Source organism: Coffea arabica, chromosome 3c, assembly GCF_036785885.1.
Source record: "Coffea arabica cultivar ET-39 chromosome 3c, Coffea Arabica ET-39 HiFi, whole genome shotgun sequence".
Lineage (NCBI taxonomy): Eukaryota > Viridiplantae > Streptophyta > Magnoliopsida > Gentianales > Rubiaceae > Coffea > Coffea arabica.
Genome location: NC_092314.1, coordinates 42,391,428 through 42,463,071, shown reverse-complemented (window position 1 = coordinate 42,463,071; position 71,644 = coordinate 42,391,428). Strand labels below are relative to the sequence as shown.

General features: G+C 36.5%; 6 protein-coding genes and 2 long non-coding RNA genes across 10 annotated transcripts; 4 read left to right on the top strand and 4 right to left on the bottom strand.

Annotated features, from left to right (window-relative positions):
* Window positions 1-5,412: 5,412 nt before the first annotated feature.
* Window positions 5,413-9,460, top strand: LOC113735129 (putative disease resistance protein RGA3). The gene is made up of 2 exons (XM_027262090.2): window positions 5,413-8,836; window positions 9,001-9,460. Exons 1-2 carry the CDS (start codon window positions 5,490-5,492, stop codon window positions 9,128-9,130), a joined length of 3,477 nt encoding a protein of 1,158 aa, XP_027117891.1. The 5' UTR covers window positions 5,413-5,489; the 3' UTR covers window positions 9,131-9,460.
* A 3,137-nt stretch (window positions 9,461-12,597) lies between these two features.
* On the top strand, window positions 12,598-14,295 carry LOC113735132 (UDP-glycosyltransferase 708C2-like). Its single transcript, XM_027262093.2, has one exon. It carries the CDS (start codon window positions 12,725-12,727, stop codon window positions 14,132-14,134), a length of 1,410 nt encoding a protein of 469 aa, XP_027117894.1. The 5' UTR covers window positions 12,598-12,724; the 3' UTR covers window positions 14,135-14,295.
* A 3,343-nt stretch (window positions 14,296-17,638) lies between these two features.
* Window positions 17,639-23,270, bottom strand: LOC113737728 (putative late blight resistance protein homolog R1A-4). Its single transcript, XM_027264910.2, has 2 exons — window positions 18,228-23,270; window positions 17,639-17,920 (listed from the first exon to the last, which is right to left on the bottom strand). The coding sequence occupies exon 1, from the start codon at window positions 22,675-22,677 to the stop codon at window positions 18,274-18,276; it is 4,404 nt and encodes a 1,467-aa protein (XP_027120711.2). The 5' UTR covers window positions 22,678-23,270; the 3' UTR covers window positions 17,639-17,920; window positions 18,228-18,273.
* Window positions 23,271-31,681: 8,411 nt separating this feature from the next.
* Window positions 31,682-32,949, bottom strand: LOC140038158 (uncharacterized). Its single transcript, XR_011841979.1, has 3 exons — window positions 32,836-32,949; window positions 32,498-32,702; window positions 31,682-32,099 (listed from the first exon to the last, which is right to left on the bottom strand). It is a non-coding gene; the product is annotated as an uncharacterized lncRNA (long non-coding RNA).
* Window positions 32,950-34,975: 2,026 nt separating this feature from the next.
* LOC113735128 (putative late blight resistance protein homolog R1A-3) lies at window positions 34,976-40,079 on the bottom strand. 3 transcript variants are annotated; one of them, XM_027262089.2, is made up of 3 exons: window positions 39,109-40,079; window positions 35,480-38,936; window positions 34,976-35,289 (listed from the first exon to the last, which is right to left on the bottom strand). In XM_027262089.2, the coding sequence occupies exon 2, from the start codon at window positions 38,892-38,894 to the stop codon at window positions 35,526-35,528; it is 3,369 nt and encodes a 1,122-aa protein (XP_027117890.1). In that variant the 5' UTR covers window positions 38,895-38,936; window positions 39,109-40,079; the 3' UTR covers window positions 34,976-35,289; window positions 35,480-35,525. The 3 variants fall into 3 exon arrangements, with proteins under 3 accessions (XP_027117890.1, XP_071938885.1, XP_027117888.1); XM_072082784.1 differs by lacking the exon at window positions 39,109-40,079 and adding an exon at window positions 38,985-39,103 and having other exon boundaries at window positions 35,480-38,905; XM_027262087.2 differs by having other exon boundaries at window positions 35,480-40,079.
* A 5,147-nt stretch (window positions 40,080-45,226) lies between these two features.
* LOC113735127 (putative late blight resistance protein homolog R1A-4) lies at window positions 45,227-50,825 on the bottom strand. Its single transcript, XM_027262086.2, has 2 exons — window positions 46,050-50,825; window positions 45,227-45,515 (listed from the first exon to the last, which is right to left on the bottom strand). The coding sequence occupies exon 1, from the start codon at window positions 50,534-50,536 to the stop codon at window positions 46,067-46,069; it is 4,470 nt and encodes a 1,489-aa protein (XP_027117887.1). The 5' UTR covers window positions 50,537-50,825; the 3' UTR covers window positions 45,227-45,515; window positions 46,050-46,066.
* Window positions 50,448-53,684, top strand: LOC140037746 (uncharacterized). The gene is made up of 2 exons (XR_011841747.1): window positions 50,448-50,569; window positions 53,298-53,684. It is a non-coding gene; the product is annotated as an uncharacterized lncRNA (long non-coding RNA).
* A 1,099-nt stretch (window positions 53,685-54,783) lies between these two features.
* LOC140038002 (uncharacterized) lies at window positions 54,784-56,568 on the top strand. Its single transcript, XM_072083188.1, has one exon. It carries the CDS (start codon window positions 54,784-54,786, stop codon window positions 56,566-56,568), a length of 1,785 nt encoding a protein of 594 aa, XP_071939289.1.
* Window positions 56,569-71,644: the final 15,076 nt, after the last annotated feature.

The window sequence follows — 71,644 nt, the reverse complement described above, 5'->3', positions numbered from 1 at the left end:
ATTAATGACAATTTCACTTAGCTCCTTCTACTTTTCATATTGGACTTACCTCCCTTAATCTGAATTTCGTTAACACATTTGCCCATGTCAATGAATTATTGACTTCCTAGACCCTAGTGAAGGTTTGTGAATTTATTCATAAAAAATTCATGTATGCTTGAAATTGTGGACCATAAATTGCTCTTCTATTTGAACACAAAAACAGAAAGTTAATATCTGTCCATGGAGAACGGAAATGAATCGAACCATTGCTGGAATTAGAGGTTAACATTTTGGGAAAGGAGGCAAGAATAGTAAATAAGTATACTTAAGGGGGCGTTCTTATACTTTTGTAAAAAAGCTCCGGTGCAAAATTTAATATTTTCAAGGATGGAAAGGAAAAAATTTTCAAAAAATATTTTCAAAGGGATATAAAAAGATTTCCAAAATCTTGTAGCTAGGGACAAAGTCTCAGTTGTAGAAGGATTAAAAAAACAAAAAATTTTAATTTTTATAGTAACCATATACTTCTAACAACCAATCTTACGTCCGTTTATACTTTTGAGTTCTTACCTGCATTGCACCACAAAACATTAGTGACCAGTACGACAATAAACAATAACACCAATCTCAGCTTATGCTTTTAAATTTGAACTGAAAAAGTCGCATTAGTACAGTTGATTATATGATCAAATCCAGACTAATCAAGGGTTAGTCGTCCCACAATTTCATTTTTTTTCTTTCTCTGGTCTAATCAAGGATTTTTTGTCTTCTAAATCATGACTTTAAAATCAATGTAACAACCAATTTTGTGTCGGCTTATGCTTTTAAGTTCTTACCTGCACCATAAAAAAAAAACCCATTAGAGCAATAAATTAACAAAAGATAATCAACCTGATTGAAAGTCGTATTAGTAGAGGTTATTATATAATTAAATCCACACTAATCAGGGGTTACATTTTTTCTTTCTTGTGTCAATATCACATTAATCAAGGATTATATCTTGTATATCAAGTTATGGTCGTGTCTAAAATTAATATTGTATCTTTCCTCCTCCGGTTTCTAAATTTTCTGATGCTCAAATCTTGTTGTTATCACTGTTAGAGTATAATAATCGTCACAGAGGTGACAAACAACAATTACATTATATGAGGTGAGTTAAAGTGTCAAGAAATATATTGTAACTAGATGTTATTCTACTATCTCTTGTCATATCCTGGGGACCAATGCATGCATACGTCTGCCTTGTTTGTATATTTTATTTTCTGTTTTCTTAGCTCAGCCAAGTCTAGTTGCATTAGTTTATCTTGAAAGAAAATTTGCAAGTTTTAGGTCATTGTTATTCTCAATTGATTTTGTCACATTTGCAGTAGGTGAACTTAAAGTGACAAGAAGTATATTGTAACTAGATACTAATCTAGTGTCTCTTGTCATATCCTGGGACAAATGCATGTACACACATGCGTTGCTTGCACATTTTATTTTCCGTTTTCTTAGCTCAACCAAGTCAAGTTGCATTAGTTTATTTTGAAAGAAAAATTGTAAGTTTTAGGTCATTGTTAGTCTCAATTAACTTTGTCACGTTTGTAGTGGGTAATTAATTAAACATGATTGGTAATATCATAGGAATGTATACTTGCAAAAGGACTTCTTGACGATCATGATAAATGAAAATGGAGACCAAAGATAATGAATCGAGTTGGAGACCTAAACCCATGAAGTAAATTAGAGAAAAAAAAAAGAAGAAGAGATACGCACTAATTGGCTTTAAATGGTTTCAGCAAAACTTGGTGGCTAAATCAACTCCTTTGGTGACTTCAATGTTATAATTGATGATGCCTCATGACTTGGGTTTTGGTTGCACTAATTGTAGCTTATGATAGGAAAAAAGGATTATGCACACGATACTTTAGGAATTTCAAATCTCAAAACTTAAAAGTTCTTAAATTCCATTCTTTCCTACTAAGAAAAATTTTTCTAAAAAAAAAGTAATTTTAGTAAAATCTTATTCATGTTGCTGTCATTTACATATAGTTAAGATCAAGTGACGTGTGGAGTTTTTTTTTTTAATAATTATCTGGTTATTCAAAGTGTTTAGAGGCAAATGTAATTAGGTCAAATTATAAAAGAGTTATGGAGATCTAGAACGTTATTATATGAGAGGGATACTTGAAAAATATTTGGCTATTTATGTAACTGTAATGTGGCCAAACTACATGGTAAGTTTTGCAACTCTGCCAAATCTTAAATTGGGATAGATTGTACCAAGTTCGAGTGAGACTTATGACAATTTCACTTAGCACCCTCTATTTTTCAAAATGAACTTAATCCCTTATTATGAATTTTATTAGCACATTTGTCCCAAATCAATGAAATATTAATTTCCTCAACCTTGACTGAGGTTTGTGAATCTATTTGAAACAAATATTTCATGTGCGCATGAAATCTTGGACTGTAAATGTATCTCTTATTTGTACACGGAAAGTCCATATTTGTGTATCTAACAACATGCTTCTAACAACCAGTCTTGTGTCAGTTTATGCTTTGAAGTTCTTACCAGTACATAGAGCTGACTACATAATCAATTCCACACTAATCAGGGGTTATAGTCACATTATTTCAATTTTTTTGGTTCTCGGGTCAGTATCACATTAATCAATGATAATCTGTCTACATCATGCTTCATCAAATGTCTAAATTAATCGATCTTTCCTCCTAAATTAATCAAGAATAATTTGTCTATATCATGCTGTGATAAAATGTTCAAATTAATCTATCTTTCCTCCACTGGTTGCTAAATTTTAATGCTCAAATCTTGCTCTCAGCCATGTTGTAGAGTACAATAATCGTCAGGCAGGTGACAATAGAATGAAAGTGACACTGATAGCAGTGGCAGATTTAATGTGGGGCTGCTCCATGAAAGCTTTGTTATCATTCATACAATTCTGATAAAATTTTAGCTTTGCCCTCATTAAATTTTGGGTAAATTATACTTTATCCCCTATAGTTTAGTATTTTTGTGCATAACCCCCTCTATAGTTTCAAAAACTATACATAATCCCCTCATGGTTAGGATTAAAGTGCCAAAGTGACGGAAATAGTCATTCGTTATGGAACTTTTAAAAATATCGAAATTATCCTTATAAATACATGGCACACTAACTCTGTATGATTTTTATGTTTTACCATATAACCCCCTTATGGTTTAATACTTTACCATATAACCCTCTTATGGTTTTCAAAATATCACATAACCCCCCTTGGTTAATAATTAAATAATTTTCAACTTTACATAAGGGTATTTTTTATATTTTAAATGACTCCGTTACGAATGTTCATTTGTGTCACTTTGACATTTAATCCAAATCATGACGGGGTTATGTATAATTTTTAAAACTATATGGGGGTTATGTAAAAAAATATTAAACCACAGGGGGTAAAGTGAAATTTGCCCTTAAATTTTTTGAGAAGTAAAACAAATATATGACTAGTTTTGTTATTGGATAAGAATGGAGTATTAAATAATCCCAATGTGAACATGAATACTCTTTTATTTTACTGCTGTTTCTTTCAAAAATTGACAAATGGTTCAAGGGAGGATTTCAAACCTTACAAGAGGGAAACAGGAAATGCTAGGGGTTAAATCAAGAATCTCATGATTACTTGGTTACTGTCCATACGAGTTAAGCTAAATTTTGGGAACTAGAATTAACATTTTATTCTGATTCTCGTTGTCTCCAATTTGTTTTAGCTAGCTGGGGCAACATTTTCATTTTTAAAACGCTTGTAGTGAAAGATTTAAACTTTTTCCACTAAGAAAAATAAAAAGTAAAAGCTTATCCTAAAAAGTAGCTACTACAAATATGATTCATAATTATTCATCCGGTTGCATCAAATTGAAATTTAAGATGATATGATAACGCCATTTTGGTTTCAGTTAATCTCTAGCCGAATCACCCAAAAAAAAAAAAGAAAAAGAAATGTAGCATCAACTTTGTTTAGATCTTAATCATGAGTCATGATCAATAATTAATGTTTCAGTCACCATTCACCAGAGAGGTAGATTTGAGCCCCACTACCATTGGCATACTTGACATGGAGATAATTAATTCTCATTTTTCGGACACAGCAAAGTTTTAACTTTAAAATCATGAAAGCCATGGATGAATGCAGAAGTTTCTCTATTCCCACTGCTCGGAAGTTAAAATTCAAGAAAGATACTTCGTCACAGATAGAAATTAACAAAATACTCAACTTTGAATTATTGACAAAAAAAAAAAAGGAAATTTTGAAATTGACATACTAAGTTTCACAAAATGTTTTGGAGAAATTTTCTTATTCCACAGATGTTATGGATGATTTCTAAATGTTAGGGAAAAGTGAGTTCGGACTTGGGAGAGTATAATAGCAGGTGGGGTGAGCCATGGGCAAAGAAAAAGAAGAGAGGAGAAGCTGTCTTGAATTCCTTTTCCCTTTCATTTTCAAAATTGTGGTGATTTCTTTCAAGTTTAGTGTAAATTTTTGAAACCTTTGTTATTGATATTTGGGTATTGAAAAGGATAGCTACATTATTTCTAATTAAGCAACATGGTCCCTTTCCATGATTTGGACAAACCTCAAGGGCATATTTGTGATTTTAATTCTGTTAGCCGAGATTGCATGCCATTACCAGCAGAGACGTGAATGCTATTTAGCTGAACTTTAGGGACTGATCCTCAAGTTGGACAAACTTTGCTGAAAAATAAATGTAATTAATCCTAATCTAAAAGCGATGAAGCTTATCTACAAACTGTGAATGAAGATGATGCAAATCTAAAGCGGGGATAAAAGAAACTTAAGCCTGTGTTTATCTACAAAGTAATGGAGACAGTAATAGTATCTGAGACTCGGAAATCCCTCAAGTTTGTAGAATTCTAACACAAATAACCTTTTTAAAAAAAAAAAAAAAAAAAAAAAGAGGATCAATAGTAACTTATCACTTACTTTTGTGAGAATTTGAACTCGTACCTCTATAGTAGTGATTTGAGGCGGTGACTATTTGGTTTCAAATAAAGCGTTTTACCAACTAGATCATGTTTCATTGTGTCTAATACAATGAAGTTTTAGTTATGAATAGGTATGAAGAGCACAACCATGAGTTTACCAATTACGCTTAACCTTTATATCGTAGAATGTACAGTACCAGAACATTGGTGCTGTTCAATTTCAGCTACATAGGACAGTGGCCCTAAACAAATAAATTAGAATGGATATATAAAGAAAATTGCTTTGTCACGATGGACGGTTGCTTCTTGTAATAAACAATAATAGAACCATATAAACTTTGATTTAGTCACGGAACGAAAAGGGAGACCTTTTGTATCTGTTCAATTAAAAAATGAGCAGGACTCATCTTGATAATCACTTATAAATACACAGCCCTTTTCAACTTCATCAGTCACTCAGCAAAAACTTTTCTTCCTCGCTTCAAAACTTGCCAAAAAAAAAAAAGCATTTCTGCCTCTGAAAGGATGGCTGAGAATCTGCTTATGAGTGCATCCGTGGAGGTTTTACTGCAGAAAATATTCTCAGTCACTACTGAAAACATTAACCTTGTGTTTGGTGGTCCTCAAGAAATCTCATGCCTAATGGAGAACTGGTTTTCCCGCTCCAGTGAAGAGACTAATGTTGTGCAGGCCATCAGACAAGAGTTGGAGAAATTGAAAGGATCTTTATCCAATATCCAAGCTGTCTCACAGGATAATCTGAGGCTGCACGACAAGGCTGTGATCGTTAGGCTTTGGCTGCAGAAACTTTCTGATTTAGCCGATGATGCTGATAATGCTTTGGCAGAGTTCGGCTATCAAATTCTCCAGCATGAGGTGGAGATGCTGAACCAAGAAAAACCAAAGGTAAGTCTCTTCTTCTGTCACTCTGATAAGAAAGCCTTTCGCCAAGAAATGATGCCTAAAGCAAGAGGCATCAGTAATAAGCTGGAGATGATCAATAAAGAAGTGAAAGACTTTTTAGCTTCTGAGAAATATGGTGTCACAACTGCTTCTTCCCCTCAGGTAAATGTAGTTCAGGAGGTTGGCTTTTTGATTGCTGACCTGAAAATCACAGAAAATGAGGAAAAGACATCTATAGAAAATTTCTGGTCCATAATAAAAGAAAAGGCAGGTGTAAGTGATGAAATACCAATAGGCCTGGAGGACATAGGAAGGTACATTGCAGAAAAGTGTCAAGGTCTGTCTTTAGCAGCAAATTTACTTGGAGGTTTGTTACAAAACAAAAGAAGGGATTTCTGGTTGTCAATTTTAGAAAGCGGGGTACTAGATAAAGAAGATATAATCTCTGCGATACTCAAATTGTGCTTTGAAAATCTACCAACTCCATTCCTCAAAAGATGTTTTGCATTTTGTTCGATGTTTCCAAGGAACTCTGTTATAGAAAGGGACCAGCTAGTCCAGCTTTGGATGGCTGAAGGATTTATTGACCCAGGGTTGGGGATTTCTGTGATGGAGGAAATAGGAAATCAATACTTTGACACTTTGTTGCAGAATTCTTTACTTGAAATTGTAAGCAAGGATAACTTCAACAATGTAACACATTGTAAAATGCATAATCTTGTCTATGATTTTGCATATTCTCTGTCAAGCTTCGAGAGCATCACCTTCGGCGAAAGTGATCAAGATGACATTCGTCAGATTCAACACCTTGCATTGGAGTCGTTTACAGAGGAAACCATGAAGATTGCCAAGGAGAAAGCAAGATATTTGAGGACATTATTCCTAAAGCAAAATTTACCTGACCATAACTTGCTAAATCTAAACTTCTTGTATGTTTTAAACCTCTGTGATGCAGATATAACAGAATTACCAGCATTTATTGGAAAGCTAAGGCATTTAGAATACCTTGATCTCTCGAGCACAAAGATAAAGTCTATACCTGACTCTGCCTGCAACCTTTACAAGTTGAAGACATTGAGGATCATTGGATGTAATTCTCTTAAAAAACTCCCAAAAGATTTCAAGGATTTGCTATGCCTGAGACATCTTCACTTCTATTATAATGAGTACTTCTCTATGCCATATGAGTTTGGGCGATTAAGTCACCTTCAAACACTGCCAATCTATAACGTGGGAAAGGAGTGTGGTCCTCCAATTGGGGAGCTGAAGCACTTGAAAGATCTCAAAGGCAAGCTGGAGATACGAAATCTTGATCTTGTGAAAGACAAAAAGGAAGCTCAGCAAGCAAATCTATTTGGGAAACCGAATTTGCAGGAGCTGGAGCTTCGTTGGATTGATCCTGAAAGAGAAGAAAGAGAAGGTCCAAACAACGATGAGAATGTGCTGGAAGGCCTTGAGCCTTACCACAATCTGAAAAGCTTAAGGATCGAACACTTCCAAGGTGACAGATTCCCATCATGGGTAATGAAGATGTCTGTTAAAAGAGGCTCTTTGCAACTTAACAATTTGGTGGAGGTAAAACTGGGAAGCTGCACAAGATGCAAGGAAATCCCAACACTAGGGACCCTACCGCTTCTCCAAAATCTTGAGATAGTTGAACTCTCAGAAGTTAGCTGCTTTGGATCATCATTTTACGGTGGCAATGGATCAAATACCAACACCAGTGAAACTCAAGCTACAAAATCATTCTTTCCAGCACTCAAAAGCCTCACAATAGACTGCATGCCAAGCCTACTAGATTGGAAGGGACCAGAAGAAATCTCTGCATCTTATGAAGCTAAGACGTTTAATAGCCTTGAGAGATTATTTCTTAGATGGGATCCAAAGTTGATGACTGCTCCAAGTCATTTCCCTGCACTCAAGGTACTGAGGGTTGAATCCATGAAGAGCAGCTCGCCACTGGAGAGTATATGCAATTCCAAGCTGACCACCCTCACAAGTCTCCATGTTGAGGATGTAGAGGAGCTAACTTCTCTTCCAGATGAGTTGCTGGAAAACAACACCAACCTTTCTCATCTATGTATTATAAAGTGCCACTCTTTGACACACATTGTTCCTCATATGTCCGGTTGCAGTGCAGTGCTCCAAGAGTTGGAGATCACGGAATGCGGGGCATTACAAGAATTTCCACCAGAAATTTGTTCACTCAGATCTCTCAAAAGGTTCGAGCTATCATACTGCCCTAGTATCAAATTATTTCCAAATTTGAATGGACAGGGAGGCCTTCCATCCCTTCAGAGCTTGACAGTTTCTGAGTGCCAAGGTTTGATCAGTATACCAAGTGAGGTATTGGAGTCTTGCAAGTCTCTCCAATACCTATGGGTGACAGAGTGTGAAAATCTCATCGAGTTTTCTCCAAATTTTCAACAAATGCCTAACATTTCATTAATGAGAATTACTTCCTGCCCTAAGTTGAATACCATGCCCAAGGGGCTTGGTGCACTTAGCAACTTGGCTAACCTTAGGATGGGTCCTCTTTCAAATTCAATGGAGTTTGAAACATTCCAAACATGTTTTACAGGGCTTCAACAGCTTTCTTCACTTGTTTCTCTATTCTTAGAGGGGCAGCATCACTGGAATTCTTTGCCTGAAGAGCTTCAACACCTCACTGCTCTGAAAAGAATGACTTTACAGGATTTTGGAATAGAAGTTTTGCCAGATTGGATAGGGAATCTTTCCTCGATTCAAAGTTTAGACCTCTCCAATTGCCGAAAACTTGAGTCCTTTCCCTCCAAAGAAATAATGGAAGGCCTCAAGAATTTGGAGAAGCTGGAAATCCAGGACTCTGATCTGCTAGCAAGGAAATGGATGCTGCAAAATGAACCAGATTCTGAGTGGTTTAAAGTTTCCCATATTAAGGAAATTATTCTAGATTTTTATGAAGTTTCAGATCCAATCATCTGGAATATGTAAGTGCTTCCAAAACTATCCATTTTACATTTTACTCTTACGAAGTTTAACATTCTTTACTTACAAAAAAAAAAAACTTTACTTACTGAAGTCCAATCTACTATAATATTTACTGTTTTTTTTTAATTTTCTGTTTGTTCCACTGCAAACCTCAATTATGCAGGATCCATAGGGTGATGGAAAAGCAAATGCAAAAGACAACTAACGAGGAGAAGAAGAAGAAGAAGAAGAAGAAGAAGAAGAAGACAAAGAAGACAAAGAAGAAGACAAATTCAAGTACTTCAACTAGCTGAAAAGTTGTAGTAGAAGATTGCCAATAAGGAACATGAGTCAAATTTAGAAGGTTTTGAACACTACCAGAACCTTTTACTTGCTGATGCTGGTGTTATTGTCATCTGAATAGTGTTTGAGGTGCAATGCTGCTTCAGCCTTACAACAGCTGCAGCAGATGAGTTACTAGCAGACAAACCTCGAGTATTTGTTCAACTTTGAGCCAAAATCTACAACTTTATGGCATTGTAAGTTGTAACATACACATTCGGATGTGCCTGGAAAACGTGTAATTGTCAAGTGTATTTGTTCCCTGTATTTTAATTAGTGGATTGTTTTCCAGATCTTTTAAACTTGAACAGTGTGTATGATGCCTATAGATCTGAACCATCATTCAACTCATGAAGCTAAAAAAACTATAAATGTATGATGCCTTCCTGCAATCAGCCATACCAATGAGAGATATCTGAAAAGGAGAACTAGAGGGAAACTCGCAATAAACGAGTTTCTGAAAGAACCTGAAATAACCTTTTATTGTTAGTTATTTAGCCAATATCTGAAATAAAATGATCGTTGGCTTAAATTCATACGTTTATTAACTCAATTAAAATTATCGTTGGCTTAAAATTGAAGAAAAATGGTAATTAAGGTTTTAGGAAAATCTATGTATGAATATGGCTCAAAACTTTTTTGAAATGAATTCCTCACCACGCTCTACAAAATACCTAATTCAACAATAAAATTGTGAGGCAACAATTCATGCATAAAGCACCAACCAATTTAGTGGACCCCAAGAGGAAAAAAAATGGTAATTTTATCGCATGGAGCCAATCACTTCAGTTAAGAACTTGTTTGTTTATTTGACGAATTTATAATCACTTTCCTACTTTATATGTTTGGAACCCGCATGAGTAATTTGAATACTCGTAATTTTTAACAAATTCTCACCTTGCACCCTAAAGTGAGATTCGCATGCAAAAATAGAAACTATAGAATTAGTCCTTTTACTGATTTGCAAGTATCAGACTTGCGTGGGGTGATATTTTTTTCTGTTAATATTACTTACGGTGCTAACGATTCTGATCAAATAGATCTGATTGAAGGGTATAGGGTACAATATGTCTAAAACCAAAAATTTAGGGCATAATGCGCAAATTGCATACATGTTAAGGAGTGAAAAGTGGAATTAAGCTACGGTGGAAAGTGAACATTTCTGCTCGCTGTGGGCAGAAGATTCAATATGAGAAGGCCAATGGTGCTTGGAGGGGCTGGGTAGAGGGAGGCAGCCTAAACATGTGCTCGGAACGCGTTAGGGCAGTTGTTTGTGGAAGCAAACAATAAGAATGCAATTCAGTCAAAAAAAAAATAAAAAATCTTTGTTGATATTATAGGGAAGTCCTTTTGCAAATTTGGTCATCATAAAATGGCTCGATAATTGGAGATATCTTGGAAACTCTGCAGATATACGAGCCCCGACAAAAATAAAAATAAAAAAAATTAATGGCACCAAAGAAACATGAAAGAAAAAGAGGATCGGGAATAAAGAAAATGGTGGACTTTTCAAATATAGTGTTGCAATTTTGTACTTGAAACGCAAAAAAATAACGACTCATAAGTGTTGTAGAAGAATAAGCTAATTAAGTGGAGTGTAAAAATAAATAGAAGAATTAGAAATTTAGATGTGATTACATTAAATGGCAACTAATGAAAGTTGTAAATGTTAGTATGGTGTATGTAATTCGAAATTGGCTGAAGATTAGACTTTTGCATCTCCACGTGTAAGGGTTGAAGTCCCTGCATATTGTTTACACACAAGTAATAATATTTTACTGTAATAAAAATTAAAATGTATTACGTTAGTAAATAAAAAGATTTAGGTGTTAACATGAGAATTGGTCAGACAACAATTAAAAAGTTTGCTTGAATTTTTGGAATAAGGAGAAAGAAGGAGAAGGACAAAAAAGAAAAAGAAAGTCAGTGGATTCACTTAAGGATTAATATTCTATATATTGACAGTGTATACACTGTCAATTTTGAATGAATGACAACTATATAAAATTTAAATTTGAAATCCAAATTTTATACATATGTTATAGATCTAAAATCGATAGTATATAAATTTTTAGTGTACATAGGATTTACATTTCACTTAACCCCTATGAATAGTTTAGTTTCAATATGCATTTAAATTTAAATGAATCATTCGAATCCATCAACTCATAACTCGATAAATAAATAAGTTTGACTAATAGTGTATAAGCATAAAAAATAATTCAAAATTAATTTTAACTTGAAAAAAAATACATGTGACATGCATTCCTGAGACTAGCATATCCACTTTCAATAAAGAAAAGATTAAACCATTTTTAATACTATCTATACTAGAAAAATAATAATGATAGTGATAATGATCACAAACGATTAATTTAATTTGCATGATTCAATAATCGATGATGATCAATTTATCAACTCAATCTAATGTATACCTATAATGACTATTTAGTCCTTTAGAAAGTCCCACATTTTTTTATTTTTCTGCTACACAGTTCACCTGCTGGTCGCCTTTAAGTTAGTTGGACCATAAGGCTTGGACAATGGTCCCATACTGAGTTATTGTGATAGTAGTGGTGGGAAATTCATCCAACTTTCCACCCCGTAGAAGCTATGTTTTCAGAACCGGACCGGATAGCGACTCGGCCGAGGTCAGGGGTCAGGGGTCAATGGGTTCGACCGGGGGTCGATAGGGGTCGAACCGGATGACGTCATAAATAAAAATTATTTTAAAATTAAAATGTTATATATATAATATCTAATAATATATTGATATTAATAAAGGCATATTCATATATATTTGATGTTTCAAATATATTTAACAAGAAAATACAAAGAAATTAGAACAATCAAGTAGCAATTTATATTATTTAATAAATATTAACAAGTTTAGAATTAAAATTATGAATTTAATTGAAAAATAACATCAAATTTTAGGACAATATTTATAAAGTATCAAATATTTGAGGTATATCAATAAGTTTTAACAATTTAGGGGGTCAAAACATAATATTAAAAAGTTTGAATTTTTTTTTTAAAAAAATACTGTTGAACCGGAAAAACCGGTTTTTTCCCGGTCAAACCCGGTCAAACCCGGTTTTTGACCGGCTTTGACCGGGTTTTAAATTTCCGGTTTTCTAATGTGACTCGGACCGGCTACCTGGCCGGTTCCCGGTTCAACCGGTTCGACCGGCCGGTCCGGTCCGAGTTTGAAAACAGAGCGTAGAAGCAACCAACCAGCTTTCCACGGTAGAAGCAACCTACCTAATCATAAATAAATGAAGAGTTAGGCTCCTCATCCAATGAATTTAATATTACTCACAAGGAAATTGTTTTTGTCAAAATGGATGATTTATTCTTGAAATAAAAACAACAATGAGACAATAGAGTATTGGCGTTCATATTAGATTGTGAATCCATATGAGATTCTTTTGTTTCTAGTAATTATAAAATATTTTCATAAGAAAAGATATTATATTACTCTATTTAAAGATGGTAGCAGAAGATAGAAGACCTGTACACCAAAACAAAGTAGACTAGAGACAACATCATCAGTTCATCAAACAATGTCAATGTCAAGAATTGGTGATTCCCAGAAGAGAGCAGTTGCACATGTAGCTCTGTTTCCTAGTGCAGGAATAGGCCATTTGGTCCCATTTCTGAGATTGGCAGCCATGCTTGCTTCTCCTAATTGCCAATGCAGAGTTACCTTGATTGCTGTTCAGCCTCCAGTTTCTGGTGCAGAGTCCAACGAATTGTCTGCCTTCTTTGCTTCCCACCCTCAAATCAATCGGCTTGATTTTCATCTCCCAATTCCCAGCAGTCCATCCGAATTTGCAGACGCTGAAAAACCTGATCCTTTCTTTGCTCGATTTCTAGATATTAGTAGCTCAGTTCATCTCCTGCATCCTCTCTTGGCTTCCTTATCTACTCCGCCTCTATCAGCCATCTTCGCTGACTTTGCTGTTGCAGCCGATATCAATCGTCTAGCTGATGAATTATCTATCCCCCTTTACATTGTATCCACCACTTCAGCTAGATTTTTTTCGCTTATGGCTTGTCTTCCTGACTTGATACTCGAAAGCAAAAGTTCGGAAGACTCTAGCATTCAGCTTCCGGGTTTAGCTTCGGTGCCAATTTCAAGCCTTCCTCCTCCCTTCTTTACTCCAGATCATATTTTCACAGCCCACATCCGTTTAAATGCTCAATTTCTCTCGAAAGCCAACGGTATTCTACTTAATAGCTTTGATTGGTTTGAGTCTGAAACAATTGCTGCAGTGAATACTGGCAGGGTGCTGGCTCATTTACCGCCTTTTCTCCCCATAGGACCATACGAGCCTTGTAAGGCTGTCGTGAAAGCTGGCTCTTATCTGCAGTGGCTAGATGGCCAACCAAATGAGTCTGTAGTCTATGTTAGTTTTGGAAGCAGAACAGCATTGTCAAAGGAACAAATAAGGGAACTCGGAAACGGACTGGAGAGAAGTGGATGCAGATTTCTTTGGGTAATAAAGACTACCAAAGTTGACAAAGACGAGAGGGAAGATCTGCAAGATTTGCTTGGCAGTTCATTTCTTGAAAGAACAAAGAAGAAGGGGCTAGTTTGTAAAGGATGGGTGGAGCAAGAGCAAGTTTTTGCGCATCCAGCAATCGGAGGATTTGTAAGCCATTGTGGGTGGAATTCTGTAACTGAAGCAGCTCGATTTGGGGTGCCTATACTGGCTTGGCCTCTAAATGGAGACCAAAAGTTGAACGCAGAAGTGGCAGAGAAGGCTGGCCTTGGAGTATGGATGAGGCATTGGGGTTGGCTGGGGGAGAATCTAGTGAAGGGAGAGGAGATTGGGGATCAAATTGTCCAGTTGATGCAGGATAAAACATTGAGGATAAAGGCAAAGAAGGTGAAGGAAGAAGCTAGGAAGGCCTATGAAGTTGGTGGGAGTTCTAAGAAAGTGCTTCTGGAAATCATAGAAAATCTTTGAGCTGAAGCCAGAAGAATGAAACTTGAAATGGGCAGAATCCAGATCACAGGTAGCAAAAATATAGCTGAGAACTCTAATAAATTACTGTTATCTACCGTGGTAGAAGCAAAATTCCCACTTTTGTGCTATTTTTTCTCCTTGATTTATTGTTAATTACTGCAGACGATGTTTCTCTTCTTCTCTTTCTCTACTTTTTCCTCTCTTTCTAAATACATTAATTTTTTACATCAAAAAATAATCCTTGTTTAGTGTAGAATTGACCTGATAGAAGGGAAAAAAAATTAAAATGATGATAGAAATGACCCTTGATTGGTGTGAACTTGATTATATAATCTTCATACTAATGCAACTTTACAGTTTTGAACTTTTGGTTGTTTTTGTTTATTGCTGTTCACTGGTGTTTTCTGACCAGCTGGTCAGATTCATTTCTGTTAGGACAATAGATAGAGACAAATTGGTGTCAAGGTCTGCTCAATTTTACATTCACTGCCAGTCAATGCACAAATATTGAGTTTGGGCCTGATCACATGTACACAAGGTGAATATAGAGGAAGATGCAGTATTTTGGAACCGTGAATTTGTGTCAAGAAGCATCACTCAGTACACAATCAAGTTCTATTGGCTACCATGATGAGTTTATGTTCTATATAGTTGAAAGACAAATAAAATTTGTGCACTTGCATATACAACATAACAATGAATACCTAATTATTTTCATAATGAAGACTGTGGCCCTTGATCCAGTAAATTTGAAACAAACTCTTTTGTCACAATGTATGGTCACTACTTGAAACAAATAATAATGAACCACTGAGAGTTTATTATAGGCAAGGCATGGAAAAGTTGACTGCAGATCTATTGAAGATGTTTAAACTAATTAAGTTTTACATACTTCATTTACCTTTGATAATCACTAGAAAGTACACAGGTCTTTGGAATTTCATTAGTCACTGTGCATCAGAATTTCTTCCTCTCTGCAAACTTGTGCAGAACAAAAGCATTTCTTTGTGCTGTCCCTCATCACAAATCCTCAGTCCTTTCGAAGTACAGTATACTTCTTGGTATTCGAGGTACTGGCTATCATGTCAAATTAGAGTCGCAACCTGGTTAAATCCTCTTTTTTGTTATTATTTTGTAATAAATTGGATCCAAAATTCCTACTTTGTCTCCTTAAACCCTCACATGCAAGAATAATGACTAAATTTTACTTACACTGAGCATGCTGTAGTCGACATACTTTGACAGCTCTACAATGCTTAATAGTCATTAATGAAATCAGACGACTTTTCACGTATTAGATGTAGGCTGTAGATCAAACAGTCTTCATGGTCCTTACTGATTTTATTTATTGTAACATGACTTAAGGTCCAGGCCTTGAGATTAGCTCTCTAGTTTCAACAGAAAGTAAAGTAGGAGTTTCGTCATTACCAAATGTGTAAAAGGTTACCTGTCAAGAAAGCATAGTTGAATCCTATCGTTTCCACACGAAAAAAAAAAAAAAAAAACATAGTTGAAAAGTTTTGCCTGTAGGCCCTCTGCTGTTGCTAAAAGTTGAATAAGTATATTGGGAATATGCCATGCCTATGTGTGCAGATCCTCTTGAAAATCATGATTTAGTGCTAGCTAGATGCATTATGTACTAACACAGTCAAGAATTGGGGCTACAAAAAAGAGTAAATTTTATATACACTGTCACTATATATATTATCATGATTGGATGGATGATACATGAAGAAATTTTAAATTTTAAATTTAAATTTTATGCATGTATTATATATCTAATGGTGATAGTATATATATATATATATATACATTGGCAGCGTATATAAAATTAATCCTATAAAGAAATTCGAAAGACCTGCATAATCCTTAAAGTGTTAGTTCTTTCTCTCTCACACATAAGTCCTATTAATAGCGACTTAAAGTGCATTCTCTAGCTTGTATTTTGTGGGCTAATGGAGCTAAACATTTATTCTTCGGCATATTTACTTAATGAAAGTTATTGTAAAGCAATGCAGGAAACCTCCATAAGCATTGAAGTGCTTATTAAATAATTAACAACCTCCATTTGTGGAAACGTTCTTCAAATTCTTTTATTTCATAACGTTAGTCGAAGTCGGTCGTTTGTTAAACACGTTTTTTCTTTCACAAATTACCCCATTTCCATGCAATGGTTAGAGTCGAAACGTTTTACTATGCACATTTCTGCTCGCATTTTTTTTTTTTTCGATATATGAACAATTAATTTAAGAACCCAGAAACTTTCATATTGAGGCATTGATGGTTTGTTAATGGTCTAATAGGAAGGTGACAAGAACATCCCTCCTAACTTTCTTATTATGTTGATTACTATCTACCTGTATTTAGATTGTCATAATTTGAGAATTATTGTATCAAACTGTTTATTTAAAAAAAAAAAATTTGGTAGACAATGAATCTATGTAATCTAAGTGTACTTCAAATGTTATATTTGTTCGTGTTGATACTTTAATATCATAGTAATATTTATTTTTTTACCAGAATTACAAAAAGCTAATTCTTAAGACAATTCAATAATCATGCTTGAGTTTTGCTAAAATATATTGGGTAGGTTGGCACATTCAACTTTTATAGCCATTAGGCGCAATAAATAATGGGGTAAATTATCTTTTACCCCCTGTGATTTGGTGATTTATCATAAAACTCTCCAATGGTTTAAAAACCTATAAATAACCTTCTCATGTTCTGGGTTAAGGTGTCACTGTTAGTTTTTCATTAAAACTAACGGTCAATGGATAGTAGAGAGTCAAAGTCAAATTAATAAATTGACAAAGTTATCCTTTCATTACCCTTTTTTTTCCTCCAAACATAAAAAGGAAAACAATTGAAATAAAAAAAATATATAAATAAGAACTAGAGAATATCATTAAAGATTTGGTTTAAACACCTATAATGATATTTGTAGTTAAAAAATATTTCATATTTTTTGTTTCTTATTTATTTGTTTTATATTTCCCTTCCATCTTTTTATTTCTTATTTATTTTTTCATTTCCTTTCCATCTCTTTTGTATTTGGAGAAAATTAAGTTTTTGTAGGCCAAAATATAGGCTTTCAAAATCAACTCTTCTCTTCCCAAAAAAAAATGAGAGAGAAACAAAAGGAAAAAAGAAAAAAAAAGCAAAAAAGTAGTGGAAGAATGAATTTGTTAATTTATTAATTTGACTTTGACTTTTCATTATTGACCGTTAATTTTAACGATGACATTTTAACTCAAACCATGAGAAGGTTATAAATAGGATGTTCAACAATAAGGGGGTTATGTGATAAAATACCAAACTACAGAGGATAAAAGGCAATTTACTGTAAACAATATCCAATCAATTTACCCTAAATAATATCCAATCAAATAAATCCTCCAAACCTAGCATAAATTGTCCCTACTGCCAAGATAAAAAATATGTGTGTGTGATTATAATTACAAAAAATAAACTGAAAAAGGAAAGTCCTTGATGATGAAAGGCAACTGTAATTCAATTTCATCAAACAAACATTCTCAGAACACATCTACAAGCAGGCACTGTATGATAAATTCAAAATAAACAACCCACTATATGATAAAAAGCAGGCGAAAAAAAAAAGTAGGTAATCAAAATAAATCACATTGTCACATTCGTTCCAAAGATCAAAAGCACAATACAGAGCATGGAAAAGGGAAAGCTCCAGTGTAAGGCAAAGCTTGGCCAAAAGTTCTTGCTTGTGGTGAACAGGGGCTCTCAAGTTTCGATTGAGCCTTGCCAGCTACAGACCTGGGAAAGGGCAAGAAAAATGGTCTCAGAAGACAAGAATCAAACGTGATTTCTCAAGCCTAAACGTTAGATAAGAAGTTAAAATGAAAGCGGCTATTTTTGAAATTGGCATAAAGGTTTGACAACCTAAACACCCGAATTACTGCTGGCATGTACAGAATAACATTCAATGAGTCCCAACAATTTCTAGTTATCTATATTTTTCAGCTAGCATATGTACTCCAGTAAATATAAATAAGAGGAATTTCATTTCACAAATGAATGGAGAAAATGGGTAGGTTGCTGAAAATTCATACAATAGACTTACGAGTGATCAGAGGAAGTATAAAGAGGTTTTATCCAATTCATGCTGATCATGATCTCCAATATGAACTCTTTATAACGACTTTGACCTCTCCTGTTTCTTTACTAATATTCAGGGCCGATCCTTCGACAGATCGTCCACACCAATTCACTTCAATCAATTGCAGTGAAAGTATATCCACAAAATCCGACGGAATTTCTTCAAGGTCTTTGCAATTTTGTAAGACAAGTCTTTCAAGCTTGGGAAAATCATCACAAGAGGCATTCCATTGAACAATGTTCAAATTGTCTAAGCTCAAGAACTTAAGATTCTGAAACTCTTCTTCCACGTCCCATATCATCCCCTCAAAGGCACCAGAAAGTAACTTGAGAACTTCCAGGTTTGGTAGTCTCCCAATTGTGGAGATATGACTCCATGGAAGGCGAAAGTTTGATAAAGTCAATTTCTTTAGATTCAAAGGGAGGATGAACTCGCCATTGTTAAGAGGGCTTCCATAGTAGAATATCTTGAGTGACTCCAAATGAGTTAGACATTTCAATCTCGGAAACTGATTGCAGTTCGTGGAAGAATCTGGTGATTCATAGAATATGCCACTCAGTTTGCAAAGATTTGGAAACCTCTTCAGCATCCTTTCTGCATCTTCACCACAAGAAAGAGACAGGCAGGAAAAACTGACCAAATTTTCTAAAACAGAGCAGTTTTCAGACACTGCATCATCCAAGTTGAAAGCAACATGGATTTTCACATGAAGATGCCTCAGACTTGTCAGGCTCCAAATCGTATCTGGCAAGATGATCTTACCACTCAATCCTTTCACAATAAGAGTTTCCAGTTTCCTGAGGTTGCCTAATGATTTTGGAATAGATGTCACATACCCCCCAACAGCTAAATATCTCAAGTGAATCAGTAGTCCAATTTCGACAGGAAAAGAAGCCATGTCCATGCATTCGAAATCCAACACCTTAAGTAATTTAAAGTTGTGCAAAATTAATGAGATGTCGTAAGGCCGTCTAGTTTTGGAATCTGTAGAGGCAAAAAAAACCAAAGAACGGGTGCCCAGGCCAGAAGGTCTTGATCCAAGAAAATGATTTTGCTTCAGACTTACAGCCAACCGATAGGATGCAAATGAAACAGGAGGCAAATGGTAAAAATCAAATTCAAAACTATAATCTGAACTGGGAAACCAAGCATATGGCTTATCACACCTGGTTACTAACTGAAAGAAGTTTGCTTCTTCGGCTTTTGACAGACAGAAATCAAGCATAAAAGAGTGAAGACGGCATGCTTTGACTTTGCCATTGGATCTTCTTTTGGAGATTATTACCAAGCTTGCGTCAATCAACTCCATCAAAAAATCCTCTGCCAAATCTTCAAAGCTCTTTGTCTGCGTTTTTGGTATTAACCCTTCTGCAAGCCACAACTGAATCAACTTGCTAACAAGAATATCTTTGTCTTTACCAAGAACTCCCATATAGAGAAAGCATGGTTTTAGATACTCGGGCAAGTATTGGTAGCTTAGTTCTGGGACTGACTGGCCCTGAGCTTCTGGGCCATTGAGTACCTGGGAGCTCAAGCTGTTTGCTATTTTCTTCCATGAATTTCGGCTCTTTTCTGTCATCTTCAGTATACCAGCTACAGCAACAATTGCAAGAGGCAATCCTTGACATTGCCTAGCAATTTCTTTTCCAACTGCCGCTAACTCTTTGGGGCAACATTCTACCTTGAATACCTTCTTTTCTAACAGCTGCCAACTTTCCTCATGAGAAAAAAGGCTAAGAGAAAGAGGACGACTGTCTGGTTTAATTTCCAAGGCCACTCTGTGGAGGCGACTGGTGAACAGTATTCGACTTCCATTTCCATCATCTGGGAATGAGTTTTTCAAGTCGTTCCAAACTCCAATACCCCAAACGTCATCCATAACTACGAGATACTTGTTTCTCTTTAACAACTCACGCAATTTATCTTGGAGATCTTCATCCCTCATTTGGCGAATCTCTTCTGTAAGCCCATGAATCCCTGTTAGAATTTCGAGCAACAATCTCCTTTTCTCATATTCTTGGGAAACAGAGCACCATGCACGAAGATGAAAGTGACACATGACTTTAAGACTGCTGTACACCTTCCTCGCCAACGTTGTCTTGCCCAAACCAGGCATTCCAGCAATAAAAACAATATCCAGCCTTGAGGATCCTCTAGTCAGCTGGTTGAGAATTTCATTTTCTCTGTTACTGAGATCCACCACAATTTCATCGATCGCCGGTGTACCATCCCTTGGAAACGTACCGCGTGAAACGTGGGTCACATTTTCGGGATCTAGGACTTTAGCATCACCGATGGTCAACTGAATTCCACAGGCCTTCTCATTAACAACTCTTAGCTCCTGCAGTACGTCATTTAACCAGAAGAAATCCTGCCATTGAGCATCAACCTCAATTGAATCAATCACATACTCCGCTTTATACGCCAAATGGATGATTTGATTACCAATATCTTTCAGCTCCCGATCCTCTTCAATCTGTAACTTTGAAACATCCACAAGAAAAGAACTCAATGACTGGAGATGTAGTTGAATTTCTTCAATGTGGTGCTTCACCAATGCAATTGACACAGGATCATATTTCAGCAGCTCCACAAGGTTTCTTGACAGAGAATCAACGAAATTCAAATTCAGTCTGAAAGTCCTAGGGAAAGCAAACAGTGGAAATTGGGGAATTATCTCTTTGCACTTTGCCTTCATCAACTGGTTCATCTTATCTAACAGCTGAGAAAATGAAAGGATCATTTCATCTTGTGCGATAAGAAAAGAATGATTGAAAATTGTTAGACTCCTGAAAAAAACTTCAATTGGTTTGAAGGCTCTGAAGACGTCCTTTCTATTCTTCATTCGCTCATCTGAGAGAATTAGTGAAAAGTACTCAAGGTTCTGAAGATGAAGTACAATTCGATCTTTCCCACCAGCCATGGGAGTTGGGTCACTTTTCAACAGTAATAACTCCGTTAGAAACAACTCTTCCCTGAAAATCACAATCTTAAAAAAAAGTAGGAGAAGTGAGTTCTTCACTATAGGTCCAGTGATTTTCTTGTCCCTAAATGACTGATGAAGAGATTCTACTTCCTCAAACAATGATTCAGTGAATGCCAACATCGTTTCCCCATCCTCAATCTTCTCAAGGGGTAAATTTTTGGAATATATGCTCAGATTTCTCGGGATATCTTTCCAATCTGAAAGCATACTGGAGGAGGATGACAAATTGCTGCTAATTTTGCTCATATTACGAATTTGCACCACGAGGGAAAGCTCTGCTCTGAGAAGACAAATTCTTGTAAGTAACTCAGAGCACTGAGGAGAGTCATTTAGTTTATGCCCCTTGCGACTATTCGCTTCAAAGAGCGACGCCATCTCAACGAGCATTGCATTGATTTCTGGAAAGAAACTTTGTACTGCATCCTTGTTCTTTAATTTAGTTGTAGCGTCAACAAAAAGAGTTACCAGGGAAGACACCTCTTTTCGAAAATCACCATGTTCAGAATTAAAGAGATAGTTGCAGAATTGCATAACAATATCCATCTTCTCATCCTCGTTATTATTACTGCAGCAGAGAGCCAAAAGGAAATTGAGATGGAACCTCATGAAATTGGGATTTCTTGGATGAATCTCATGGTGCAAATCCTCCATGAACTTACTCAGCTCACCTTTTTCCACTTGGATCCGGCCTGTTTTGCAATCCAACCAGTGATCAGAACACCGATTTGCAATCCGAAGGACCAAAGATACCACATGACCGAGGGAGGCATCAATACCAGGCACTGCATCATCTGTTGTTGCTCCTGCCCCTGCTCCTCCCAGGTATGGGAATTTGGGATCGATTAGTAATAGACCAAAGTAACGCTTGATGGACTTTAGACTGTTGTAGAAGGTAAAGACTTGATCCCGTATACCAAAGTGTTCATGAACCAAGTGATCTAGCACAATCTGCCTGATTCTGAGCACGTTTGATTGTGCATGGCTGACAAATCGTGGCCAAAAGGAAACACCAAGAGTTGCAGGAGGCATCAGCTGTGATTGGAGTGAGCTGCTGATGGTGCTCCCTCCTGTTGAGCACGACGAGTACAGATAGTCAAGAGCTTCTCCAACTTCAGCCATCAATCGCTTGGTTTTTGTTTCACAATCACGAGCTAACTGGAGAAGGAACTGTGATTCTGGAACCTCATTGTCCTCCTCCTCTCCATCAGAAATACGATTAAGGTCATGGGCAATCTCCTCGGCTGCAGCTTCAATCTTGAGACCTGCATCACTCCCCTTATGACAGGACTCCCAAAGAATCCTCAGAACCCTCCAGTCCTTGTAGACCTGCTCTGCAGTGACCGATCGACGCCGTAACCCTTCCAAAACAGAATCATGGGCATGGGCAATCTCCTCGGCTGCAGCTTCAATCTTGAGACCTGCATCCATGGTTTAAAGTCACGGTCGCGGTCGCGGGCGCGGTCCGGGACGTTCCACATCGGTCTCGGCATATCGGTCGCGGTCTCGGTGAGACACAAATTGTAAAGTATTTAATATTCTAAAAATTGTTAATAATATAAAAAAGTAGGCTAAATAAAAATAATTAAAAAATAGCAAAAGAAATGGCCAAGTCAATCCGTCACGGTGTGATTCGGCTGATTTCTCGTCTTGACTCGGGATAACTCGGAGTAACTCGGTGTGACTCGGCCGAGTCAATCCGTCGCGGTGACGACTTGGCCGATTTCTCGACGAGTCAAGTATTTCGGTATCGTTTCATCACGGTATCGTATCGGTAGGGGCCGAGACGGTGACGACTCGGCCGAGTCGTCTCGGTCTCGGCCGAGACTTCGAACCATGCCTGCATCACTCCCCTTATGACTGGATTCCCAAAGAATCCTCAGAACCCTCCAGTCCTTGTAGACCTGCTCTGCAGTGACCGATCGACGCCACAACCCTCCCAAAACAGAATCAAGGCGATCCAAACTAGAAGCCGCGCCGCCACCACCAGAAGCCATTATCTTTAAAATTTAAGAATGCAAAAAGTCGTCTTACAACAACGTTTTCTACCTACTGTAGAGTTGTAGTCACATGCATATTGTTAGTATTCTGACCAAAATAAAATAAATAATTGACGACTAATTAATCAAGATGATTTTTATGCATACACGAAACTATCCGCCATGTGAATTGATGTTTCGAACTCAACGACCCCATTTGAATTTCAAAGGCCAGAAAAGAAAATAAAATTATGGAAACGGAAGTCTAGAGACTGATGATACGTTTGATAAACCTGAAGTTTAAAAACTGAAATTTAAAATTTGAATTTATTAATTATTAAATTATTAAATATTAAATCTAATATATTTGAGTGTGTATCAGATTTAGCAATAAGTGAATTGCTTATCACTTATATTTCGAAATAAGTTTTGCCTGGTAAATTCAGTATCACTTAATTAATTCAAATATTCAATTTTTTGTTATCAAATACATTTGAATATGTTAAGATCTGAATCCATTAAATTTAAATGATGAATTGAATTATCAAATTAGATCTAAACATGTGCAACAACCCGACTTCATTGTTTTACTGTAGTATTAATATATTGGTTCCACTGTCTTGATGGTTAGTGCCAACTGCTAGGCAGCGATTAGCAGTTGAGAACTGAGCAAGTAGTAGTATGAGATGACCCTTCCTTGATTAATTGACGACTAAAATTATTCAGATGTTGATTTTTTTTAGACAAATGATATTGGCATTCCGATAAAAACTCGATATACTCCACCCTTGTTTTTTTGCTTAATGAAATGACACAAAAATTTATAAAATTTTTTGGGAAATTAAATTGATGACGGAGCCAAGGGGGGCTGAGGGGGGCCATAAGTTTTGAAAAATTTAATTCATAATATGTAAATATATGTATAAGACAAAGTTGGCCCGTAATTTTTTACAATTTTAGTTTATATTATGAGAGTTTATATATATATATATATATATATATATATATATATATATATATATATCTATGTGCGTATGAATTAGCCACCTTTGATTTAATTTTTTCTTCAAAAACAGTTATTTATTTTTTATTGTGCTAATTATTTAATGTTCAAAAAATTAAACATATAATTTGATGATCCAAAGTAAATTGACCCAATTTGATTTATTATAATAAAAGACTCAATTCATAAATATCAATGGGTTAAAACAAAAATAATTACTTTATTGGTCCATATACAAATATACAACTTTGCCTAATTGATAAAAAATTTAAAATTAGTGATATATCCTCTTGTTGACCCATATACAAGTATACAAATAATTACTTTAAGGTTTGGTGAAGATAAGAAATTGAGTGATCCATCTTGTTGTTGACATATTGATTATATTTATTCTCACTCTTCCTGTGTCAATTATAACTATAGAACGGGCATTTTCAATTATGAATATAATCAAAACAAAGTTCCAAAACAAGATAAAAAATAATTTCATGAATGATTGTCTAACAATGTACATAAAAAAAGGTAGTTGTTTAAAAATTTAGGACTAATTCAATTATGGATGAATTTAGTTCTATGAAAGAGCGTAAAACTCAATTTAGTTTTTAGAAAAGAGGTTGAAATTTCAATGCATGCTAACATAACTTTTATCTTTTATTAATTGAAAATAGTTATATTTATATTGCATAGTTATATTTTTGTTTTTGCACAAGTGACATATTGGAGCATCTTCTCATAATATACAATTTGGATAGTTTGTGATGTTATAAGATATTTAATCAAAGGTTATTTTTTGTCCTAATTTTTGTTATGACTATGCTGCATATTTATGAAATAGACATACATTTATAATTAAAATCAATATTTGATATTTTAAGATGTTATATATTTAAATAAATGAAAATTATTTTAAACATAACATATTAAGGTAATTTTATTTGAAAAAATTTTGGGCCCCTTCCCAATGAAAAAATCCTGGCTCCATTCTATAGTCTATAGAATGTACATTTTCAATTATGAAGATAATCAAAACAAACCTCCAAAATAAGATAAAAGATGATTTCTTGAATAATTGCCTAACAATGTACATAAAAAATAGAAGTTATTTGATAGGGTGTTAATTGTTAGTAATTTTATTGTTAATTTTTCCCATTGTCCTTGCCAAATATTGTTTAATTGTTAATATATACTTATATTTGGTATTTGGACCTATCTGCAGGAAGTGGACCTGAAAAATGCTAAAAAAAGGGAAACCATCTTGAGGAAAAGACTCCGAGCGTGGGAGACTTCAAATTATCCACGAGCCTGGCCCACGTGGTACTGGAACCGGATTGCACTTCTTTTTTCGCGGATTAGGAGTATCTTGGAATATTGAAGTCTTTGACTATCAAGAGGAAACTAAGAAAGAAGGACTTCAAAGAACTTCACTTTATGTACACTCCTTTCTTAATTGCGTGGGGACCACGAGAAAGCATTATGGAGTCATTTTGCTTTTAAGAGACAAATGTACAGAGGCTAGGGATGCTTAGTTTTTAGCATAGTTTTTAGTTTTCTTTCTTTTTCCTTGTTAGGCGCGTGCCTACTGTTCGACAATATTCCCCGTCGGAAAAAACATCTTTTATTTCTCATTTCCTAGTGAAAAACTTAATGCCTTTGCAATTAATTAATTTGCGTGGCGATTTTCTCATGCGGCGTGGCTAAGCCTCTCATTTAGTCGAAGGCGCGGTTCTAAATATCTGTGAGATCGAATTAATTGTATTTATTTCTTTTATTCATTGGTATTTGTACGTCTTCTGATTTAATTGCTTATGCTTGTTATGTTATTTGAATGTCAAGGGCCCGATATTCGAATTAACCTAATGATCTAATGCCAAATTAATTGATTGAATCCGTAATTGTTCAATTGGTTAATGCCAGTGGCGACTAGCGTGATTGGTTTCATGTTAGGGAAACGTATGATCTAATTTAAACAAACCCTCGTAGCGTGTTTATTGGTTAGGGTTGGGTTTTTCTAATTATTAATGCAATCGAGTAATTAAATCCTACGGTCGTACCTAGGGTTATTTCTTGGTTAGAGAAATAGTTAACGGTCGTACCTTAACTATCGAGAAATTAAGGAAAGGCTAGCTGTTCATCGCGTGTATGACAACTATAACCAATATAGTAATGAGTAATTGAATTATCTTTGTATCGATGATCAGTTAAATGGACCGTGTCTAAAAAGTTGTACCTTTGGCTAGAGTCGTATTGGTTATTGATTAATTTCTATTAGTTGTTTTATTAGTTAGTTAATTAGTTATTTTATATTCTCCACAAACCCCCCATACTTCGAACTCTAAAAGAAATAAGCTATCCCCAATCCCTGTGAATTCGACCCTACTCACCGCTATATACAAAATTTGTATTTTTTCTCGAGTAGGTAATTATTATTGCACAGGCTCGACACCTGTCATTATTAAAAAATTTAGCATTGATTCAATTATACATGAATTTAGTTCTATGAAAGAACGTAAATCTCAATTTACTTTTAATAAAAGAGGATGAAATTTCAAGGTATGTTAAAATAACTTTTATCTTTTTTAATTGAAAATAGTTATATTTATATTGTATAGTCATATTTTTGTTTTTGCACAAATGACATATTGGAGTATCTTTTCATAATGTACAACTTACGTGGTTTGTGATGTTATAAGATATTTAATCAAATGTTATTTCTTATCTTAATTTTAGTTATAACTATGTTACATATTTATGAAATAGACATACCTTTATAATTTAAGTTAATAGTTGATATTTTAAGATATCATATATTTAAATAAATAAAAATTATTTTAAACATAACATAGTAAGGTAATTTTGTTTGAAAAAATTTTGGCCCCCCAAGGAAAAAATCCTGGCTCCGTCACTGAATTTGCCCCTTTATCTCTTCACTAATAACTTTCTTTACTTTATCTCTTCAATTCACTTAACTCTTTCCTGCTCTTAAGTTAGTCATAAATCGATATACAACTACTAATAGATGAAACTTTTAACATCGATGATTCAAAAAATTTTGCGTGAGTATCAATTGTTTAGTTGCTCTTGAATAAAGTACAAGATTTGTGGTTTGGAGCTTTTTTTATTACTTTTTGGCTTTTTAATTATTTTTATTAGGTTATTTAACACTTTTAAACAATGTTTTAAAAATTAAAATTAAAATTTTGGATTCAAGAGTGTAGAACTCTTCATAAAAGTAATGCAAAAATCATCTTTAAACTATGCATTGAGGGTAATTTTTATATTTAAAATTGTTAAAGAGTCTAGTTTACCGGTGTTTGTGTAATTTTTAATAATAATCAGTAAGGTTAGAGTATTTGCACTTTTTTTTTAGAATGCCAATGTCATGATTCGTTTTTTCATATTTATGTAATAACAATCAGCCATGTGAGCTGATGCTTGCAACTCAGCCACCCTATTTGTGCAACAACACGACTTTCATTATTTTATTGTGGTACGTATTACCGTGGTTCCACTTTCTTGGTACAAACTGCAAAGTATTGATTAGCAATTGACAAATTGAAGCCTTTAGTGGCGCTCAGATTCCATCATGATATTGCATATTTCACGTACTTTTCTTCCTGTTTTCAAGTCATTTTATAAGGATAACTTCAAAAGGTACCTCCCCTAAAGTGTTTGATAATTTCGCTCAGGTCTCCTCAATCTTTACAAATTACATTAACCTCCTTTGTTTTGTTGAGATGACTTAAGTATCCTTCAACTAATAGTTAATTTATAAAGGGGCACGTCCAACCTAAAAATAGAAAGAAAAAAAAAAAACCCTCTTCTAATCCTCATCTTCTGTCTTTCCTACCTTTTTTTCTCTCTCCCCTCATAATTAACTCTCTTTCCCAAGACCCACCAAACACTAGCTCTCGCTGTCACCAACCACACGGCCACCAAAATTCTGACATCTCTAGTGTTTATTCCTCTTTTTCCATCTTTCTTATTACTATAATTTTGAACCTTATCTGTTTTTTCAATATCTTTATTTTTTTTTTTTTTAACAGATTTCATTAAATTGAAGTTGCCAAATTGTAAGGCGCAGAGAGCATACTTAATTACCAAACTAGAGGGAAATGAAGATGGTGACAATGAAGAGTTTAAAAAATGGAATTGCCGAATTGTGGAAATGAAAACTTTAGAGTAAGCATGGTCAACATCATGACTTCATAGAAAGATAGTATTATCCTCTCTTTTCTCTTCTTTCTTTCTTAACCTAAATTTTATCTTCTCTCATAAATTCCCAAACTAGGCCTAAGCCTTTTTGTTTTTGGAACATGTGCAGCAAGCAGAATTACATCATTTACTGCACTATTATTTTGATTCCTCATCTTGATATTAAGCATTGATTAAGAGGTGAATATCTTATGCTCATATTCTAAGGCGGAGTGAAAACTAGAAATCAATTACTAATTTACTAGAAGTTATCTGTTAAGTTAGCACATATGATCAAGTTCAAAACGATTTGACAATCATTTCATACCTTAGTATACAATACTGGATATTATATAAGAAAAATGACACTAACCTTCCTTATAATTTTACAAAAGTTAGGAAACTTTCCTCTTGATATCAAAACAATAGAACTCTCCCATCTTACTTGTTGTCTAATATCAAAAAGTCTCCCTACTCTTAATTAAATGAAGAAAATTAACTATTTTTGTCATGAATTTAGTTCTGTGTCAGCCTAATGCCTTTACAATGACATAGGTAAATATTTATAAAGAAACATAAAAAAAAGGGTGAAACTAGTTTTTCTTTTCTTCAAAATCTGTGGTTGCAAAAAATTGATGACACCTAATTATGTGAATAGCCATAAAAGTTGGTCCTCGATCATTTTATTTTATTTCTTTCAGATTAAGTGCTCATATTTCTAAAATTAAATACTGAACCCATTTGTAATTTGAAAAATAAAAAATTAAACGAAAAGTGAAAGTTGATTTTTTTTTTTGAGTTTTTCATGGAGTAAAATGAAGAGAAAAAAGTAAAAACAAAACCAAGTGTACAATGGGACTTTTGAGAAAGATGACTTTTTTGGCCCATTAGAAGTTTAGGGAAAAAGTTTTGTCAAATTGAGGAACTGCAACTTGGTATTGAGTTTTAAGTATATCGAGTCACTCAAATTATCAATGAAATAGTAGTTTTATTTTAAAAATTAAAGTGAAAACCCTCTGCCTAAACAAATCCTGGTATTTTGAATGCCAGATAAAATGAGTATGGGAGTGGGGGAAGGGGTTAGGTTGGCTACTAAGGTGGAAGAGAATGTCAGTTGGAGGTTTTGGATTCATGACATCTCACTTACGAGAGAGAGAGAGAGAGAGAGAGAGAGAGAGAGAGAGAGAGAGAGAGAGAGAGAGAGAGAGTTTGGAAGGTCAGTTGTGAGGGAGGAAGGTCAATTTGTCAACCTCAAGGCACCTTCCTACACCCAAGTGAACCGCAACGGATCTTCTGTCCCACATTCTGTGCCACTCTCTGTTCTACTTTTTATTATATTGCTATTTCTTCTACATAAACATCATATTTTAGTTCTTTTTTATTTCCTTAAGATCCAATAACTATTAATTGAGTAATACACAAAATTTAACAAACTCAAAAAATCAAAATGCATAAAAAATGAGATTTTTTATGAATTTTCTGCTATATTTTCTAATTTTCTATTATATATTACTTTTTTGAAATTGCTGTATTTATTTTTTGCTCAATTAATAGTTATTGGATCTTAAGAAAACAAAAAAGAACTAAAACATGATGTTTATGTAGGAGAAATAGCAATATAATAAAAAGTGGAATAGAGAGTGGTACAGAGTGTGAGACAGAAGATCCGTTGCGCCAATGAACCCGATGCTTGTTTTCCGCGCTCTCATGTATGATCATATTTCACCAAAAAATAAGAAGAATGCATTAAAAAATTACAAAAGATCCTATGTCCTATTTTCTAGCTCACATAGTACTAAAAGAGTAATTAATGAAAGAAAAAAATTATAGAATTACATAGGCCTAACTCCCTTTGAGCTCACGTAAGTACAAAGAGAAATTTTGAGGAGGCCTTGATTTAATAATTAAAATTGATACCTTAGCACTAGAGGTTCAGAGTTCTAATTTTCATATCCCTTCCCCATTTCTTAAATTCCATTCTTCTCCTTTTTTTTGTAAAATGAAAAAAGTACAAAAAGAGAAAAAGCAAATGACCAAGTTAGTCATACGGACCTAACTGAAAACATTTTAATCAAATTTGTGGGGTCGAACTAAAATGACAGAAAGTTAGTGGCACAATTTAAAAATAAAAGAAACTAGAGGGACTGATATGTAATTTCAGAACTGTGCTTTCATGTCCCAAGTTTGGTCAGACTCAAGACTTTTAGTCATATTAATCATCACCATGCACATGGAATCCTCGATACCACTTTTCAGTAGCAACTCAGTGACAATTTCTATATTTATGCAAAATGTCCTGTTATTTAAGCTATCATGTGTTATTTATTTAAGTTTTCTTTATCTTCACATGATAAGTGGAACTGACACTGGATTTGACATCGATTAGTGATACAAAGGACCTCACCTAATCACCGTCAGTTCATCGCATAGACATACCAACTTGAAATGTGTGTTAAGAAAAATGAAAAGCAATGGAAAACATATATATGTACGACAAAATTATGGGAAAATTGACGAATAATCATGCACTCGACCCCTGAACTTGGGCCCATGTAACACTTTGCCCCTTAAGTTCCAAATATATATACTTTACCCCTTGCGGCCAACTTTTTGACGGAGTTAAGATGAAGTTATATTTTTCATGATCAAAATATCCCCGCCTAATTCTTAAACACACATAATAATTGTAACATAATAAATACCTATATCCTTAATAGTTGCTAAATGCATTTAAACACAATTACACTATACATTTCTATCTTTTAGTACAAAAATGAATTAGATAACTCACAAAAAGAAGTCTAAGCAACTCAATGTGTTTATCTCAATGCCGATAACAATACTTATTTTGAATAATATAAAATTAATTAGTGCATTTGGAATGAAAATTATTTGCTTATATTTTTTTATTGTAGCACTTTTTAATGTGTTTTATATGAGATAAAAACATGATTAAAAATACAAAATGTATTGAAAAACATATTTAGAGAATTTTTGTTTTTTTTAAATGTAGAATGCAAATTAAGTACAAGGCAAGGTATGAATGTGGTATAAAATTATCAAATAGCATCTTATTGCCCCATAAAATCTTGTAAAATTGCAAAGTAAATGAAAATTATCAAAACTAATCCATTTACAATTTAAAGGAAAAAAAGATAAGTGATGGAAAACTTGTGCAAATGCTTTAGCAATTTTAAATTCTTTTTTCACCACAATACAATTTTTCAATTCTTAAGCATTAATTATACCATCTTTTATTTTTTATTTTTAAAATCATATGAGCTTGTGTTTTCTCTAATAAAAAGTTTCATATTCCAATTAAAAGTATAGCATTGTTCTAAAACTATTATGTAAGCACATTAATGTTATTTTATTAAAATTTTGGATGCAAAATTCATCATTAACGTTTGACCTAGTCAATGAAGGGGGAAAAGTGTATATATTTAAAGTTCAGGGGGCAAAGTGTTATAAAGGTTAAGTTCAAGGGGGCAAACTATAATTAACCCATTCATATATTCCGCAGAAGATATCTTACAGTGCTTGTCAGTTGAAGATTGAGATGGTAGCGGTGAAGCGATTTCCGGTTACGGCCAAACCAGCTCTTCCCTTGGTTTGCTTTTCACTCTGATTTTCCTCTTCTTTTCTTGCCTCCCTCTTAATGCGTGTGTTTATGTCTTTTCCTGATGAAGATCGATGTTACCAAGTTTTAAATGAGTCCACGAACCAACCGAATGTATTCAGCATAGAAATAGACGGCAGCACTGCCCAACTCTCCAACTCCCCACCCTGGCTTTCAGTTTCACCCAATAAAACCATAAAAAAAATATAAAAAAAAAAAACCAAAAGGGGGCTTTCTTCCAGCTAAAGAGACAAACTTATGAAGGTAGTTTGAAACAAAATCAGCAGAATTGGACAAAAATATCAAAAACCAAATAAAGCACCTGGCTTTAAGCAACCAATTAGCACATACGCAAACATCTAGCAAATTCGTCAAACAACATAATCCAGTATTACTTAAGTGACAAATCCAAGTCCAGCTAAGATTTTTCTATTTCCCAAAGTCAAATGGTTCTTGTACCTCTGGTCATCAACTGCAGCGGCAACAGATGCAATCGGTGGGCTATAAGAGAGCAAAGTTTTAGGAAAAGGACCTCCACTTCCTGCTGCCTGTGCAACAAATACTCCACCTTTAACCGCTGCAAGAAGTGTAGCGTCAAAAGGGTTCTAGAAGGCAGTCTTTGTGGTTATGAGAATTTGAGGATGTCCACGCCACCGTGCACGGCCTATTAAAAGAAGGTAACTTGAATCAGAACCTCTAGGCCATTCACATATGCAAGTTGGATATGCTTGATATTGATTGACTTCACAATCTCGCGATAATTACAAAGAAGAAGAAGTAAACCAGAATTCCCATACATGAGCTCTTTAAGGATGCAGAAGTCGTTTCACAACAATGCCTTTTACCTACTGCAGAGTTGTATATACTTTCCCTATCTTGTGTATTCAGCCGAGATGAAGGAAATAATTGACGACTAATCATTCAGGTGTTTTTTTTTTTTTTTTTAAATGCGACTATCAGCCATGTAAACTGATCTTTGCAACTCAACCACCTTCTTTGAATCTTAGGTTAGAAATGGAATACGGAAATGGAAGACTAGAGACTAAGCATGTGCAAGAACACGACTTTCATTGTTTTAGGTAGTACTCCCTCCGTCCCACTTTGATAGTCCTGTTTCTTTTTTCACACAGTTTAAGAAAAAGTAGTTAATTTTGTTGGAAAAGTAAATTTAGATTGCTATTTTCCTAAAATACCCTCACATTAAATAGAGTACAACTTTATGGGAACTTGAATTGATGGTAAAAAAAGAATCAACTCTCATTAAATGGGGTAGGTTTATAGCAACAACAACTTGTATTGAATAAGGGTATTTTAGGAAAATGAAAATACAACTACATTCTTCAATTGGAAAGTGGACTGCAATTTGGGACAGACAAAAAAGGAAAACAGGACTATCAAAGTGGGACGGAGGGAGTATTATATTGCTTCCATTGACTTTATAGTTGATACCAAGCATTGATTAGCTGTTGAGAACTGAACAAGTATTAGCATGAAATGACGACCCTTCCCTGGTTAATTAACTATCAGCCATGCGAACTGATGTTTGCTACTCAACCACCGCCCTTGGATTTTTTTTATTTGAAATGGAAAACAAGATTTGAGACCAGACCAAGCATATGCACCAGCACGACTTTCATTATTTTACACGACTTCGTATTATGCAGAGGATCCAAAGCATTGATTCGCAGTTGAGAATTGAACAAATTATTAGCATGAAGTAAGTCTCCCTGGTTAAAACCTTCAGTGGGGCTAAGATTCCAATATAAACTACAGTTTTCGTAACCATCAGCCATGTGAACAGATGTTTGCACCAACGGGTGTTCACACTATGGAAAAAAACCGAGTAACCGGCCAATCCAATTTAGATATAAAATTGGATATCGGTAAGACAGAATTCGTGAAAACCAATTAAGATCCAATTTCAAAATTTGGTAAAATAGTTTTGGAATGGATATTGAAATTCAATTTTGAATTCCCAATTACCGACTGAATTATCAAATTTCATATTTTAATTAAATATTTTATATATTTCATGCCCACTAATATATCATATTACATATTAATGTATTAGTCAATATAAGTTATAATTTATGCTTATAAATAAATATGTGACCTTAAAAGCGTATTAATTAACATATTAATAACTTTATATTGTTAATTACATATTAATTATACTTAATTAATCTATATTAGAAAATCAATCTAAAACTTTGGGTATTTTACCTGGATACGGGCTATTCAGCTGAAATCCAATTACCAAATAAAGGTTTGGATAGTCCTAGGACGTTGACCTTGTTGAAAAAAATTGAAAAAAAAAATCAAAAATTTTTTTGCCGAATTACCAGCCGATGAATATCCTTATCCGCAACTCAACCAGTTGAATTGGATTTCGCAACGGATCTTCTGTACCACATCCTGTCTCACATTCTGTCCCACTCCTTAGATTCTTGTCAAGTGTCCCTTAATAAACCAAACCCTCAAACAACCCAACTCATTAATTAACTTAATATGGTCCGAGTTGGGTTGTTTGAGGGTTTGGTTTATTAAGGGACACTTGGCGAGATTCTAAGGAGTGGGACAGGATGTGATACAGAAGATCCATTGCAAGGGCAAAGGTGCTTAAAGAAAAAGAACTTCATTTACTTAGCTGGAAGAATTACGAAAGGCTAATTCTTAAGGCAAATATTGAAATCTAAATAATCATGCTTTGACTTTTGCCAAAATATATTGAGAAGGATGACACATTCAATTTTTATGGCCATTAGGCTCATTAAATACTATCCGATCAAATAAATCCTCCAAACATATCAATAAATTGCATTAAATCAGCAAAATAGTCCCCATTTGACAAGATCAAAAACCAATACATATGTTTAGTCCCTATGAGTATATATAATTACATAAAAATAAACTGAAAAAAAAAAAGAAGGTCCTTGATGATGAAAGGCAACTGTAATTCAATTTCTTCAAACAAGCATTCTCAAAACACATCTATCTACAAGCATCGTCTTTCTCCAGTTCATAAATTCAAAATAAATTAATATCCATTAATAGTAAAAGCTAATATCCAAGTGCCAAAGGCAATCAAAAAATGAATCACCTTGCTATATTAGTTCCAAAGTTCAAAAGCATAAAATAGAACATGAAATTGGGAAAGCTCCAATGGAAGGCAAAGCTTGGCCTTAAACTTCTTGCTTGTGACGAACAAAATCTCTAAAGTTTCAATTGAGCCTTGCCTGTTTTATATAGGCCTGGAAAAAGGCAAGAAAAATGGTCTCAGAAGACAAGAATCAAACATGATTTCCTAAATAGAAATTGGCATCAAATCACTGCTAACATTGAAAACCTAAGCAGAAGGAATAAACAGAAATAAAGGGAATTTCAGGTCACAACGAATAGAGAAAATGGATAGGTTGCTGAAAATTCATAAAATAGACTTACGAGCGATCATGGGAAGTATAAAGCAGAGTAGTCCAAACCATGCTCATCATGTCGTCAAATCTGAACTCCTGATAAGGACTTTGACTTCCCCAGTGGCCTCCCCAATCTCTTTGGCCGACTCTTCTACAGATTGTGCACAGAAATTCACTTCAATCATTTGCAATGAGAGTATTTCCGCAAGATCCAACGGAATTTCCTCAAGGTCATTGCAATTTTGCAGGACAAGTCTTTCAAGTCTAGGGAGGTGGTCACAAGAGGCATTCCATTGGACAATGTCCAGAGTGTCTAAGCTCAAGAATCTGAGGCTCTGGAACTCTCCTTCCTTCATCTCCCATGTTTGCCCTTCAAAGGCACTAGATTGTAACTTGAGAATTTCCAGGTTTGCAAGACTCCCAATTGCAGATATATGGCTCCATGGCAGGCGAAAGTCTGAGAGAGTCAATTTCTTCAGATTCGATGGTAGGTTGAACTTGCCATCATTGAGAGGGGTCCCAAAGTAGACTATCTTGAGTGACTCCAAATGAGCTAGAAAATCCAACACTGGAAATTGATTGCAAGTCGTGGAAGAATCCTGTGGTTCATAGAATATGCAACTCAGTTTGCGAAGATTTGGAAACCTCTTCAATATCCTTTCTCCATCCTGACCACAGGGAAGGGACAGGCGGGAAAAACTGATCAAATTTTCTAAAACAGAGCAGTTTTCATACTCTTCATCATCCAAGTTGAAAACAACATGGATTTTCACGTGAAGATGCCTCAGACTTGTCAGGCGCCAAATCGTATTTGGCAAGATGATCTTACCACGCAATCCTTTCACAATAAGAGTTTCCAGTTTCCTGAGGTTGCCTAATGATTGTGGAATAGATGTCACATACCCCCCAACTGCTAAATATCTCAATTGAATCAGTAGTCCAATTTCAACAGGAAAAGAAGCCACGTCGATGCATTCGAAATCCAACACCCTAAGTAATTTGAAGTTGTGCAAAATGAACGAGATGTCATAAGGCCATCTCGTTTCTGAATCTGTAGAGGCAAAAAACACCAAAGAACGGGTGCCCAGGCCATATGGTCTTGACTCAAGAAAATGATTTTGCTTCAAACATACAGCCAACCGATAGGATGCAAATGAAACAGGACGCAAATGATGGTAAAAATCAAATTCAAAACCATAATCTGAACTGGGAAAAGAAGCATATGGGTCATCACACCTGGTTACTAGCTGAAAGAAGTTTGCATCTTTGGTTTTCGACTTACAGAAATCAAGCATAAGAGACTGAAGACGACATGCTTTGACTTTGCCGTTGGATCTTCTTCTGGAGATTATTACCAAGGTTTTGTCAATCAACTCCATCAAAAACTCCTCTGCCAAATCTTCAAAGCTCTTTGTGAGAGTTTTTGGTATTAACCCTTCTGCGAGCCACAACTGAATCAACTTGCTAACAAGAATATCTTTGTCTTTATCAAGAACTCCCATATAGAGAAAGCATGGTTTTAGATATTCCGGCAAGTATTGATAGCTTAGTTCTAGGACTGACTGGCCCTGAGCTTCTGGGTCATTGAGTACCTGGGAGCTCAAGCTGTTTGCTATTTTCTTCCACGAATTTCGGCTCTTTTCTGTCATCTTCAGTATACCAGCTACAGCAACAATTGCAAGAGGCAATCCTCGACATTGCCGCGCAATTTCTTTTCCAACTGCCACTAAGTCTCTGGGGCAACCTTCCTCATTGAATACCTTCATGTTTAATAACCTGAAACTTTCATCCTCAGACAGCTCGCGAAGAGAATGATGTTCTCCATGTGGACTGATTTCCAAGGCCAATCCACAGGAACGAGTGGTCACCAGAATCCTACTTCCATTGGCATCATCCGGGAAACTATTTTTTAAGTCTTTAAAAGCTTCTTCACCCCAAACGTCATCCATAACTATGAGATACCTGTTTCTCAACAAGCATTGACGCAATTTTGCTTGGAGATCTTCATCCCTCATTTGGCGAATCTCTTCAGTAAGCCCATGAATCCCAGTTAGAATTTCAAGCAATAATTTTCTTTTCTCATATACTTGGGAAACACTGCACCATGCACGAATATCGAAGCGGCACGTGACAAATCTATTGTTGTATACTTTCCTCGCCAATAGAGTCTTGCCTAAACCGGGCATTCCAAAAATAGAAACAGTATTTAGACTCATGGATCCTCTAGTGAGCATGGCTATTATCATTTCTTCTTGGTCCCTTAGATCCACCACAATTTCATCGATCGCCGGTGTACCATCCCTTGGAAACGTACCGCGTGAAACGTGGGTCACATTTTCGGGATCTAGGACTTTAGCATCACCGATGGTCAACTGAATTCCACAGGCCTTCTCATTAACAACTCTTAGCTCCTGCAGTACATCATTTAACCAGAAGAAATCCTGCCATTGAGCATCAACCTCAATTGAATCAATCACATACTCCGCTTTATACCCCAAATGGATGATTTGATTACCAATATCTTTCAGCTCCAGATCCCCTTCAATCTGTAACTTTGAAACATCCACAAGAAAAGAACTCAATGACTGGAGATGTCGTTGAATTTCTTCAATGTGGTGCTTCACCAATGCAATTGACGCAGGATCATATTTCAGCAGCTCCACAAGGTTTGTTGACAGAGAATCAACGAAATTCAATCTGAAAGTCGTAGGGAAAGCAAACGGTGGAAATTGGGGAATTATCTTTTTGAGCTTTGCCTCCATCAACTGGTTCATCTTGTCTAAAAGCTCAGAAAATGAAAGGATCATTTCATCTTGTGCGATAAGAAAAGAATAATTGAGACTTGTCAGACTCCTGAAAAAAACTTCAATTGGCTTGAAGGCTCTGAAGATGTCCTCTGTATTCTTCATTCGCTCATCTGAGAGAATTAGTGGAAAGTACTCAAGCTTCTGAAGATGAAGTGCAATTCGATCTTTCCCACCAGCCATGGAAGTTGCGTCATTACCACTCTTCAACAGTAATATATCCGTTAGAAATGACTCTTCCTTGAAAATCACAATCTTAAAAAAAAGTAGGAGAAGTGAGTTCTTCATGATACATCCAGTGATTTTCTTGTCCCTAAATGACTGATGAAGAGATTCTACTTCCTGAAACAACGATTCAGTGAACGCCAACGTCTTTTCCCCACCCTCAATCTTCTCAAGGGGTAAATTTTTGGAATATATGCTCAGATTTCTCGAGATATCTTTCCAATCTGAAAGCATACTGGAGGAGGACGACGAATTGCTGCAAATTTCGCTCATATTATGAATTTGTGCCATGAGGGAAAGCTCCGCTCTGAGAAGACAAATTCTTGTAAGTAACTCAGAACACTGAGGAGAGTCATCCAGTTTGTGCCCCTTGCGACAATTGACTTCAAAGAGCGACGCTATCTCAACCAGCATTGCATTGATTTCTGGAAAGAAACTTTTTACTGCATCCTTGACCTTTAATTTAGTAGTAGCATCAACAAAAAGAGTTAAAAGGGAAGCCACCTCTTTTCGAAAATCACCACGTTCAGAATTGAAGAGATAGTTGCAGAATTGCATAACAACATCCATCTCTTCATCCTTGTTATTACTAATACAGCAAAGAGTCAAAAGGAAATTGAGATGGAACCTCATGAAATTGGGATTTCTTGGATGAACCTCATGGTGCAAATCCTCCACGAACTTACTCAACTCACCTTTTTCCACTTGGATCCGGCCTGTTTTGCAATCCAACCAGTGATCAGAACACCGATTGGCAATCCGAAGGACCAAGGATACCACATGACCGAGGAAGGCATCAATACTAGGCAGTGCATCATCTGCTCCTGCTCCTCCCAGGTATGGGAATTTGGGATCGCTGAATAACAGACCAAAGTAACGCTTGATGGACTTCAGACTGTTGTAAAAGGAAAAGACTTGATCCCGTATACCAAAGTGTTCATGACCCAAGTGATCTACCACAATCTGACTGATTCTGAGCACGTTTGATTGTGCATGGCTGACAAATTTTGGCCAAAAAGAAACATCAAGAGTTGCAGGAGACATCAGCTGGAACTGGAGTGAGCTGCTGATGGTGCTCCCTCCTCCAGTTGAGCACGAGTACAGATAGTCAAGAGCTTCTCCAATTTCAGCCATCAATCGCTTGGTTTTTGTTTCACAATCACGAGCCAGAAGGAGAAGGAACTGTGATTCTGGACCCTCGTGGTCCTCCTCCTCCTCCTCTGCATCAGAAAAACGATTAAGGTAGAAACCTCCAGTCCTTGTAGATCTGCTCCGCAGTGACCGATCGGCGCCGTAACCCTTCTAAAGCAGAATCAAGGCGATCCAAACTGGAAGCAGCAGCAGCAACGGCAGCAGAATCCATCATCTTCAAACTTCAGTTATCCTTTGGGATTTTCTCACTCAAATTTTAAGGATGCAGAAGTCGTCTTACAACAATGCTTTTACCAACAATAATTGACAACTAATTGTTCAGATGATTATTTTATATTTACGTAACTATCAGCCATGTGAGCTGATGTTTGCAACTCAACCACCCTCTCTGAATTTCAAGGTTATAAAATGAAATTTTATGGAAATGAAGACTTGAGACTCAGCATGTGGAACAGCACGGCTTACTGGTTGAGAATTGAATAAATATTAGCATAAAATGATCCTTCCCTGGTTGAAACCTTTACGGGTCTAAGATTCGGACATAATCTACTATTTTACCTGCTTTTCTTCTTCCGTTCAGATAAATTACTAGCAACGCTCTTACTATCGCACATCGTTCAGATAAATTACTATCCCACGTCGTTCTTGGGGGTTAAGGATCGAGTAGTTAAGTCCCCGAGGGATCTCAAAAGTTACCGGCTTTTGAGGTTACTTCTGAAATTAGGTTTATCTATCTAATTTCTTACTTCTATAAAAAAAAGAAAAAGGAAAAAGCTCCATGGCTTGGCACATTAACACATAATCCTACCGTTTTAAAATATTCACACAATTCCATTGAAGTTTATATGAAGTGAATATCTAATAGAATGCAATATATGTAACGTGGTTAATTGAAATGCAAATATTATTGAGTGTGTATGAATAGGAGATTATTTGAAATATTATTTATAATAATTATCATAACACATTTATTATATGTGATATATGTCAAATAAAAGATAGTTGATTAAAAATTTTAATTGTAATCTAAACAAAATAATATATCAAAACATGATGACTATCCAAACAAACCTGAAGTGTTTGTTTTGATAGGGAGACGGGTGGTAATCGTGGGCGGATTCGGTGGCTTTGTTTTTCACCCTTTGTGTCCGGGGAAATAAAATATTAAATAAATTCAAATGGTGAAGAAAAAAAAGTAAAGAGCATTTTCTTAAGGGTTAATCACATTTTATCCCCTTAAAGAATACCCCATTTCTCAGTTTACCCCCTAACCTTTAATTTTGCTCACTTAACCCCCTTTAAGACAAAATTGCCCTTGCATTATTTTGACTTTTCATTTACCTTGTTTTCCTTTCTTTTATTTCATTTTCTCTTTCCCACAAAAATCTTCACCTTAATGATTGAAATTAAAAAAGAGGAATTGCAGAGATCTATCTTCTCCTTAAATGATTAAAAAAAATATTCAAATCACTTTCCTAAAATACATTTTTTTTAGCCTTTCAATTCTTTTAATTTTGGATTTTCCTCTTTCCTTTCTAGTTTCTCATTTTATTCCCATGAAAATATTTTAAGATGAAATTGTGACCTAATTAATAATCATCAATTGAAATTTGTGACACGTGGCATCATACAAAAAATTAAAATTAGTTTTTGATGACTTTTAAACTTTCACCAAAAAATATGCAATTACAAACTCAAAACAAAAATTTTCGTTGAAATAAAATTTCTATTGGGAAGGATGAAAGAGAGAAGAAAGAGAAAAGGAAATAAAAGAAAGGAAAACAATTTCATTTTATGATATTTTCTTGAGAATAAAATGAGAAACTAGAAAGAAAAGAGGAAAACCCAAAATTAAACTAATTAAAAGGCTAAAAAAATTATATTTTAGGAAAGTGATTTGAATATTTTTTTAATCATTTAAGGAGAAGATAGATTTCTGCAATTCCTCTTTTTTAATTTCAATCATTAAGGTGAATATTTTTGTGGGAAAGAGGAAGAATTAAATAAAGAAGAAAGAGAAAAAGAAATAAAAGATAGGAAAACAAGGTAAATGAAAAGTCAAAATAATGCAAGGGCAATTTTGTCCTAAAGGGGGTTAAGTGAGCAAAATTAAAGGTTAGGGGGTAAACTGAGAAATGGGGTATTCTTTAAGGGGATAAAATGTGATTAACCCTTTTCTTAAAAATGACCTCTTGTGGGGGGCATGTTTGACAGTTACAATAACAAGATTGAGGGTGAACTAGTCGCATCACTCTTTTTCCCACCAGATTTAGCATGATTTGAAATCATGCGGGAAATTAGAAATAGGAGGCAAAGAATTGCAGAAATTGAAAGATTAAGATGCAAAGCATAATTTAGGAATAGTCGACAGGTTCAGAGTGCAATTAATCCTAAATAGAAACACCTTTACTCAACTTTGGACAAAAAGACAACAACGATTAGTCAATTGAGTCTATTCCAAACATTTCTAGGCCCACAATAAATCTTTTGTCCCCTATTCAGCCGGATTCCCTCGGTCCTCGTAAGTCCAGCACTGGGCGACTAAAACGATAACTACGGCAAGAGTAAGACCCTAAAATGCTGTGTTTTCAGAATCGAACCGGATATAACTCGGCCAAACTCAGGGATTAATGGATTTAATCGAATTTGATCAGGGTTGAATTCGATAATGTCATAAATAAAAATTATTTAAAAATTAAAATATTATATGTGAAATATCTAATAACATGTTAATATTAATAAATGTATATTCATATATATTTGATATTTCAAATATATTTAACAAGAAAATACAAAGAAATTAGAACAATCAAGTAACAATTTATATTATTTAATGAGTATTAACAAGTTTAGAATTAAAATTATGGATTTAATTGAAAAATAACACCAAACTTTAAGACAACATTGATAAAGTATGAAATATTTGAAATATATTAATAATTTTTAACAATCTAAGGATCAAAACATAATATTAAAAAAGTTCGAATTTTTTTTTAAATTGCTTGATTGAACCAGAAAATTCGGATTTTTTCGCGGTCAAACCCGATCAAATCTGGTCAAATTCGATTTTGACCGGATTTGACTGGATTTTTACTTACCCGATTTTTAGCATAACTCGGCCGGACACTTGACCGGTTCCTGGTTCGATCGATCGAAATGGCTGGTCCATCCAAGTTTTAAAACATAGCTAAAAGGAGGTTAAGAAACCACCACGCCAAAAGGTTGGTGGCCATCACCAATACATTAAGGCTTGATAGGGTGGGAGACAAGGTTCAATTTGCCACAATTAATGTGGCCTTACTTTAAAAAAAAAAAAAAAATTTAAGCGGATGCGTAGTACAACCATCTGATCCAATGGTGATTCAATCCCCTCCGGATTACCCAGAATCTTTTCAGACCCTCTCCCTCCTCATAGAGTAGGAAGCTATCATATCGACAAAAAAAAAAAAAAAAGAAATCTAGAAGGAGGTTAAGAGATTAAATTTCTTGACCTGTATTTTTCTTCAGAATTTTTTGAAAAATTTACTAGTAGCTACAAAGATACTCATCTAGTTTAATAGCAGTTTAGCTCTTTCCGAATTTTTCATTGATTCTTTTGGATTCACCTCTTCCCCTTAGTGTAAAGTGAGAATAGAAGTAAGTGTAGGATCTATTCTGTTATTAAAAAAAAAAATGACTAAACAGATCAAATGCCAAGATACCGCGTTTACCGTTGCAAGGAACAACTCCCAAGATATCGTGTTACAGTAGCAAACACCAGCCATTGCCGACATCGTATCCTAGATGTTTAAATTGCGCACTCTCACTTGGGCATAAAAATCAATTAATAAATCGTCGAGTGTAGAAGTTGGATATTGAAACTTACGATAGTTTTTTTTTGTTGTTGATGATTTATCATATTTGGATTGCAATTATCTGGAGTTTTGTAGAAAATGTATTGTACTGATTTGATATAAGTGAAGTAAAAAAAAAATTAGAAAATGTATTCACGGAGAAAATTTTTGGTGCAAAATGACTTTTCAAACAAAATTTTGGGAGAAATACAGTCTTAGTATCTTATAATTGTTTTGTGTGTTAAACCAAAATAAATTTGCTCTCCAAAATTTCTAATTTTAGGCACATTTAAGAAAATTGATGGAAAATTAACAATGACTAACGGTCAAAATCAACTTGATATTAATCAATAATTTTGACTTTGCACTTTGGGTCTTTTTATTTAGAATTTGGATCATTATGCTCCCTTAGGTAACACAACAAAATAAAGGAAGAGATGGGTAGGGTGATTCGGGGGAAGAGAGTGTAATTCCACTTACACTGAAAAAAAAGCAAAAAAAAAAAGTTGACTATAATTCTGGTGTAATGAGACTCAAAATCTAGCAAATAGCCATTTGATCTATTAGTCACCACTAAAACCTTAAATCTTGGTTGTAGTAGCTTTCTTCAATGATATTTCTTGTGGATTAGATTTTTCTCCCTCTAGAATAGATTATAAAAATATTATTATTGTCACAAAAAAAAATGAACTCAAAAATCTAATATCAAAATTTGTAGAGCGAAAAGTTAAGCCTTGTTTGGATTGCTGTTTTCCGTCAAAAAATTACGTCGTTTTCTGTGATCACATTTTCCTATTACCTTTTTTCCTCACATATATCAAATCGCTACAATAATTTTTCCATGAAAAATCATGGAAAATGCAATCCAAACAAGGCCTTAGTCTCGAAAGTAGTCCCAATTTTACCTTACCACTACAAATTCCAACAAACTTGGGTAGCTTAAAGTTAGGGCCATCAGTGTTGGGCTAATATAAATTTGAATTTCAAGGCCACTAGGCCCAATAAACATTATTTAATCCAAAAAAAAAATCCACCAAATATATGCCCCGTTTGACAAGTGAGTTTTTTGAGTGTTTGTCTAAAATTTTACTATAACTTACTGTAAAAATTTTTTAAAATGTGTAAATTTTTGAATATTTTGAGGTGTATAGTTTAAAACTTTTGAAAAGTTTTTTGAGATTACTGTAGTTAAAATTTTAAAAAAACTTGTAGCAGCCAAACTTAGCAAAAAAACTTGCTTGCCAAACAAGGCCATATTAACAAATTCTATTGACCAACTTTGGTTTGAGTTTTTATGATTACTTAACTAATAAAAACATTATTTACCTGAAGTTTTAAACTTGGCCCTCAAGATTTTCCCTTACCCACTCCATGTGGATCTTCGCTGTCACTTTTTGATGCTAACTTCTATATTTACATTAAGTGTTCTATTTATTTAAATGATCTCATGTTATTTATCTAATTTTTTTTTACTCTCATATGATGAGTGAAAGTGACACTGAATTTGACATCGAATAGTAGAGCAAAGTATTCCAACTATTACCCACTCCTTACTCCTCTCTTATAAGAAACTTGGAGTTCAACGTTCTAGCCTTTCTCTGTGTAAAGTTTGGAGTTCCGTTTAATAAGTAAATAAATAAATAAAACCTTCTCAACCATGATGAAAAAGATCCCAAAAAGAAAATCTTAATTAACAAAAAAAAAAAACTACCCAGATAAATCAAAGATAAAAACAAGGGGAAAAATTGAATAGGCCCTTGATGATAACAACAGACTTCATCTCAATTTCATCAAACAAGCATCCAGAATACATGGAGTAGCTTTCTGCTTCTCAAATTCAGCATAAACAGCCCACTATATGATAGCAAACTGGCACAGCTAAATAATAAGTCATATCGCTTCATTAGTTCCAAATCAAAATGAGAGATATGAGCTCATCTAGAATATAAGATTAGACAGTTCCAACTGAGTTTTAAAGTAAAAAATCCCAGCCTTCCGTGAGCACCAATTCCCCTGGATATCTAAGTCAAGGCTTTTTTACAAACTGAACCTGGCAAAAGTCAAAGAAAAATGCTCTCAGATAACAAGAATAAAACATGCATTAAGATAGACAAGTGGCTAATTATGAAATTAGCATTAAGATTGACAAGTCTAAGAGAAGTAAATATGGAACTACTACTAGAGACAAGAGAATAACATGAATTGATCAGTTTTAAGTCTTATAACAACAACAACAACAACAACACTAATAATAATAATAAAGGTGAATGCTTGATTAATTAAATGTTGAATTTTATATACACTAACAACACATATACACTATCACAGTAGATGTATGACACATATGTAAAATTTGGATTTCAAATTCAAATTCAGATATGTAGTTATGCATTCAATGGTGATAATGGATAAATTCTTATATGTACAGAGGATTAATCCTAATATATACCAAATCTTTCGAATGCAGCAATTAATGTTTTCTTAGAATTTTTCAGCTAGATGTACGTCCTCGAGTAAATAAAATTGGATAAATTACTGAAAATCCATTAGATAGACTAACAAGTGAGCGAAGAAAAAAAGTAACCTGATGAAGAATGATGCTCAGGATTTTGAATATGAACTCCTGATAACGACTTTGATCTCCCCAGCTTCTTCCCTAATGTTGTTTGCCGACTCTTCTGCAGACTGCCCACACCAATGCACTTCAATTGTTTCCAGCGAAGTTATGTTCGCTAAGTCATCAGGAAGTTCCTTAAGTTCTTTGCAATTTTGTATGACAAGTCTTTGAAGTCTGGGAAGTTGTTCGTAAGAGGCAATCCATTCCACAATGTTCAGTGTGTCTAAGCACAAGAATTTGAGTTTCTGGAACTCTCCATCCTCCATCTTCCATGTCCGCCCCTCAAAAGCACCAGAAAGTAACTTTAGAACCTCTAGGTTTTCTAGTTTTCCAATTGTAGAGATATGACTCCATGGTAGGCGAAAGTTTGATAGGGTCAATTTCTTTAGATTCAATGGGAGATTGAACTCGCCATTATTGAGAGGGGTCCCATGGTAAAGTATCTTGAGCGACTCCAAATGAGTTAGACGGATCAATCTGGGAAACTGATTGCGATTCGTGGATGAATCTTGTGATTCAAAAAATATGCATCTCAATTTGCCAACATTCTGAAACCTGATTATTATCCTGTCTGCTTCCTCGCCACAAGAAAGAGATGGGCAAGATAAGCTGACCAAGTTCTTTAATTCAAAGCAACCACCACGCTGCTCTTCATCATCCCGGTTGAAAGAAATGTGAGGATTAACATGAACATGCCTTAAACTTTTCATCTGCCATATAGTATTCGGTAACATGATCATACCACGCAATCCTTTCAGGATAAGAGTTTCCAATCTCCTGAGGTTGGATATCGATTGTGGAATAGATCGCAAATAACCCCCAACTGCTAAGTATCTTAATTGAACCAACTGTCCAATTTCTGCAGGAAAAGAGACACCAACATTGATGCATTCAAAGTCCAACACCCTGAGTAATTTGAAGTTCTGCCAAATGAAGGAGATGTCATAAGGACATCTTGGTTCTGAATCTGAGGAGGCAAAGAACAACAACGAACGTGTGCCCAGACCAATAGGTTTTGATTCAACAAGATGGTTGCGCTTCAAAGATATTGCCAACCGATAGGATGAAAATGATACAGGACATGAATTATGGTGAAAATCAAATTCAAAACCATAATCTGAACTAGGAAAAGAAGCATATGGTTCACTAGACCTGGTTACTAGCTGAAAGAGGCTGGCATCTTTGAGCTTTGACTTGCAGAAATCAAGTATGAGATCATGAAGGCGACATGATTTAACCTTCCCGTTGGATCTTCTTTTGGAGATTATCACCAAGCTTCTGTCAATCAAATCCATCAAGAAATCCTCCGCAACCTCTTCGGAGCTTTTCTGCTCAGGTCTCGGTATGAACCCTTCTGCAAGCCAAAACCGTTTTAACTTGCGGACAAGAATATCTCTTTCTTCACTCAGAACCACCATATAGCATAAGCATGATTTTAGATGTTCTGGCAGGAGGTTGTAGCTCACCCCCAAGACTTCCTTACATCGAGCTTCCCGAGCTTCTGGATTATCAATTACTTCTGAGCTTAAGGTGTCTGCTAATTTTTTCCAAGATTTTGGGTTCTTTACTGGGGCTTTCAGTATACCAGCTACAGCAACAAGTGCCAGTGGTAATCCTTGACAGCGGCGGGCAATTTCTTTTCCGACTTCCAGCAACTCCTTGGTGTAACTTTCTCCTTTGAACACCTTCTTTTCCAGCAACTCCCAACTTTCCTCCTCAGAAAATTGGCGAAGAGAATGAGGAACACTATCTGGTTCAATTTCCAAGGCCACACTACGGTGGCGACTGGTTAAGAGAATTCTGCTTCCGTTGGAGTCATTCGGGAAGGCCTTTTTCAAGTCATTCACAGCTCCAGCATCCCAAACGTCATCCATAACTATGAGATACTTGTTTCTGAGCAAGGCCTTTCTCAATTTCTCTTCAAGAGCATCATCCGTCATTTGGTGTATCTCATCGGTAGGCCCGTGAACGCCTGTTAAGATCTCAATCAACAGCCGCCTTTTCTCATATGCTTGGGAAACGGTGCACCATGCACGCTGATGGAAGCAATACATGACACTTTTACTGTTGTATACTTTCATTGCCAATGTTGTCTTGCCTAAACCAGGCATTCCAATAATAGAAACAATATCTAGTGCCTTTGGAGTTCCTCTAGTAAGTTTTTCTATTATAAATTGTTCTTCATCTTTGAGATCCACAACAAATTCATCAATTGTTGGTGTGCTATCCCTTGACAACTTGTCAATTGGAACTTGGTTGACAATTTTGGAATCTCGAACTTCTGCCTCGGGGGTTGGCAAATGAATTCCACAGGCCTTCTCTTTAACAAGTCTTAAGTCCTCCAGTACATCAATTAACCAGAAGAAATTTTGCGGTTGAGCATCTACCTCAATTGAGTCAACAATACACTCCACTTGATATGCCACATCATTCACACAATCACCAATATCTTTCAGCTCTGGATGCTTTTCAATGTCCAATTTTGTAACATTCACCAGAAAAGTATTCAGCAACTTCAGATGTAGTTGAATCTCTTCAATGTGGTGCTTCACTGATGCAATTGACGTGGGAAAGCATTTCAGCAGCTCCTCAAGGTTTGTCAACAGAAAATCCAGGAACCTTAGTTTGCAAGTCTTAGGGAAATCAAACATCAGAAATTGGGGAATAATCTCTTTGAGCTCTGCCTTCATCAGATGCTTCACCTTATATAACAGGTCAGAGAATGAAATGATCATTTTATCTTGTGTGATAGAAAAAGAGTAAGAGAAACTTGTCAGCTTCCTAAAGTACAAGCAGGATCTGAACACGTCCTCTCTGTCTTTCCTCCGCTTATCCAACAGAATCTGTGAAATATACTTGAGCTTTTGAAGATGTAGGGCAATCTGCTCTCTCCCACAAGCCAAGAAAGTTGACTCACCACCGTTCTTCAACCGTAGCAATTCCATCAGAAATGTCTCTTCTTTGAAAATCACAAGCTTAGAAACAAGTGGGAGAAGTGAGTTCTTCACTGCAGATTTTGTGATTTCTTGGTGCCTAAATGACTGATAAAGAAACTCTACCTCCTGGAATATTGACTCAATAAACGCCGACATCTTTTTCCCATCTTCTATCTGCTCATGGTATAGATTTTGGAAATATCTGCTCAAATTTCTGGGGAGCTCCCTGCACTCATATATAATATCTTCCCAATCTGAAAGCATAGCGGAGGAGGAAGAAAGGGAGGAACTGCTTTTGTTGCTGCTGTTGATGTTATGGATCTGCACCACGAGTAAAAGCTCTGCCTTGAGGAGACAAATTTTGGTGAGTAACTCAGAACACTGAGGAGAGTTGTCCAGTTTATCCCCCTCCCTGCTGTTCGCCTCAAAGAGAGACGCTATCTCTGTGAGCACTGCATTGAGTTCTGGAAAGAAACTTTGTACAAAATCCCTATCCTCCAGTTTAGCGTTAGTTTTGACAAAAAGGGTTACCAGGGAAGATACCTCATCTCGGAAATCTCCACCTTCGAAGTTGAACAGATAATAGCAGAATTGCATCACAAAATCCACGTCCTCGTCCTTCCTGTGACTGCTGCGGTAGATAGCCATAAGGAAGTTGAGATGGAACTCCATAAAGTGGGGATTCCTAGGATGAATCTCGTGATGCAAATCCTCCACGAACTTAGTCAACTCACTTTTTTCCACCTGGATTCGGCCTGTTTTGCAATCCAACCAGTGATCACAACACTGATTTGCAATTCGTAGGACCACAGATACCACATGGCCAAGGCAAGCATCAACACTAGGCAATGCATCATCTGTTGTTGCTCCTGCTTCCGCTCCTACTCTCCCAGGGGATGAGAAATTGGGGTGACTAAATAATGGAGCAATGTAATGCTCGAGTGATTTGAGGCTGTCGTACAAGGAATAGACACGGTTCCTTACACTAACGTGTTCACTGCCCAAATGTTCAGCCGCAATCCGTGAGATCCGGAGCACGTTTGATTGCAACTGCTTGACAAAACTTGGCCAAAAGGAAACATCAAGAGGTGCAGGAGACAGCAGATGGATCTGGAATGAGCTGTTGTTGCTGCTGTCTCGGCCACTTGAAGACCAGGACAAGTACAAACGGTCAAGAGCTTCTCCAATTTCAGCCATCAAAAGCTTGGTTTTTGTGCTGCAATCACGGGCTAATTCCAGGAGGGATTCTGATTCAGGGGACTTCTTGTCGCCCTGTTTCTCTCCATTACAAAAACGAACAAGGTCCTGGGCAATCTCCTCAGCAGTAGCTTCAATCTTCAGGCCGGCTGCAGCACCGCTTCTCTTGTGATAGGATTGCCAGAGAATCCTCAGATACCTCCAATCATTGTAAACTTTTCCTACTGCAAATGATGGAGACAGTAATCCTTCCAACGCATAATCAAGGCGATCCAAACTGGAACCAGCAGAAGCAGCAAAAGCAGGAACAGAAGCCATCATCACCAAGCTTTGCAAAGAATCTCCCTCTATCAGGTTATAACTTTTTCTGTAAATTGTGCTTGCAAATTTTCTGTATTGATCCCAGGACAAAGAAAATTATTGAGGGACTATTGATTCAGACAAATTTTTATGTGTATTTCACTGTCAGCCATGTGAACAGATGTTTACATCTCACCGACTGCGATTTTATCTTTTGTGACAGCACGACTTTCGGTGTTTCACGGTCTTGGTAGGCACAAAGCATTGATTGATTTAGTAGAGTATTTTAATGCTAATGAGTCCCAGCCCTGTTGGATTTCACCATTACAAATGGAAATTAAGACTTTTGAACAGAAATTTATTGGGTTAATGTTAGTCACACTTTGCCGCCCATGAGCTTTCTAATAATCACATTCTGTCCCCCCAAAAACTTCATATTATATTTATGCTTTACCCCTCAGTTTGAAAGCATTCGGTTTTCAATCCAAAATTATGATATGGTAAAGTATGCCTACCTTGCAACATCAAGTCTATTACAAATTATCACTTCTTTTGATTGAAATCATTGGTTATATTAAAAGAGTATATTTTCCATGCTCAACTAAGTATGACTATTGTTAAAGAGTTTTTGGTGATTAAGTTCTATTATAATGTTAAATGAGTATGGTATCTAAATTTGTATTTTCAATAATTAATAACACAAGGACAATAACATGTTTTTTTTTTTTTTGGGGGATGGAGTTAAGTTTTCTAACATATGATTACTTTTCATGAAGGGTAAAGTTTGTATTTTTCTTCTTTTTTTTTTTTCGGCAAATGCTTTTGTTTAATCTTAGAGAAATAAAAATGTTTTTTTTTTATTCGGGATTTGCTTTTTCGAATTATAGCAAGAATTTACTCCCACAACTACTTACGCGCTGATGAAATAACCCACAAGAAGGGCAGATTTGTGACTAAAGAGCTGGTGTATGGCTCACTTTCATCCTTTGCCACTTGATAATTTACAATTTTACATAACTCAAATATTTTTTTAAAATAGCAAAAGACAAATAAAAGTATTATAAGATTCAGAGTTGAAAAATGTGATTACCCCAAAGCTCAGATGGTTAAGTATGATTAAACCAAATTCATTTTCATCGCGTGTGCAACACCATGCTATTCGTTAATATTATACTATTGATTTCACAATCGTCATGTTAGGGACTAATTAGTACGTAATCGGCAATAGATTATTGTTAAAGTGAATTGCCCTTCCCAGGCAAAAGCTTTTGTTGAAGTCTTTATCTAGATTATAACGTAGGTTTGAATGTCAACCACAGCCTTTGAATTCCATGATAAAAGGTGAAAATGATTAAATGAAGACGTAGGACTAAACTTTTATTTTCAGCATTGTATTAAGCATCGGCAAGGGAATACGTTACATTATCCCTTTAAATATAAATCATCATGTAGTGCTAAACACATAATCAGTTTCTAAACACGAAATATAACCTTGTTTCTCAAGAAGCTTGTGAGAAGTTTGGTAAAAACCAAGATAATCTATACTATATTAAAAGTACCAATACAATTTGGTGATTTAGCAATATAATCTTTCTTTTCTAAAATACCCTTATTAGTAATATTAATGACTTTAATCTATTTCCAAACATAAATGGGGCTTTCTACGTATTACCAACCTTTAAGTATTGTTTTAGAAGTAGAATCCCTTATGGAATAGAAACTGATTTGGAAAGCTTATAGGTTAATTTACTTGAAAAAAAATTTTCCTTTAAAATTTAATGACGGGCATTAGTTAGGCCATATTCTTAAAAATCTCGATTAATTTCGTGTATATCAACCTTCATAAATTTTTAAAAATTCCTGCTGAGTTGATTAAAAACTTTTATAAATTCAATGTCTCATTACATAACATTACATTAAACAAGTTGCATATCACTATATCATTGGATGCATATCCAAGTACATAAAATAATTATACTAAGAACATAGACATAACTGAATTTATTCAAGTTCCTCAGAATCATATGTTGTTTTTCTTTTTCATGATGTTACTGATTTCAAAAGATACGTCCAAAGCTGGACATTGTTGACATATATCTAATTCTAAATTAATATTAATAGAATAAGTGACCCATTAATGACTACATTATGTTCTCAAGGTCCGTTTCTTTTTTTTTTTTTAGGATTATTCTTATAATACCGACCTTTAAATTTCATCTAGCAAAATAAACTTGCTGATGTAAATTTCCATCCTGAATGTAGTTTTAAAAATAGAATCCAAAATTAGTGAAGAACAAGGAAAAAAACTTTAGTTGGATAAATTAGAAACTATACATGAATTGAAAAACAAAATTTGTGTAAATTAATTTTAGGAAAAATCGTGCAAAATGTCCCTTACATTTCATCAAATGAACTTTTTGTCCTTCATTTTTAAAATAGTAACTTTACATCCATTACAAAATTAAGTTGGTAAAATTTGTAAATACTTTCTACCACGATTGTACTTATCACTTGAAAGCATAATTGTGCATTCTTTTTGAAAACATGTTTTGGTAACTCACTTTGAACAACCCAACAAAGAAAATCATCCAAATTACATTGTTTGAGATATAGTAATTTTCAAACATCCACAACGATCTAATAATTTTCAAACCAATCTTATGGTCCAATGATAGGGTATAAATTGTTAGTAATTTTATTATTAATTTCCCGTTCTATCCCGGACAAATATTGTGTTAATTGCTGATATTTACTCATATTTGGTATCTGGACCCAATTCCAGGAGTGGAGCAGATAACTACAAAAAGAGGGACTTTTGGATGCAAATTTGGGAGACTCCAGCAGAAAGCCTCAATTGGCTGGGACCACAAGAGCTAAGAGCTAGTAAAGGCACGTAAAAAAGCCTGAGGAGCAAGAGCTAATTCGGTAGCTTGTGGCCAATTGGTGGGGACCGCGCAGAGGCTCAAAACAAGGAGATGAATTCGGCAGCTTGTGGCCAATTGGTGGGGACCACTGGATACCTTTCTTTTGGTTTTAAATAGGGAACAAGCGTACAGAAGAGGGGAGCTTTGATTTTTCTTTCGCTAGTTTTAGTCTTGTAGGGTAGTTCTAGTTTCTTCTTCTTCTTCCTTTTGACTTGCCTCTGAGACACGTCAGGTGTTCGACAAAATTCCCCAACGGGAAAAACATCCTTCATTCCTTACTTTTTAGTACAAAACAATGCCTTCGCAATTTATTAACTCGTGTGGTGATTTAATTATGCGGCGTGGCTAAGTCTTTCATCTAGTCAAGGGTCAACTCGACGGCGCAGTCCCGAAAATCTGTGAGATCTAATTATTTTTCACGTGTTCCTTTATCTATTAATATTTGCATGTTGTCTGATTAAATTTTCATGGGATTATTTTATTAATTGGATGTCAAGGGCCCGATGTTCAATGTGATTTATTAATCTCGTGCCAATTTAGTCAATTAAATCCGTAATTGTTTGATTGATTAATATTAGTGGCAGCTGGTGTGCTTACACATTAGGGGAACGTGCAATCTAATTTAAATAACCCTCGTAGCGTGTTATTGGTTAGGGCTAGGTTTTTCTAATATTAATGCAATTGGAAAATTAATTCCTATGGTCGTACCTAGGAGTATTTGCTGATTAGGGGTAATCAACGGTCGTACCTTGGTTATCAATAATTTAAGGAAAAATTGGTCATCAGACTATAACTAGCCTATTAATAAATTAAGTGAACCTCTCCTGCATCAATGATCGGATAAATGGACTGTGCCTGAGTAGTTGCATCCTTGGCTAGAATTTATTTATTCCTGACTAAATTCCTGCTATATTTGTGCTAGTGATTTATTCATTTTTAATTAAATTGTCTAATTATTTTTAGTTTCATTCCGGTAAAATCCCCCCCTTATCAATTGGACTTTAAAAAGAGACAAGTATCTCCAGTCCCTGAGGAGACGACCCTACTTGCCACTGTCTACTATTCAGTAATTTTTGTCAATTAATTAATACTGGTATATCGGATTAAGCAAACTCTTCGGGAACAGGGTGAATCAAGTAACCCATTGCACACCTAGAGTCCCTGCTCCAGTACCTAGGATTAATTATTGACTGCTTTTAGTGGTAGTTAGGTTCTATATTTATTACTATTATTGCACAGGCTGACGACCTGTCAATTTTTGGCGCCGTTGCCGGGGACTGGCGTTATTATTTGTTTCTTTTTAAATTCATTTTGTGTCCTAATTTGCTGGTTTTCTTCTAGTGTATGCCTCGATCTTCTCGTACAGGTGATTTGATTTTTGACCACGAGATAGAGAAGACCGCGCGTAGAACGAGAAAGGAAACCAGACAGCTCAGAGAAGAGCACTCCAGGGCTACATCTCAAAGACCCGAGCCAGGAGTTGATCCAACAGATTCGTTTGCTGACACTTCAAGTGACTCTGACCAGGAGGAAGGCACCATGGCTAATGCACAAACATTAAGGGAGTTGGCTGCTCCTGATTTAACTCAGCAGCCTTTGTGCATTACTTTCCCCGCTTTAAATGACAACATTCCATTTGAACTAAAATCTGGTCTAATTCAGCTTTTACCCTCTTTTCATGGTTTACCAGGTGAAGAGCCGTATAAGCATCTGCAGGAGTTTGATGTCGTTTGCAACAGTATGAAACCCCCGGGAATCACAGAAGAGCAGAAAAAAATGAGGGCATTCCACTTCTCCTTGAAAGATTCTGCAAAGGACTGGTTGCACTACCTGTCACCAGGTAGCATCACCACGTGGGGCCAATTGATGAAAAAATTTCTGGATAAATATTTTCCGGCGTCCAGGGCTGCAAGCCTAAGGAAAGAAATTTGTGGGATCAAACAGCATCCCGGAGAGTCACTTTACGAGTATTGGGAACGGTATAAGAGCTTGTTGCGCAGGTGCCCCCATCACCAAATAAGTGAGCAGTTGATCATACAATATTTCTATGAGGGGCTCATTTTTAGAGACAGGAGCATCATTGATGCTGCAAGTGGAGGGGCACTGGTGAACAAAACCCCTCAGGAAGCACGGGAGCTAATAGAGGGGATGGCAGAGAATTCACAGCAATTCAGTACAAGAGAGGATGCCCCAATACGTAGGGTGAACGAGGTAGAGACACCCTCCATACAGCAGCAGCTAAATGAGTTGACTGCGTTTGTTAGGCAACAAGCTGTGAGAAATGCATCACAAGCCAGGGTATGCGGGATTTGCACTGGTATAGGTCACTCTGCAGACATGTGCCCAATGATTCAGGAAGAAACTGCGGAACAGGTGAACATGGCTGACCACGCGCCCGCGCCAAGGAAGCAGTACGACCCTTACTCAAGCACCTACAACCCCGGGTGGAGAGATCATCCCAACCTCAGTTATGGTGGGAATAGGCAATCCAATTTCACGCCAAACAGGCAGTCTAACTTTGTGCCAAATAAGCCACCAGGGTACCAGCAGCAATACCAACCCCGACTGCCTCCGCCCCCTCAATCTGGTTCATCTACGGATGAGATGCTGAAACAAATGATGACGACCATGGCGCAGAATCAGCAAAGGACGGAGGCAGCTATTATGCAGAATCAGCAAAAGACGGACTCTGAGATGCAGGACTTAAGGAATCAGATAGGGCAATTGGCCACCAGAATGAACCGTTTGGAGTCCCAGAACCAAGGGAAGCTGCCATCTCAACCGGAGTTGAATCCGAAGAACGTGAGCGCAATGATCCTAAGGAGTGGGAAAGAAATTCAGGGGCCTGAACCTGTGATTCCCAAGGACAAGGATGAAGAGAAAATCGAAAATGAGCTTGAAAGGGAGGACAGCAGTGGTGCAGATCCAAAGGTACTTCCTGACCCAGTAATTACAACTAAAACTAACCCGCCTCCTTTTCCTAGCAGGTTGGAAAAATCGAAGAAACAAGATAAGGAGAAGGAGATCTTGGAGGTTTTTCGCAAGGTTGAGATCAACATCCCCCTCTTAGACGCCATCAAACAAGTACCAAAATATGCCAAATTCCTAAGGGACTTGTGTGTCAACTGAAGGCGGTTGAGGGGAGATGAACGGGTCATAGTTGGGGAAAATGTGTCTGCGGTCCTGCAGAGAAAGCTCCCACCAAAGTGCGGGGACCCAGGTATGTTTACTATTCCCTGTAGGATAGGTAATACTGTGATCAGAAGGGCCATGTTAGATCTGGGAGCATCAATAAATGTCATGCCTAATTCTATCTATGTTTCTCTAAAATTAGGTCCATTAAAAGAAACTGGAATAATCATTCAATTAGCTGACCGAACTAATGCATATCCTGATGGGTTGGTTGAAGATGTGTTGGTAAAAGTTAATGATTTGGTGTTTCCAGCTGATTTTTATGTACTTGATATGGATGATGATCACTCCCCTGATCCCTCACCTTTGTTATTGGGTAGACCTTTTATGAGCACAGCACAGACGAAAATTGATGTTAATAAGGGTACTCTGTCCATGGAGTTTGATGGGGAAATTGTGCATTTCAATATTTTTGATACTATGAAGTACCCCTCGAACTCCAACTTTAGCTCAGTTTTTTCTGTGAGTGCTATTGACCCTGTAGTGCAGGAAGTGTTTGAAACTGATGGCAGGGATGAGCTGGAGGTGGCTTTAACCAAGCACCTCGAGTTGGAGACAACTCCTCAGGTGGAGTGGAGTGAGGATTTAAAATGCACAATAGGTGCATTACACTCATTGCAGACCACCACGAAAAGGTATGAAGTTTTACCTATTTTTACTCCCGAGCCTCACCAGAGGGTATTGCCATATGTGGTGCAGGCACCTGTGCTGGAGTTGAAACCTCTACCAGAGCACCTGAAATATGCATATCTGGGTGAAAACGAGACACTTCCGGTGATTATCTCATCGGCACTGTCAAAAATTCAGGAAGAGAAATTGATCCGGGTCCTTCGGGAGCATAAAGAGGCGATAGGCTGGACAATGGCAGACATTAAGGGGATCAGCCCGACCATCTGTATGCACCGAATTAGACTAGAAGACGATGCCAAACCTGTTAGGCAGGCTCAAAGAAGGCTCAATCCCCTCATGATGGAAGTTGTGAAGAAAGAGATTCTAAAATTGCTAGATGTGGGGATCATCTTTGCAATATCTGATAGCCCTTGGGTGAGTCCGGTCCAGGTAGTCCCGAAGAAGGCAGGAGTGACGGTGGAAGCCAACCAAACGGGTGAGCTCGTGCCAGTGCGCAAACCCACTGGATGGAGGCAATGTATAGACTACCGTAGGCTGAACGCCGTCACCAAAAAGGACCATTTCCCTCTCCCTTTCATTGACCAAATGGTTGAACGTTTAGCTTGTAGGGCTTATTATTGCTTTTTGGATGGATTTTCAGGATACTTTCAGATAGCAATTGCCCCGGAGAATCAAGAGAAGACAACCTTCACGTGCCCGTTCGGGACCTTTGCCTACAGACGAATGCCATTTGGGTTGTGCAATGCACCTGCGACTTTCCAAAGATGTATGGTAAGCATTTTTTCTGAGTACGTGGAGAAAATTATTGAAGTTTTCATGGATGATTTCAGTGTATATGGTGATAGTTTTGATACATGTCTAGATAATCTGAAATTAATCTTGATAAGGTGTATAGATACTAATCTTGTGCTTAATTGGGAAAAATGTCATTTTATGGTTGAGCACGGGATAGTCCTGGGTCATATTGTATCGTCTAAGGGCATAGAAGTTGACAAGGCTAAAATAGACATTATTTCTGCATTACCTTACCCCACGAGTGTGCGGGAGGTGCGCTCTTTTCTTGGACATGCAGGTTTTTATCGAAGGTTCATCAAGGATTTTTCAAAAATTGGAGCCCCGTTGTTCCAACTCCTACAAAAAGATGTAGCCTTCGAGTTTGATGATAATTGTGAGAGAGCCTTTAACAAGCTGAAGGAATTGCTGACTTCACCCCCAATCATCCAACCCCCTGACTGGAGTCTACCATTTGAGATTATGTGCGATGCCAGTGATCATGCTGTTGGGGCTGTACTGGGGCAAAGAGTAGGAAAGACGGCTCATGTCATCTATTACGCATCCCGGGCCTTGAATGGAGCCCAGTTGAATTATTCCACCACTGAGAAGGAGCTTCTTGCAGTTATTTTTGCTTTGGAAAAATTTAGGTCATATCTGTTAGGTGCTAAAGTGATTGTATTATCTGATCATGCAGCATTAAGGTACCTGATGACCAAGAAAGATGCAAAGCCGAGGCTCATCAGGTGGATATTGCTACTACAGGAATTTGACCTGGAAATAAGGGATAAAAGAGGCTCAGAGAATTTGGTGACTGACCATCTGAGTCGTATACCCGTTGGAGAGGATAATGAACCATTGAGGGATGCATTCCCTGAAGAGCACTTATTTTCTTTAAATTCTCAGTTGCCTTGGTATGCTGATTTAGTCAATTATTTGGTAACTGGTAATTTTCCTGCAGGTTGGCAAAAATCGAAGAGGGATAAATTGAAGAGCGACGCCAAGTATTTTATCTGGGATGAGCCATACTTATGGAAGAGATGTGCAGATCAGGTGATGAGGAGATGTGTAAGTGAAATGGAATTTCAATCGATTTTAGCTTTTTGTCATACTTTTGCCTGTGGAGGTCATTTTGGACCCAAGAGAACTACTCATAAGATTTTAGAAAGTGGATTTTATTGGCCTTCATTGTTTAAGGATGCCTATGTGTTTTGTAAGTCATGTGATCGCTGTCAAAGGGTAGGTAATATAGCCCGTAAAGATCATATGCCCCAAGTCCCGATGATTTTTGTAGAAATTTTTGATGTCTGGGGTATAGATTTCATGGGGTCTTTTCCTACTTCATTTGGTTTTCTGTATATTTTGCTGGCAGTTGATTATGTGTTTAAATGGGTGGAGGCTAAGGCCACTCGAACTAATGACTCGAAAGTGGTTGCAGATTTTATCAGGTCTAATATTTTTGTGCGATTTGGAATGCCAAGAGCTATTGTCAGTGACAGGGGAACGCACTTTTGCAACAAAACCATAGCTGCGTTGTTTCGCAAGTATGGTGTACTCCACAGGGTCTCAACGTCATACCACCCTCAGACCAATGGTCAAGCGGAGGTGTCGAATCGGGAGATAAAGTCCATCCTGGAGAAAATGGTGCGCCCCGATAGGAAAGATTGGAGTCAACGGTTGGAAGATGCACTCTGGGCCTATCGGACGGCATACAAGACACCTATAGGGATGTCTCCCTATAGGTTAGTATTCGGTAAGCCGTGTCATCTTCCAGTAGAGTTCGAGCATAAAGCATTTTGGGCGGTTAAGCAATGCAATATGGATATTGAGGAGGGCGGAATCCAAAGGAAGTTACAATTACAGGAGTTGGAGGAGATCCGCAATGAAACTTATGAGAATGCGGTAATTTATAAGGAGAAAAATAAAATTTTTCATGACCAACAGATCTCAAGGAAGACATTCGAGTGTGGGCAAAAAGTTCTGCTGTACCACTCCAAATTACAGTTATTTCCAGGTAAACTACGTTCTCGTTGGATTGGCCCTTTTATTGTGACTAATGTCTTCCATTATGGTGCAGTCGAGATCCAAAGTTTGAAAGCTGAGAAGAAATTTGTAGTGAATGGTCATCGTCTCAAACCGTATTATGAAGGGGTTCCAACTGAACGGGTGGAGGTGATGCACTTGGAGGATCCTACTTGCTTAGTTTAAGCAAATCTTTGGACGATGTCTAGCCAAAGACATTAAAGAAAGGCGCTCATTGGGAGGCAACCCAATTGTTTCTTTCAATTGCTTATTGGTTTCGTGTCATAGTTTAAATCTGTTTTCCCTTTAATTTGACTGATTTTGGAGTGTTGATTTTCGTTTTTGCTGATTTATAGGTGCCCTTCAGTCATGCCGTGCCTGCGTGGTGATGTGCAGGACGCTCACGATCAGGAAATTCTGAAACTTCTGGGAGCTCTCCTGCCCTCATGACGTGCCCGCGTCACGTTCGCGGGAAAGATAAGGATTCAAATAAAATATAATAAAAAGGAAAAAAAAACACAAGAAGAAGAAATTTTTCCTCTAAACCGTAACCTTATTAAAAAAAAAAAAAAAAATTTAATTTTTCTTCTCCTTCTTTTTCTTTTCTTTCTTTCCTTTCTTTCTCTTTTCTTTCTTCCCCGCTGTTTTGCTGCTCCCCTGCTCTCTGGCCACCGCCGCACGCGCGACCAGCCCAAGCCCCCGCCATCGTTGCTGGAGTCGGACGCCGCTGCTGCTCTGCGCGCCGCTCGCCATCGCCACCCATCTCGACCGCAGCTGCCTGCACCACCTCGCGAGCGTCGCTCGCCTGTTGGCACAGGACCAGCCACAGCCGCACGCCGCTGCGTGCCGCCGCGAGCTCCCTTCCTTCCTCTCTCCACTACCCACTGCCGCGCGCAAGGCCGCTGTTCTCCACCAGATCGCGCGCAGCCCAGCCCCCTTCTCGCAAGCCAGGCCCACCGCCTCCCACGCCTGCACGCGGAACCCAGCGCGCCACCCCCACTTCAGATCTCCGTGCTTCCACCCGATCCACACAGCCGCGGCCCACCACTGCCGCACTCGACGCCTCCCATTCCAACACTTCCTCTACACCGCTAGCCACCACCAGCTTCACCTCTGCCGCTCTGTCGGCCGCCTTGAGTAGTCCCCGTGGAGGTATTTCACATTTGCCCCAATTTCTCAGTGTTTGTCGGTGCTATTTGGTTCCCTGCATGTTTGGGTGATTTTCCACCAGTGGTACTGGTTGAATTATTTTTGCTTGGAGTGGCTAATTCTTTTGGGGTTGGGTGCAATTGTGCATTTCATTGGCCATCTGGAGCCACCTGTTGGGAATCTGAGGGAACTATAATACTGCATTGGTTTGCCTGGCTGAGTAGCTGTGTTTATTGCGTTGTTACTGTCCCCTTGCTGCACTACTATTGCTGAATATGAGTTAGCAATTTTTCTTGGCCAACTGGAGCCGTTTATTGAGATTTTAAATGTGTTGCAATGCTCTGATTATTTGTTCGATTTGGAGATGACATTTTGACCATCACATTGCTTGGGGATATTGCTTGAATTGCTGGATAACTCGCTGGGGTTTCTCTTGAGATTTTAGTTGAGATATTTCTGAATTGCTTGTTGATTACTTGCTGGAACTCTCTTGTTTGCTATTGGTTGGATTACTACTGGGAGATTTTTGCTTTGTCAATTGCTGGTTTCTATACTTGTTGGATTTTCTGTTGCCTTGAACTTACTTTGGGGGAAATGGTGAGACCGAAATCCTCCTCTAGGTCTAGGACCTCTCAGTCTCAACCCCCTCCACAAGCCTCCATCCCTGTGAATACACCTACCAACCTACCTTCCTCTTCTGGTGCTCGGACCCGGTTGGGTAGGGGTAGGGGTGCTCAGGTAGATACCCCTACTCACTTTGGGGGGCACCTAACCTTCACTAGACCCGCCGATCAGCAGAGGTATGCTAAGGTCTGCGAGCGGCGTATTACACCAAGTAAGACTTGGGAAAAATTAACCGTCATGGGTCTAGGCATACGAGTGGAAGTCGAGCGAATGTTTACAGCCATCGGGTGGCGCTCATATCTAGATGTCTTATGCCCCGCCTTTGTCGAGCTGACTCGGGAGTTTTACTCCACCTTTGAGTTCGAGTTACCTACGAGATACACCGTTGACACACCACAGGTCATTCATTTCCGGCTCATGGGTCGAGAGTTCAATTTCTCCATTACCCAATTCAATCGGGCATTTGGGTTTGCCACTAGAGAGTATGCTGGGAGTAGGGAGTTTGCCGAGAGTGCCTGTGACTACATAGAGCCGTTCCTCTCCCACTACCATGACGTGTGGGAAGAAATGTCCGTCGACCAGCAGCGTTACGATTCTTCCCGATCTAGGAGCTCCTTTCTTAAGGACCCTAGTGCCCGCTATGTTCAGCGGTTCTTAGCCTACAGCTACTCGGGGCGCAAGGACAGCTCTGGCATACTCTCTCGCCCTGAATTCTTTTTCCTCTGGAGTATGAAGAACAATATCAAGGTGAACTTGGGGTGTTGGTTGGCCGCACAGTTCAAGACCGTCTTGGCCAAGAAGAACAAACCCCTCATCCTTGGGTCATATATCACTCACTTGGCGATACAGTTGGGGGTTCTTGACCTGGAGGACCACGACTTACATTTGGCGTGCGAGATGGAGCTCTTGGACGCAGACTGCTTGGAGAGGATGGGAGTCATCGAGCGCCTGCCTGATGGTTCCTACCAGTTCATCCCTCCTGGACCACCTAGAGCTCCGGGTGCGCATCATTCGTCCCGGGCAGGTCCCTCCTCCTTTCCTGGATCAGCCGAGGACACAGCTGGGCCATCTTCTTCTGCGCCACCTCCACCGCATGGGACTTCTGAATGGCAGCATCTCCGGGAGCAGGTTCAGGATTTGCAGGCCCGGATGACCAACGTCGACGCCAATGTCGCCGGCATAGCACAGAATTTGGCACAGTTCCTGATGCATACAGGCTTTGCACCTCCATTCCCACCTCGCCCTCCGCTATGACCCGGTTTCAGGGAAGTTTGGTCCATTTCCCTCTCACTTTTGTTTTTATTTGTCACATTGAGGGCACTGTGTGATTTAGGTGTGGGGGGAATGGGTCTACAGTGGTGCTAGTGTGTTTTCCGTTTTTAGTAGTTTTTAGTTCTTAGTTTTTAGTAGTTTTAGTAGTTTTTAGTTTTTAATAGTTTCTAGTTTTATTAGTTTTTAGTTTTACTTCTAGTTGTTTATTTTTCTTTCTTTGCGACTATTAATTCTAGTTTTAATTCTTAGTTTTAATCCTAGGTGACCATTAAAAAAAAAATGGAAAAAAAAAGAAAATTAAAAAAAATTTTTTTTTTGGTTTATTGACTCTAATTCTACTTTTGCCAAGTTTTTTTTTAAATATAATGTATCGGGTTAGTGTGGTTGGATTCGAGATGTCTCCTTGGTGAATATCGGACTGCTTGGTTCTTTTGATTTCCGTGGTAACTTTTCTAGGCATTGGGAATTACTGTTGGCATTTTAATGTGAACTGGTCCAATATTGACTCCAGTTCTCCATGTTTGGCAAATAATGAGGCGAGCTGCCCCTGTGTTTAGTTGTTAGTGCTGTTATTTTGCGTTTCTGCTTTGATTAGCTGTGAATAAGCTTGACTGTACTCCTCTATTGGCTACTACCGAGTAACCGGGAATCTGCACCTAAAAGTGTCGATTCTCGCGTCAAAAGGTGGTACTTAATATGAGTACGTGGTTGCATAGCGGTAGGAGCTGAGTAACCGGGCTCCTTCATCTAAAAATGTTGGAGTTCGCGTCAAAAGGCTCCGGCGGCTAGAGACTAAGTCTTCGTGTGCCAAATATTATTATGTGTTTTTTTTTTTTTTAAAAAAAAAAAAAAAAAAGGGGGAAAAAAGAAGAAGGAAAAAAAAGAGAGAATACATAATAGGGAAGCTTGCTGGTTTATGGACTCCATATGGGGACTTGTGTGAATATTTGGACCATTAGCTGATAAATGCTGTGTGTCATTCCTTTTCCTTAGACTAGTTAATTTGGAAATTGAAGGAGTTTGCGGTAGAGGCTAACTGGGGGGATGTTTCTCGGATTTTAACTACTAGTGCCCGATATATGATTTTCTCTTGAAGCTCTCGGCAATATGGTGGATTAGAGTGATGACCACTGTCAACTTTTCGGGGTCTGTCCACTTTTCTTATGCTTGAGGGCAAGCATGATTTAGGTGTGGGGGGAATTGATAGGGTATAAATTGTTAGTAATTTTATTATTAATTTCCCGTTCTATCCCGGACAAATATTGTGTTAATTGCTGATATTTACTCATATTTGGTATCTGGACCCAATTCCAGGAGTGGAGCAGATAACTACAAAAAGAGGGACTTTTGGATGCAAATTTGGGAGACTCCAGCAGAAAGCCTCAATTGGCTGGGACCACAAGAGCTAAGAGCTAGTAAAGGCACGTACAAAGCCTGAGGAGCAAGAGCTAATTCGGTAGCTTGTGGCCAATTGGTGGGGACCGCGCAGAGGCTCAAAACAAGGAGATGAATTCGGCAGCTTGTGGCCAATTGGTGGGGACCACTGGATACCTTTCTTTTGGTTTTAAATAGGGAACAAGCGTACAGAAGAGGGGAGCTTTGATTTTTCTTTCGCTAGTTTTAGTCTTGTAGGGTAGTTCTAGTTTCTTCTTCTTCTTCCTTTTGACTTGCCTCTGAGACACGCCAGGTGTTCGACAAAATTCCCCAACGGGAAAAACATCCTTCATTCCTTACTTTTTAGTACAAAACAATGCCTTCGCAATTTATTAACTCGTGTGGTGATTTAATTATGCGGCGTGGCTAAGTCTTTCATCTAGTCAAGGGTCAACTCGACGGCGCAGTCCCGAAAATCTGTGAGATCTAATTATTTTTCACGTGTTCCTTTATCTATTAATATTTGCATGTTGTCTGATTAAATTTTCATGGGATTATTTTATTAATTGGATGTCAAGGGCCCGATGTTCAATGTGATTTATTAATCTCGTGCCAATTTAGTCAATTAAATCCGTAATTGTTTGATTGATTAATATTAGTGGCAGCTGGTGTGCTTACACATTAGGGGAACGTGCAATCTAATTTAAATAACCCTCGTAGCGTGTTATTGGTTAGGGCTAGGTTTTTCTAATATTAATGCAATTGGGAAATTAATTCCTATGGTCGTACCTAGGAGTATTTGCTGATTAGGGGTAATCAACGGTCGTACCTTGGTTATCAATAATTTAAGGAAAAATTGGTCATCAGACTATAACTAGCCTATTAATAAATTAAGTGAACCTCTCCTGCATCAATGATCTGATAAATGGACTGTGCCTGAGTAGTTGCATCCTTGGCTAGAATTTATTTATTCCTGACTAAATTCCTGCTATATTTGTGCTAGTGATTTATTCATTTTTAATTAAATTGTCTAATTATTTTTAGTTTCATTCCGGTAAAATCCCCCCCCTTATCAATTGGACTTTAAAAAGAGACAAGTATCTCCAGTCCCTGAGGAGACGACCCTACTTGCCACTGTCTACTATTCAGTAATTTTTGTCAATTAATTAATACTGGTATATCGGATTAAGCAAACTCTTCGGGAACAGGGTGAATCAAGTAACCCATTGCACACCTAGAGTCCCTGCTCCAGTACCTAGGATTAATTATTGACTGCTTTTAGTGGTAGTTAGGTTCTATATTTATTACTATTATTGCACAGGCTGACGACCTGTCATCCAATATTAATCAACTGGATACCTCAAAACCAACCTCGTGGCCTAATTCAATCAACTGAAACTGAATAGTTCCTAGCAACTCTGTACCCTAACTCTCTGATAGCAAAAACGTCTAGGACTAACCCTGTCTAACTCTTGATACCAATTGTAGAAAATTTAGGATTCTAATAATAATTATGCGTACAAGGTTATTGATTTGAAGGAATAAAATAATCACTCAAAATATTTTATGTTCAAGAGATGAAATAAATAACTCACAATATTATTGATATATCAAAATAATGGAAGAAAGCTACTCATTAATAGAAAACCTTATAGATTTCTTGGACTCTCTTAAGAAAACACTCTAAATAATGTTCTATTTATAATCTACCAGACTTGTTGGAAAAGAAACTACTTGCATAGGAAATTACTAAATAAAACACAAATTCCTAAATCACACATTTATTAAAAATCTGACTCCAATAAAATTAGAAAATAAATAAATAGAAACTCTAGGTTTGGTTTATTTTGCTACAAATTCAAATTGAAAGAACACAATCAAATGCTAACTGCTAAAAAAATGAAGAAAAAGAAAACAAAAAAATTTTAGAAAATCTCTCTCTCTATTTTTCTTTGCTTTTGCCTCATCCCAACTATTAACACACTCTTACACCGCACCTTCTCTAACCAATAGTGGGCAACAATAATTATTTAGCTAGAATGGTAAAACTTCGTAATGTATTTTGAAGTTGTTCTGTTTTGTATATAATATTAAATTTTTGTTCTTGATTCCAAAGAAGTGTCTTTCTTGGATATCTACTTCTAATATCTAAAGCCAATTTATGCTCCTAAAAAGATAAAAGTTAATGCTTAGAGTCTGAAGTTAGTATTGTATTCAATTTGAAATTTGATTATCTAATAGTAAACAGGGAAAAAGATTGTAATGTTGAATCGTAGCTGTGTCCAAAATACTGCTGTTATTGATGATGTGATATGACTAGGGTTTTGGTTGCATCCACTGTATTATATAAAGCAATGGAAAAATGGAACTAGGAGAAGAATTAGTAATTAATAGATGCTTTGAGCATCTTGATGGAAAATTTTGTTACCTTTATTTCAACTGACTAATGAGGTATGTTTCTTTCACACATATTTACATATTCACAGCGTTGGGCTGCAATTTAGACATTCTATTAGTTTCACTTTAAAATTTGGACAAACTTCACTGGAGCTATATCCGACTAACTCAAGTTGCAAAAACGCAGTTTGGGACTTTCAAACACATATTTTATTGATATAAGCATAACTTCTAACCGTTATTCATGTGAGAAAGGCATGTGAAAAATTTTTTCCCATTCAAAGAGTTTGAATAGAATTTTTTTTCCGGTAAACCTTAGGGGAAGTAAATGTAATTAATCAAATATGATCACTAGAATAACCTACCATCTAGATCTATTTTCAACTTAAGGTGCCATATATTTTACATTTACATATACAATGCCAATTGTGATGCTTTAATAGTAACTTCTTGATTATGTAGCCGGTTTTATAAATTTTTTTAATACTTTGAGGGATAATAACTAAAAGTCAGTTGCTTTTTTTAAAGAGTAAAAAGTCCTGTTTCATTTTCTTTTCTTCAAATATATATTCTAGCCATAAAAAGTCATATGGGGGTCTTCTTTAGTAATTTAGTGATTTACATTTCTTTTGTTGAATACCTTGACTACGAATCTTGAATGAATTTCTTGTACTGAAACATGAAAATACTTCCAATTAGTCTTTGGGCTATTGACGTGATAATGACTTGAGGTTGTTCTTCCAATATCACACATAAGAGGAGCAAAATCAATATGGCTCTCTATTTTGTAACTTAATGTGTTTAAATGTTGGGTTAAAATCTTAAGTGAAGGACAAAAGTAGTAGTAGTAGTAATAAATATATAAAAAAAAAGTGGCGTAGTATGTATATTAATTTGAATATTAGATTTACAATGTTTTAGCAAATACTTGGTAATCACCATTTCTTGATCCCCTTACTTATCAAATTCAATGATCAAGTACTAATTGATATTCTAGATAAAGTCACCATATTCGTTAGTTAAGCATTAAGAGATGAAGTAAACGTATGAATAGAAAAGATTGTAGAATAGCTGGCGAGGTGCTACAGTGTTTTCCCCTAATTTTCCCTTAATAAGATTTGTACTCTTCTTCTTTCTCAAAATAGACATTTCAGCTTGAGTATTCTGGCTATTTGAAACATTTGCAAGTGAAGTCCCATGATAACTGTGTTAAAGTTTACTTATTCAAGAGGAGATCAGTAACTCTGTCTCTCTTCCTTCATTTATTTCCATATTGCTTTTCTATACTCTCCTACTACGACACAAAAATCAATAAGGTTTTGTAAAATCACAAGAAATATTTTAAATGTTTTATTAGAGGATAAAACTGAGAGTGTTACTCTATGTTAAATAGTTAAATTTCTATCCTTTTGACTAACCTTAATAAATTTTCTTAGTGCATAAGTGCAATTGTTGAAACCTCAGTGAAGGTTTTTGAAAATAGTAAGTATTTTATATGTTTTATTAGAGGATAAAATTGAGAGCATTACTATACTTTAAATAGTTAAATTTCTATTTTTGACTAATCTCAATAATTATCTTAGTACATAGGAATAATTTTAGAAACCTCTCCTGAGGTTTTTGATAATTGCACGACCTTTTTCAAGGTTTCAAAAATTTCAGAGACCTCTCTTATCAAAAATTGGGTCCCAATGCTTATATCAGACCTGGTGAAGTAATTGTAGTAGCCTTACAGTTTATATAGTATTTGACAATTACATGGACTTAATTAATTAAATCGGCCATTAATCAAATTTTAATAGAAATATTCACAATTTAGAACTAAAAAAATTTCTAATTTGCTATGAGAAAAAGGGCGCCAATTCGAGGCATCCTTTTTCTGATTGATATGCTTGACAAAAAGCTAAAGAAATCAGATGTGAGAGATAGAGAAATAGAGAAGTAGGTATTTTTTTTTTTTAAGAGAAATAGAGCTTGCGCAATAGCATTTGTGTAGCTAACGGTGTGAGGAGGCTTCAAGTGGAGGAAACTTGCTCTTTAATTCTTGTCAACAATCTACTGACGGTGTGCATATCTTAATTAAGGTAAGAGAAAAGACTTTTCTAATGTTAAAGTTTGGGAATTGTTGTTGTTTTTAGTTGTAGATTCTGAATTCTTTCTTTATCATGCCAAAAACGGTCCTCGAAGTGAAAACAATTGGCTTGATCATGCATAAATTGGAAAACATGACATGCCATTGTCTATTTTATGCTCTCTGCAACAAACTCCTTGACGATCAGCAGTACGATGTAGAGTTTTTAGCTGAATATCTCGAGTGCTAGTTGTATGATCATGGAAAATATGTGTTCTTGAATTAGAATCTAGGTACAGCTTCTGTCATGTAGATATTGATAAAAAAAAGTGAAAGCATATCAATCTTCACTATGTTTTATATTGTTTGCGGTAAGATAATAGTTGATCAGCAGTAGATCTTAAAAATGCACCTATTGTTGAATGCTTGATTGATAAGTTCAAATAATTAAAAAAGGGTATTTTTTATGTGACAGATTAAAAATAACAATTCATGTTTTTGTACTAGATTAACTAACTAATCTAACATATGAGTGGCATTTGTGGAATCAACTTGTCTTCTCTCCTTAATCAAATTATTTATTGTTGGTTTTTTTTGAATCAGGCTAACTTGTTACAAGCCAAGCTGTTTTAGGGGCCACTCTACACCGAGTACGTTAACAACGGGACTCGAACCCTAGATAAATCAGGAAGGTCGTCATATCCTAAGAAGGAGGAGCGGACCGCTCAAGCTATTCCGTGGGGGCAGAAGACCAGCCACGTAAGGTGTGGTGGCAAGTTTGTGGGAGACAGGGGTTGAACCCCTGACTGACCACTGGACCAAATAGCCAGTAGCGACAGAGCAACTATCACTAGAACAAATACCTAGTCTTACGCTAGTAATAAGGACAAAGTGATTGCTGCTGTTCCATTATGTTCAATTTGGCCATATTTTACTATGAAAATGTTATTTAATTTCAATATTGACTTGGAATATGTGCTACGTCCATATTGAAAGGCCAACATCACAATTGTGGTCAATGGAGAAAAGGAATCCATATTGAAAGGCTAACATCACAATTGTTATGTCATGTGTGAACGGCTTCCATTGAGTCTTACCGCTGGTATCTGCTATTATTTGTTCCAAAATGAAGCTAAAAGAAGAAGTACCATATTAAATGCATGTCCCCTCTAAATTGACTAAGGTTTCTAAAGAAGAGTCCATGAAAAGGCTTGGACTGCGTCAAGGCTAGAGACTTTGGAGACGTAATAGCAGAATGCTGAACATGTTAAGTTAACTTGGACACAGTTGGAGTGGTTCTGGAGTGTGATAGAGTAGGAAAGTGATGTAGAAACTTTAACGCTATGATCAATGAAGAAACTAAAGCTCTAAAAAAAAAACAGAAATTTTTGAAGTTGTGTTATGTTTTTTTATTCTACAGAAATTAGATGACCTCAGTTTCTTGACACTTTCTCTAGCTACCCAGATCCAAGGTGGAGGGCTTTGATTGGATTTAGCAGATTGACTAGCACTAGTGATTAGCATATGATAAAACAATTCTTAGCACATGATATTTTTTTTGTTTTTAATTTTTTCTAATAAAGAAGGGGTAGGATCTAAAAAACGGAGAGCGGGTAAGGGGATTAAAATTTAGAGCATGGTATGTTCATATGATGACTTTGTTATCTCTAACTAACTCTGTTTCTTCTGTCAACTTCAATCATTTTCCTTTTCTCTTTATCTTTTTTCTTTCCCATATTTTCAAACATTCGATGTATATACGGAAGACAGAAAATGGAAAAAAATTCCTCTAATCACTCTAAAGCACTAGCAGTAATTTCTCAGCAACCCCCACTTGTCCCTCTCCCTATCTGATTTTAGTTTTTTCTTCTTAAAAAGACCAAACTTGTTGCATTGATTATGAAGTAAAACAGCAGCGTTGGAAAAAAAAAATACCTTTCATGGTCAACTAAAAGTCTTTTGAAGATTCAAGCAGCACATAATAACTAGAAGGTAAGAATTTGACAGATTTAAAAAATTCCAAGTTGCATGCTTCTAAATTTCGATCTCAGAAGTTCATCCTGATTATAAAGTAAGGGGTGAAGATAAACCAATAGCACTAAGTTTTGCACCTGCTCTTTCAACTACATAATCAAATGGTTAGTGACCAAGTGTTGGATCTTTCGAGTATCAATGCTGATAAAGCCACATTTGATAATTAATCTAACAATTGGGAAAAACAAATCAGGATCTGTGAATTTCCATGTAATGCGGTCCAAATTAGCAGATAATGGTGGTGACTAGTGAGGCTAGACACTTTCATGTTCATGATAATTTCTCTGCACTATACTAGAGTAAAAACTGTGTTACTCCATCTAGTTTACACCACATCTTCGAAGCAAGTGAAAAAAATCTCCAGGCAGGATGCTGTTTCCATTTATTTATACCAATATTATAATCAGTGGAAAAAATGATCATATCATGGGATAAACCAGGAAAAATACATAGAAGTAGACAGGGGGAAGAAAAGCATCTGCTCTTTTACATAATTGAACTGATGTAAAAATCAGAAAATTTGAGGAACAATCAAACCAACATTACCTGTGCAACTGCAAAAAAAATCTGTGACTAAGCCATCCAAATGAAGCTAATATATAGAGGAATGTTTTGTCAGGTCTAAATGCAAAACTAGATACATGATGGCAAGCTAACTTGATGAGGATC

What these genes read in the sequence shown, in the direction of transcription:
- LOC113735127 (XM_027262086.2), bottom strand. Translation starts at nt 50,536, where the DNA reads ATGATGGCTTCTGTTCCTGCTTTTGCTGCTTCTGCTGGTTCCAGTTTG.
- LOC113735129 (XM_027262090.2), top strand. Translation starts at nt 5,490, where the DNA reads ATGGCTGAGAATCTGCTTATGAGTGCATCCGTGGAGGTTTTACTGCAG. An exon ending in GATCCAATCATCTGGAATAT is followed by an intron (nt 8,837 to 9,000) that starts GTAAGTGCTTCC and finishes TCAATTATGCAG; the next exon opens with GATCCATAGGGTGATGGAAA.
- LOC113737728 (XM_027264910.2), bottom strand. Translation starts at nt 22,677, where the DNA reads ATGGATGCAGGTCTCAAGATTGAAGCTGCAGCCGAGGAGATTGCCCAT.
- LOC113735128 (XM_027262087.2), bottom strand. Translation starts at nt 39,614, where the DNA reads ATGGCTGAAATTGGAGAAGCTCTTGACTATCTGTACTCGTGCTCAACT.
- LOC113735132 (XM_027262093.2), top strand. Translation starts at nt 12,725, where the DNA reads ATGTCAATGTCAAGAATTGGTGATTCCCAGAAGAGAGCAGTTGCACAT.
- LOC140038002 (XM_072083188.1), top strand. Translation starts at nt 54,784, where the DNA reads ATGCCTCGATCTTCTCGTACAGGTGATTTGATTTTTGACCACGAGATA.